This window comes from Triticum aestivum, chromosome 3A, assembly GCF_018294505.1.
Source record: "Triticum aestivum cultivar Chinese Spring chromosome 3A, IWGSC CS RefSeq v2.1, whole genome shotgun sequence".
Classification (NCBI taxonomy): domain Eukaryota; kingdom Viridiplantae; phylum Streptophyta; class Magnoliopsida; order Poales; family Poaceae; genus Triticum; species Triticum aestivum.
The window spans coordinates 540,745,190-540,817,278 of record NC_057800.1 but is presented as its reverse complement, the minus strand read 5'-3'; the positions used below and the strand labels follow the sequence as shown (position 1 = coordinate 540,817,278).

Here is a 72,089-nt window from a genome sequence, read left to right as displayed (position 1 = left end):
CTGGTTCTGAGTTAGGGTGGCTAGTCCTTGCTCAATCCGCAGGGTGGATGCAATCAAGTAACCAAGCTGCTCTTGTTTGGTTTTCAGGAAATATTCAGATGCCTCCTCTTGAGTAGGCATCTTGGCAGCTTTCTCCTTCCTCGCCTTCTCCTTCTTTGCTTGTGCTTGTGCAGATGATGGTTCATTCTCATTCATGACAACTTGATTATCTTCAAAATCTGGACGGATGGGCAGGTGTTCCTTGTCCAATAAGTATATGCATGTGCCCATCTTGGAGTTGATTAACTCCTGAATTTGTGGGGCATATCCATAGCTCCTCTTCTGATCAGCTGATGTCCTCTTAATGGTCTCTACCATGAGGCTCATCACTTTGAACTTATGTGGCACATCAAATATATGAAGCAAATTGATCGCATGGCCTCTGATCATCTTGTGATCACCTGACTTGGGCAACAAGGTGTGCCTAAGGATCCAGTTGATAGTTGGCAGCCCTGACAGAAGATAATGCACTGAGCCAAACTTGAAAGTATCAAGTGCTTCATTTGGAATTACCTTGTACATGTTGGACATAGAGTTGTGGTCCATCTTCTTCTTGGCATATACATCCAAGTCATCTTCCTGCTCTTCTGGGGCATTGATCAGCTAAGCCCATTCAGCAACTGTAGATTGGTACCTCGTACCTTCAGACATCCAAGTTATCCTACCATCTGGATAGAAGTGTGTCGTGGAGTAGAATTGCATAATAAGTTCCTCGTTCCACTTTGTGAGCTTCTGCCCAACAAAGTCTGCTACTCCACAAGCATTGAAGCTGTCTTGCACTCCAGGATAGTGCTCTTCATTGTCCTTGATGTACTCCCAATCAACCCATCTCATGTCACAAACTATGGGCTTCTTGTCCAACAAAATTGTCTCATAAAAGTCCTGCTGTTCCTTAGTGTGAAACCTGTAATCAACAGCAGTTCTTCTCCTTGAAGCATACGGATCTGCTTCTCTCCACTTCCTCAGCCCTGAGTCTCTTCTGAGCTTCATGTCCTCAGCCACAGGATGAGCATCATTGTGGTCTAGGATCTTGGGCTTGAGCTTTCTCAGAACATGCTCTTTATCATCTTCTTCAGCAACTTCAGGCACTGGGGCCTTGTTCTTTTCAGTTGCAGGTATGCTCCTCATATTTCTCTTTGGAGCTGTCTTGACCTTTGATGCAGCCTTGGGTGCTTCCTTGGGCTTAGATGCAGTAGCCCCTGATTTGATAGCATCACCCATTAGCTTGGGTGCCTTAGGTGCTGGTGCAGCAACCTCTTCTTCTTCCTCTTCTTTCATGATGGAAGCCTTTCCAAGCACTCTGGCTACGGTCTTCTTGACCCTTTCCTTCCTTTTCTTTCCTTCAGCAGCAACTGGCTCTATGGTTGCAGGCTTTTCAGGAATCTGAGTTGAGGCTCTGGCCTTTGGCATAGGCTGCCTACTTGCTGGCCTTTTGATTTTCAATCCTGGCTTTGTGCCTTGAGCTGAGCCATGTTCCTTCTCGAGCACTACTCTCTTTCAAGTTGCTTCCTCTTCTGCCACATAGTCCTCATCCTCTGATTCTGAGGTTCTCTTCTTCCTATGTCTTGTGGCAGCTTTTGGCAGATTGCTAGGGGTGCTCCTGCTGCCTTCATCTGAAGAACTTGAGGGACTAGTGCCCTCACTCATCTGCACTGGTTGTTCTGACATGTTCTGGCTATCACTTTGGTCTGACATGAATGACCAAGCCGGACTAGCTGACTGATCCGACTATTTCGGCGGAACTAAGGACTCCAAGTCTAATTCGGTGGCCAACGCGGGTTTGATGAATTTCCGTTGGCAAGCGACGGTTTCAAACCAGCGAGTGGAGGCGGCTAGAACAAGCACAGGTTGAGGAAGACTATCCGGGATGACGCAAAGTTGGCAGAGCACACGGCTATGAACGCGGCGGGCAGAAGGAAGGCGGCTGGCACGAGAATCGAGACCCTTGTCGGCGAAGGTTGAATTTTCCAAATTTGCCTGTGACTATATATAGCCCGACCCTGTCGGTGTGACCGAGTGGAACAACTCGGTGACCGAGATCATAACTGAATGCAGTTCAAACTCGGTTGCACCAGAGATCGGATAAACCTAGATCAACTTAATGATCTCGGGAGGGACCGAATAGTAGGGTAGTCGGTCAGACCGAGATCATAAAGAGGTTTTGGAGTTTAAGTCTATGACGAATCGGGGGACTGCCGAGCGCTCCGTCACCACAGAGGTGGTTCGAATCTGACTTGATCAAATTTTGGATGTAGCATGAATAGAGTTTGAGACGAGAAAAGCAAGATAGCTAGAGGAGGTTCTTAGGCATTCTTGTCCATCCACTTGGCAAAAGGAAATAAAACCAAACAATCAAAACAACAAGTGGATGTCCTCGAATTAGTAAAATATGCAACCAGCATGCTCACACAATAAGATGGCAAATGAAATATGTGACAAGGCATGCACAACCAATTCTAGCATCTATCAAGCAATTTGCGATGACAAGGTCATCTGTATATGAGTATATTGACTTAGGAGTCAAGTGAGAACACTTGATCATAGGTCATACTCATCGTTTAAGCTCAAGTGGGGTTACCACTTTTACATAAAGCATTGTTGTGTTCACATCTTTAGAGTTGCTTTAGCTCAAGTCTTAGAGTAAAGCTCCCCCTAGATGTGATATCCCCCCTTAGAGGGATGAACTAACCTCGGGTTTTGTCGATGATGACTTCATGTAGATGTTGAAGATGTGGATGCTCAATGTTGATGTAGATCACTTGGAGCTATCCATTTGAGTGAATTGCACTTTCAATACCTACATGGGTTAGTCCCACAAGGAACAAACAAGGATATCCATAGACATAGAGTGATGCACACACAAGATGATGTCCATGAAAACTTTTGGGTTACCTTGTCCCTTGTCTTACCAACAAGAGGGTTTGTGACTCCTTGAACTAGTGCAAGATGTGGAAGTTGATTGCACTTGTTCTTGCCAAAATGATAAGAGTGAAGTATGCTGGCGGAGTCACCCTCAAGAACTCTCTAGTTCTTCTTCTTTTGGATCCACACCATCTTGATGGGAATCCTTGGAGTTGTAGTCGTACTTGATGAAGTGGAACTTGAAGTAGTCTTGGGAATCCACTTGACTAAGGTCTTAGGAGCTTCTTCAAATGCATCAATTTCCTCTTGAAGCTTGTCCTTGCCTTTTTGCTTGTAGTCTTGTGGTGGAAGATCATCTTGAGCTTGTGTCCCCTTGAAAGAAGTATCATACTTCTCTTGTTGAGGAACAAACTTTGTCTTGGGGTATTGATCTTCTTCCCACTCAACTCCATTGGCATTGAACTTTCGTTCAAAACCAACACCTTGATTCTTCCGGTGCATTCCTTGCTTGCGCACAATTTCCTCGAATTGCTTACTCCCGGCAAGGCTTTTGTACACTCCTTTCTCTATAATTCCCTTCAATAAGCTATTTTCTTGCTCAAGTGTAACTTGGCTAAGAGAACCATTAGTGGAATTAAGAGAACTACTAGAAGCAACAATATTGGATTTAGCATGATCATTGTTACTGCTAGAGGAAGAATCTTTCTTGTTCTTGTTACTAGACTTGACTTGAGGCATGTAAGTGGATAAGAGTAAACGCTTGGCAATGTAAGAAGAACTTTTCTTGCGGAGATCATCATTGATTGCTTTTAAGAACTCATGCTCTTGCTCAAGATTGAGCTTTTCAAAGCGTAATTTCTCATGAGCTCTTAAAAGTTCTCGGTGATCTTCGAAGATAGTTTCATGAGCTAACTTAAGAGTGTTTAGTTCTTTAGTTAGAGCCTCAATCTTCTCCTTATCATTGTCATTCATTTTATCTTGATTAGCATGATTAATTGACGTTTCATCATAGTATTCATCACTAGAGTTGTCAACAAGCAAATCATCACCTAACAAGTCATCTTCATCACTATTGAAATCAACATACTCGGGGTGTGTTACCTTAGGACCTTTGGCCATGAAGCATCTTCCAATTCCTTCATTTGGTGAGTCAAATATGTCGTAGGAGTTGGTTGACACAAGTGCTAGACCGGCAACACCTTCATCTTGAGTATCTTCGGAGTCGGAGTGATAACTTCTCTCGGAGTGGCTGTCGGAGTCGGAGCCGGATACCCATTCACCAACATGAGCTTGATGTCTTCGTTTTGTGTAGCTCCTTGAAGATTTTTCCTTCCTTTCCGAATCCTTGCTTCTCCGTGAGTATCTTCGTTCATAACGATCATCTCTACTCCTTCTCTCTCTTGGTGGTGATTCTTTGCTTCTTCTTTTTGGAGAATCTTCTCTTCTCTTGTAGGGAGCCGTACACTCATTGGAATAGTGTCCGGGTCTTCCACAACTGTAGCAATTTTGCTCTCGACTAGAAGATCTTTTGTCATTGTAGGACCTTGACTTGAAGCTTCTATCTTTGCTTCTACTCTTGTAGAACTTGTTGAAGTTCTTCACCATTAAGCTCAATTCTTCATTGAAGTTTTGTTTCTCACTTGATGATGTAGGGGCTTCACATGAGGCTTTGTAGGCACCACTTGATTTGTTGTGAAGTTCCTCTTTATCCTTAAGTGACATCTCATGAGCAACAATTCTTCCAATCACCTCCGTTGGCTTGAGATCTTTGTAATTTGGCATCATTTGGATCAATGTGCACACGGTATCATATTTTCCATCCAAGGCTCTTAGAATCTTCTTGATGATGAATCTATCGGTCATCTCTTCACTTCCTAAGCCGGCAATCTCATTTGTGATGAGAGCAAGCCTAGAGTACATTTCAGCGACACCTTCACCATCCTTCATTTTGAACTTGTCAAGTTGACTTTGAAGCACAACCAACTTGGATTCCTTGACGGAGTCGGTACCTTCGTGCATATTAATCAAAGTGTCCCAAATTTCCTTTGCATTCTCAAGATGGCTGATTTTGTTGAATTCTTCATGGCACAATCCGTTGAAGAGAATATCACAAGCTTGAGCATTGTATTGCAACATCTTCAACTCATCTGCGGTAGCTTCACGGTTTGGTTCTTTCCCATCAAAGAAGTCACCTTGCAAACCAACACATACAATAGCCCAAACGGCGGGGTTATGTCCAAGAATATGCATTTTCATTTTATGCTTCCAACTAGCAAAATTAGTACCATCAAAGTAAGGACCTCTACGGTGATAATTTCCCTTGCTAGACGCCATACTCTCCTAGGTTGTGAAACCAAGGCTATGACCACCAAAAGCTATGGAGATCAAAGCAAATGGAAACCTGGCTCTGATACCACTTGTAGGATCGAAAGTATGTCTAGAGGGGGTTGATTAGACTACTTGACCAAATAAAAACTTAACCTTTTCCCAATTTTAGTTCTTGGCAGATTTTAGCTATTGTAGGACAAGTCAAGCAATCATCACACAATTCAAGCAAGCATGCAAAGAGTATATTGGCAGCGGAAAGTAAAGCATGCAACTTGCAAGAATGTAAAGGGAAGGGTTTGGAGAATTCAAACGCAATTGGAGACACGGATGTTTTTCCCGTGGTTCGGATAGGTGGTGCTATCCTACATCCACGTTGATGGAGACTTCAACCCACGAAGGGTAACGGTTGCGTGAGTACACGGAGGGCTCCACCCACAAAGGGTAATGGTTGCGCGAGTCCACGAAGGGCTCCACCCACGAAGGGTCCACGAAGAAGCAACCACCCACAAAGGGTCCATGAAGAAGCAACCTTGTCTATCCCACCATGGCCATTGCACACGAAGGACTTGCCTCACTAGCGGTAGATCTTCACGAAGTAGGCGATCTCCTTGCCCTTACAAACTCCTTGGTTCAACTCCACAACCTTGTTGGAGGCTCCCAAGTGACACCTAGCCAATCTAGGAGACACCACTCTCCAAGAAGTAACAAATGGTGTGTTGATGATGAACTCCTTGCTCTTGTGCTTCAAATGATAGTCTCCCCAACACTCAACTCTCTCTCATAGGATTTGGATTTTGTGGAAAGAAGATTTGAGTGGAAAGCAACTTGGGGAAGGCTAGAGATCAAGATTCATATGGTAGGAATGGAATATCTTGGTCTCAACACATGAGTAGGTGGTTCTCTCTCAGAACATATGAGTCGGAATTGTGTATGTGTTCTGATGGCTCTCTCCACGAATGAAGAGGAGGTGGAGGGGTATATATAGCCTCCACACAAAATCCAACCGTTACACACAGTTTTCCAATCTCGGTGGGACCGAATCAACAAACTCGGTCGGACCGAAAAGGTAAACCTAGTGACCGTTAGAGATTCTCGGTGGGACTGACATGCAACTCGTAGGACCGATATGGTTAGGGTTTGGGCATAACGTAATCTCGGTGAGACCGATTACACAAACTCGGTGAGACCGAGTTTGGTAATAAGCTAACCAGAGAGTTGGTCAGGCAAACTCGGTGGGACCAATTTGCTCTTTCGGTGAGACCGAAAAGTTACAAAAGGGAAACAAAGAGTTTACATTGCAATCTCGGTGGGACCGATTCGCTCTTTCGGTGAGACCGAAAAGTTACGAAAGGGAAACAGAGAGTTTGCAATCCCATCTCGGTGAGACCGAGATCCCTATCGGTAGAACCGAATTGCTAGGGTTTGGCAGTGTCTTATGACAAGTGAAACTCGGTGGCGCCGGATAGAAAGAATCGGTAGGACCGAGTTTGGCTTAGGCTTTAGGTCATATGTGGATATAGGAAAGTAGTTGAGGGTTTTGGAGCATATCACTAAGCACATGAAGCAAGAGGCTCATTAAGCAACACCTCATCCCTCCTTGATAGTATTGGCTTTTCCTAAAGACTCAATGTGATCTTGGATCACTAAAATATAAAATGAAGAGTCTTGAGCTTTTGAGCTTGAGCCAATCCTTTGTCCTTAGCATTTTGAGGGTTCCACTTTCACATCCATGCCATGCCAATCATTGAGCTTTCCTGAAATAGTCATCTTGGAATAGCATTAGCTCAATGAGCTATATGTTGTTATGAATTACCAAAACCACCTAGGGATAGTTGCACTTTCAAGCCTCCAAATCTGTCCCAAACAGCATACAGCCCAAAATTTCTAGCCAGATTCAAATTAATTTAAAAACAAAACATACCTTAATTTAAATCCAATGAAATTTTACCCGCACAAAAACAATGAAATTTAAAATATCAAAATCGAAAGAAAAAAGTATTTTGGAACTAATTGCTTGTTTGTTGTATTTTTCATTTTACATCCCATTTAATATTACTTATAGCCCATTTTTTATTACTTATAGCCCATTTTCTGGGCAAAATGCATCCCTCCTCGTCTTGAAAGATTTCTGGCCCAGCATGGCGTAGAAAAACATGTAAGCTACGTTGGTTATTCTGCAAAAAACAAAATAGCTGGGCTAGCCATTTTCAAAAAGGAAAAAACAAGCTAGGCTGGTCATGTGCTAGACGGGCCACAGCTCCCAAACAACCCAGTTGATACCCTTCTCCTTCCCCAAAAACAAAATTACTGTGTGCGCTGCTTGGGGGAGTACGCATTTCTCACCGACATTACATTCATGTTCACACACTCATGCCAGTTGTATCTACTTTTCCAAACACTTTTACCCTTGTTTTGAACTCTAACTTGCATGATTTGAATGGAACTAACCCGGACTGACGCTGTTTTCAGCAGAATTGCCATGGTGTTATTTTTGTGCAGAAATAAAAGTTCTTGGAATGACCTGAACATCCATGGAGAATATTTTTGGAATATATAAAAAATACTGGCAAAAGAATCAAGGCCAGGGGGGCCACACCCTGTCCACGAGGGTGGGGGTGCACCTACCCCTCTGGGCGCGCCCCCTACCTCGTGGGCCCCTTGACGCTCCACCGACCTCAACTCCAACTCCATATATTCACGTTCGAGGAGAAAAAAATCAGGGAAAAGGATTCATCGCGTTTCACGATACGGAGCCACCGCCAAGCCCTAATCTCTCTCGGGAGGGCTAATCTGGAGTTCGTTTGGGGCTCCGGAGAGGGGAATCCGTCGCCATCGTCATCATCAACCTTCCTCCATCACCAATTTCATGATGCTCACCGCCGTGCATGAGTAATTCCATCGTAGGCTTGCTGGACGGTGATGGGTTGGATGAGATTTTTCATGTAATTTAGTTTTGTTAGGGTTTGATCCCTAGTATCCACTATGTTCTGAGATTGATGTTGCTATGACTTTGCTATGCTTAATGCTTGTCACTAGGGCCCGAGTGCCATGATTTCAGATCTGAACCTATTATGTTTTCATGAATATATGTGAGTTCTTGATCCTATCTTGCAAGTCTATAGTCACCTATTATGTGTTATGATCCGTTAACCCCGAAGTGACAATAATCAGGATACTTACCGGTGATGACCGTAATTTGAGGAGTTCATGTATTCACTAAGTGTTAATGCTTTGGTCCGGTACTCTATTAAAAGGAGGCCTTAATATCCCTTAGTTTCCAATAGGACCCCGCTGCCATGGGAGGGTAGGTCAAAAGATGTCATGCAAGTTCTTTTCCATAAGCACGCATGACTATATTCAGAATACATGCCTACATTACATTGATGAACTGGAGCTAGTTCTGTGTCACCCTATGTTCTAACTATTGCATGAGGAATCGCATCCGACATAATTATCCATCACTGATCCATTACCTACAAGCTTTTCACATATTGTTGTTCGCTTATTTACTTTTCCATTGCTACTATTACAATCACTATAAAACCAAAACTATTACTTTTGCTACTGTTACCGCTACTATCATATTACTTTGCTACTAAATACCTTGTTGCATATATTAAATTTCCAGGTGTGGTTGAATTGACAACTCAGGTGCTAATACTTGAGAATATTGTTTGGCTCCCCTTGTGTCAAATCAATAAATTTGGGTTGAATACTCTACCCTCGAAAACTGTTGCGATCCCCTATACTTGTGGGTTATCAGGACTGTTTTCTGGCGGCGTTGTCGGGGAGCATAGCTCTATCCTTTGAGTCACTTGGGATTTATATCTGCTGATCATTATTAAGAACTTGAAAGATAAAAGAACCAAGATTTTTCCCTCAACTACGAGGGGAGGTAAGGAACTGCCATCTAGCTCTGCACTTGATTCACCTTCTGTTTTGAGTAAACTTGCGACGCCTACTCCTGCTATTCATTCTGATATGTCGCATGTTATTGATGATGCCACTTCTGCTTTGCGTGATACTTATGATGAAACTACTTCTATGCTTGATACTACTGTGCCATTTGGTGAATTTCTTAATGAACAACTTGCTAGGGTTAGAGAGAATGAAATTATTGAAACTGATAATATTGATGAAAGTGATGATGAAGATTCTCCCCCTAGATATGAATTGCCTGTTGTGCCTGAGGGTTATGTTATGGATGAAGAAACTGCTAGAGACTTCTTAGCTTGCAATGATAGATCTGATCTTAAGAAATTATTAGCTAAGCTTAAAGAAAAATACTTGAATGCTAGAATGAAATATGACCCTGCTTTTGCTACTTCACCTATCTTTATCACTGATAAGTATTATGATTTCTCTGTCGATCTTGAGTTAATTACTTTGGCTTAATCTGATCCTTTCTATGGTTATGAATCTGAAACTATTGTGGCACATCTTACTAAATTAAATGATATAGCCACCCTGTTCACTAATGATGAGAAAACTCGCTATTACTTTATCCTTAAGTTGTTTCCGTTCTCATTAAAGGGTGATGCTAAAACATGGTTTAATTCTCTTGATCCTGGTTGTGTGCGTAGTCCCCAGGATATGATTTATTACTTCTCTGCTAAATATTTCCCCGCTCATAAGAAACAAGCTGCCTTAAGGGAAATATATAATTTTGTGCAAATTGAAGAAGAGAGTCTCCCACAAGCTTGGGGGAGCCTTCTCCAATTACTTAATGCTTTGCCTGATCATCCTCTCAAGAAAAATGAAATAGTTGATATCTTTTATAATGGACTAACCGATGCTTCCAGAGACCACCTGGGTAGTTGTGTTGGTTGTGTTTTTAGGGAAAGAACTGTTGATCAAGCTGAATTGCTATTGAATAATATGTTGAGTAATGAAAATGATTGGACACTTCCTGAACCAACTCCTAAGCCAACTCCGAAGAAAAGGGGTATTCTATTTCTCAGTCTTGAAGATATGCAAGAGGCAAAGAAATCTATGAAAGAAAAAGGTATTAAAGCTGAAGATGTTAAGAATTTACCACCTATTGAAGAAATACATGGTCTTGATAACCCGACACAGGTAGTAAAGATAAATTCTCTCTATAGATTTGATGAAGGTGATATTCCTCATAATAAGTCTGCTAGCCAATGCTTGGATGAGTTTGATAATTTTATTGTTAAATAAGAAAACTTCAATGCTTATGTTGGTAGACAATTGAAACATAATGCTGATATGCTTGAACACTTGAGTGATTATATGTCTAGAGTTAAAGGTGAGCTTAAACTTATTGGTAAACATGCTTCTATGGTTACCACTCAAGTAGAACAAGTACTTAAAGCTCAGAATGATTTGCTCAATGAATTAAATGATAAGAAAAATGATAATGTTGTTAGAGTTATGACTAGAGGGGGTAAAATGACCCAGGAACCTTTGTATCCTGAGGGCCATCCTAAGAGAATTGAGCAAGATTCTCAGAGAACTAATATTGATGCTCCTAGTTCTTCTAAGAAGAAGAAAAAGAAAAATGATAGAACTTTGCATGCTTATAGTGAACCTGTTGTTGACATACCTGAGAATCCCAATGATATTTCTATTTCTGGTGCTAAAACACAATCTGGTAATGAACATGAACCTAGTGATAATGTTAATGATGATGTTCATGTTGATGCTCAACCTAGCAATGATAATGATGTAGAGATTGAACCTGCTGTTGATCTTGATAACCCACAATCAAAGAATCAATGTATGATAAGAGAGACTTCGTTGCTAGGAAGCACGATAAAGAAAGAGAACCATGGGTTCAGAAACCCATGCCTTTTCCTCCTAAACCATCCAAGAAAAAAGATGATGAAGATTTTGAGCGCTTTGCTGAAATGATTAGACCTATCTTTTTGCGTATGCGTTTGACTGATATGCTTAAAATGAACCCTTATGCTAAGTACATGAAAGATATTGTTACTAATAAAAGAAAGGTACCGGAAGCTGAAATTTCCACCATGCTTGCTAATTATACTTTTAAAGGTGGAATACCAAAGAAACTAGGAGATCCAGGAGTACCAACTATACCATGCTCCATTAAAAGAAACTATGTTAAAACTGCTTTATGTGATCTTGAAGCCGGTGTTAGTGTTATGCCTCTCTCTTTATATCGTAGACTTGATTTGAATGTTACACCTACTGAAATATCTTTGCAAATGACTGCTAAATCAACTGCTATACCTGTCGGTATTTGTGAGGATGTGCCTGTTGTGGTTGCAAATGTTACTATTTTAACGGACTTTGTTATTCTTGATATTCCCGAGGACGGTAGTATGTCGATTATCCTTGGAAGACCCTTCTTGAATACTGCAGGGGCTGTTATTGATTGAAACAAAGGCAATGTCACTTTTCATGTTAATGGTAATGAGCATATGGTACAATTTCCAAGGAAACAACCTCAAGTCCATAGTATCAACTCTATTGGAAAATTTTCAATGATTATTATTGGAGGTTTTGAATTTCCTCTTCCTACTGTCAAGAAGAAATATGATATTCTTATTGTTGGGGATGTGCATATCCCCATTGAGGTAACCTAGTGTTATTTGAAATTTATCCGGTTTCATGCCATTCGGAATGAGTTTGTTAACAAGACTTGATCAACTTTGTTAGTGGATTCCTTTTGATGAGCATGAGATGGATGAAGTTAGAAAGCACAACTCTCGGTACCTTCTTTTTACTTTCTGTTATTTATATTAAATAAAGTAAAAATAGTACTTTCTGTCTGTTTTTTGAATTATCCTTGCAATAAAAAATACCCCGAAAATAAAAGTTCTCCAAATGCCCTGAAAATGAAATATGATTTTTTTCCAGAATATTTAAGAATTATTGGCACTGAGAACACATCAGGGGGACCCACCGTTAGCCCATGAGGGTGGAGGGCGCGCCCCCTGCCTCGTGGACCCCACGTGGGTCCCCTCTGCTTATTCTTGCACCCACACACTTCGTCTTCCTTCAGAAAAAATCATCCACCAGCTCAAACCCGAGTTCTAGCTCATCTTGCTGCCATTTTCGATCTCCTTGCTCAAAGCTCCATTCACAAAACTGCTTTGGGGGATTGTTTTTGGTATGTGACTCCTCCAATTGTCCAATTAGTTTTTGTTCTAGTGCTTTATTTATTGCAAATTGTTGTTGCTTAGGTGACCCTGTTCTTGAGCTTGCATGTCAAATTTATGTGGTTAAAAGTAGTTTTAATGTATGATATAGCCTCTAGACACTTGTAGGAGTAGTTGCTATCAATTTTGTTAAGTTTGGTTCACTTTTATTTTAAGTTACTAAAAATTTCAGAAATTTTCAGAAAAAGATGAAGATATTCTTGAGGGGCTCATCGAGTCAAAGTTCGAAGGATAAGCAAAGTGAAGAAAATAAGAAGCCCAAGTATAATCTCCCTCGTACTGCGGAGGTTCGGCGGTGTGAATGGCCTTGTGATGAGTTCTTGAGAGAAGTCGGGATTTATGAAGATTTTTATTATTTGGCTGAGAATGCAGGCCTCACCGACTTCCTCCACGACCAACGTGAATAGTATCTCCTACTCACCAATATTTTTGTGCAAAATTTTCATTTCCATGCTAGGAGATCACCACCTTCGGTGGAATTTTATTTATATGATGAGCATAAGGAGATGTCACTTTATGATTTTTGTCGGGTTTGTAGGATACCCTTTGAGGGCAGCATAGAGGAACCACATTGTAGTGATGTGGAGGGATTTATTGGTATGATTGATGTAGGGGAAACGAGGAAAGTTTCCCATGCAAGAATCACTAGTATACATTTTCCTGCTCTATGTTACTTTGCAATATTTGCTAGTAGATGCTTAATTGGTTGCTGGAACTGTGGAAATCTTAGTGCCCCTGATATTGTTATTTTGCGCCATGATTTGTTTCGTGATACCACTTTCAGTTTAGGCGCTATTGTTGCTAAACGGTTAAATCTGAACCGTACAAAGGGTCTCGTCTTAGGAGGCATCTTCGCCTCGCGCCTTGCTGCACACTTTAACATACCTATTAGGCATTATGAGAAAGAGGAAAAGTTGTTGCCTCATATTTTTCTAGATTATAAGAGCATGGTAGCACATGATTTTTTTTGTTAAGAATAAGAAGAAGATGCTTAACTATTGACTGATGTTTGATAAGAATCACTTTGAGACTATTACCTTGCCTGCTCCCTCTTTGTTTAACATATTTTCAGGCACGTACCTTGTTTTGCCAGAGGTTGTTCAGGCATACCAGAGCCTGACATCAGCTCCAGAGCCGGAGCCACTATCTGATCCTCACCACCAGTATGTTTATCAGTGGGATCCGGAGGAGATCGCCAACCAGTGGCACCCCGAAGACCCTCCTCAGTACACCGGAGAGGGCAGTTTTGATCCGTGGCCATAGACCAACTTAGGCCAAAAGCCTAAGCTTGGGGGAGTACATATTTCTCACCGAGATTAGATTCATCTTCACACACTCATGCCAGTTGTATCTACTTTTCCAAACACTTTTGCCCTTGTTTTGGACTCTAACTTGCATGATTTGAATGGAACTAACCCGGACTGACGTTGTTTTCAGCAGAATTGCCATGGTGTTGTTTTTGTGCAGAAAAAAAAGTTCTTGGAATGACCTGAAAGTCAACGGAGAATATTTTTGGAATATATAAAAAATACTGGCGAAAGAATCAAGGCCAGGGGGCCCACACCCTGTCCACGAGGGTGGGGGCGCGCCTACCCCCCTGGGCGCGCCCCCTGCCTTGTGGGCCCCCTGATGCTCCACCAACCTCAACTCCAACTCCATATATTCACATTCGGGGAGAAAAAAATCGAGGAGAAGGATTCATCGCGTTTTACGATACGGAGCCGCCGCCAAGCCCTAATCTCTCTCGGGAGGGCTGATCTAGAGTCCGTCCAGGGCTCCGGAGAGGGGAATCCGTCGCCATCGTCATCATCACCCTTCCTCCATCACCAATTTCATGATGCTCACCACCGTGTGTGAGTAATTCCATCGTAGGCTTGCTGGACGGTGATGGGTTGGATGAGATTTTTCATGTAATTTAGTTTTGTTAGGGTTTGATCCCTAGTATCCACTATGTTCTGAGATTGATGTTGCTATGACTTTGCTATGCTTAATGCTTGTCACTAGGGTCCAAGTGCCATGATTTCAGATCTGAACCTATTACATTTTCATGAATATATGTGAGTTCTTGATCCTATCTTGCAAGTCTATAGTCACCTATTATGTGTTATGATTCGTTAACCCCGAAGTGACAATAATCGGGATACTTACCAGTGATGACCATAGTTCGAGGAGTTCATGTATTCATTAAGTGTTAATGCTTTGGTCTGGTACTCTATTAAAAGGAGGCCTTAATATCCCTTAGTTTCTAATAGGACCCTGCTGCCACAGGAGGGTAGGACAAAAGATGTCATGCAAGTTCTTTTCCATAAGCACGTATGACTATATTCGGAATACATGCCTATATTACATTGATGAACTGGAGCTAGTTCTGTGTCACCCTACGTTTTAACTATTGCATGAGGAATCACATCCAACATAATTATCCATCACTGATACATTGCCTACGAGCTTTTCACATATTGTTCTTCGCTTATTTACTTCTCCGTTGCTATTGTTACAATCACTATAAAACCAAAACCATTAATTTTGCTACTGTTACCGCTACTATCATATTACTTTGCTACTAAATACCTTGCTGCAGATATTAAGTTTCCAGGTGTGGTTGAATTGACAACTCAGCTGCTAATACCTGAGAATATTCTTTGGATCCCCTTGTGTCGAATCAATATATTTGGGTTGAATACTCTACCCTCTAAAACTGTTGCAATCCCCTATACTTGTGGGTTATCAGCTGACACCAAGTAGCATACTTTTTTATATATAGGAAGAAAAGAAAAACTGGGCTCGTTCACCTGATAACATTCTCGAAACTACAACCGTTCGATCTTGCGTTGCAACTAAACTGCGAGGAAAATGCGTTCGTCTGCCATCCTCCTCCCAGGGAACATTCGCCACATAAGTGACTAGCACCCTTGGTTTTCAACCGAGAGGTTTGGGTTCGAGTCCCAGGAAATCTCAATTTTGTCCTCCTTCCTTCCTTGCAAAAATAAATAAAGAAAATCAAAGACTTGAGAAGGCATACAGAACAAGCTAGTGTACCAGTAAAGAGACGTTGCTGAGTTTTAGAAAAAAGAGAGACGTGCTCCTGTAGCTGGTTCGAATCCAAACCTAGACTATGACTATATATGGTGTTATGCTACTCTGCAAGTAATGAAACTGACATATACAACGTTCGCTTCTCCTCTTCTCTACTTACTCTACCTAGCATTAGAAGCTCTGGCCGCAACAACCATGTCCGCTGGCTGCTCGTCCACCTGCTCTTCAGCAGGCAACAACCAAATATGCGCCAAGTCGCCACCCGTACCATCGCCTGTGGGTCTCATCACACCCTCGCCGGCACACGCACCACAGCCAATTGCTCATCACAACCCGCTACCGTTGGTGTGGTGCCACTGCTGCAAATCACGCAGAGTCATCCGTTGCTTCTCAACCACATTCCTCAACCCTGGCCGAGTCTTCTACAAATGCCCGAATCATGGGGTAATAATATGTTTAAGTGTTGTTCTACTGCTTTCAGTTGCTGGTATTTTTAATAGTTTGGTTGATGATCTTCCAATTTTATTCGTGTAGAAAAGGGAAGTTTCGTGTGATTTGTATTTCTGGGAAGTTGCTGATGTGGGGGAACGCAACTACGCTGATTATTTGGTTAGTCGAGGAATCCCAATACCAGCGGGTTGGGGTGTTGGACAAGTAACTGAAGGAACGGCATAAGAGGAAGATGCATAGCAGAAGGTTAAAGATGCAGTTCCTCTGATCATGGCCAAGCAACAGCTGCTGAACGGCCTTGATAGCAATGAGGAGATGAAAGAGCTTGTGAAGATAATGGGCAAAATTGATGTGCTCTGTAGGATGATTGTCTCTTTATTTGCAGTGTATGTAGCACTCATGATGTATTCAGTGGCTATGACATGAGCACTTTGCTGAAACTAGTAATGAATGAAACCTGTGTAGCAGGCTGGGCGTAGTGTTGTGAACATCTAATGATTTCTATTAACAGAAATCAGGGGGTATCCCCTTTTGCTCATAAATAAATAAATAGCATAGGCCATTTTGGTAATAAATAAATAAATTAGCAGAGGCCCTGTCGGGTCAGCTTTGTTCCCATTCGAAGACGTCGAGCAAATTGCAGTCCAATAGAAAACTATGTCATCAAATTCAAGTTTCACAGCCAAATATGAGTAAAACTAAACAACAATGTCATCATGTTTTAGTTGTCATACAATCACCAAACACAAATGAACATACATAACAAGTGATGTTCTCACAGCAAAATACTAAACAACATGTTCATCAAGTTTCAGTTGTCATAGCAAACACAATTTCACATAGTAGATAAAAACATCTTCTGACAGGCAAATACGACAAAAGCAATCTAATCATCATCCGCGGCACCAGCGTCAACATCTTCGCCATGTGTATCAGTCTGAGTCATAATTCCCCAGAGTGTCATCTTCTTCTTCATCCTCAATGTCCTCGAACGCTGGCTTCTTCTTGATCAACTCTTGTATGTCCACAGCACGACAGGCAATCTTTTCGCCAGCGTCATTGACGTGATGGTTCTCAAAGATATTAGGAACATCTGTGGAATCTTGTACATCAGGAGCGGTGTAAGCATCATCTTGTTGTGCAACTCTTTCATCCAGACTCCTTCATTTGCTGCTTCCGAAGCAGCTATGTATTCCGCTTCACACGCAGATCCTGCCACGACGCTCTGCTTAGAACTGCACCAACTGACAGCTCCACCATTCAATAAAAATACGTATCCAGTTTGTGACTTAGAGTCATCCGGATCAGTGTCAAAGCTTGCATCGATGTAACCGTTTATGACGAGCTCTTTGTCACCTCCATAAATGAGAAACATATCCTTAGTCCTTTTCAGGTATTTTAGGATGTTCTTGACCGTTGTCCAGTGATCCACTCCTGGATTACTTTGGTACCTCCCTGCTAAACTAATAGCAAGGCACACATCAGGTCTGGTACACAACATCGCATACATGATAGAACCTATGGCTGAAGCATAGGGAATGCCTTTCATTTTCTCTCTATCTTCTGCAGTGGTCGGGCATTGAGTCTGACTCAACTTCACACCTTGTAACACAGGCAAGAACCCTTTCTTTACTTGATCCATTTTGAACTTCTTCAAAACTTTATCAAGGTATGTGCTTTGTGAAAGTCCAATTAAGTGTCTTGATCTATCTCTATAGATCTTGATGCCTAATATATAAGTAGCTTCACCGAGGTCTTTCATTGAAAAATTCTTATTCAAGTATCCTTTTATGCTATTCAAAAATTCAGTATCATCTCCAATCAACAATATGTCATCCACATATAATATCAGTAATGCTACAGAGCTCCCACTCACTTTCTTGTAAACACAAACTTCTCCAAAAGTCTGTATAAAACCATATGCTTTCATCACACTATCAAAGCGTATATTCCAACTCTAAGAGCTTGCACCAGTCCATAAATGGATCGCATGAGCTTACACACTTTGTTAGCACCTTTTGGATCGACAAAACCTTCTGGTTGCATCATATACAACTCTTCTTTAAGATATCCATTAAGGAATGCAGTTTTGACATCCATTTGCCAAATTTCATAATCATAAAATGCGGCAATTGTTAACATGATTCAGACAGACTTAAGCATCACTACAGGTGAGAAGGTCTCATCGTAGTCAACTCCTTGAACTTGTCGAAAACCATTCGCGATAAGTCGCGCTTTGTAGACAGTAACATTACCATCAGCGTCAGTCTTCTTCTTGAAGATCTATTTATTCTTTATGGCTTGCCGATCATCGGGCAAGTCAACCAAAGTCCACACTTTGTTCTCATACATGGATCCCATCTCTGATTTCATGGCCTCAAGCCATTTTGCGGAATCTAGGCTCATCATCGCTTCCTCATAGTTTGTAGGTTCATTATGGTCAAGTAACATGACTTCCAAAACAGGATTACCGTACCACTCCGGTACGGATCTTACTCTGGTTGACCTACGAGGTTCGGTAGTAACTTGATCAGAAGTTTCATGATCATCATCATTAGCTTCCTCACTAATTGGTGTAGGAATCACTGGAACTACTTTCCAATAAGGGAGTAGGTACAGTTACCTCATCAAGTTCTACTTTCCTCCCACTTACTTCTTTCGAGAGAAACTACTTCTCTAGAAAGGATCCATTCTTAGCAACAAATATCTTGCCTTCGGATCTGTGATAGAAGGTGTACCCAACAGTCTCCTTTGGGTATCCCAGGAAGACACATTTCTCCGATTTGGGTTCGAGCTTATCAGGTTGATGCTTTTTCACATAAGCATCGCAACCCCAAACTTTAAGAAATGACAACTTGGGTTTCTTGCCAAACCACAGTTCATATGGTGTCGTCTCAACGGATTTCGATGGTGCCCTATTTAACGTGAATGCAGCCGTCTCTAAAGCATAACCCCAAAACGATAGCGGTAAATCAGTAAGAGACATCATAGATCACACCATATCTAATAAAGTGCGGTTACGACGTTCGAACACACCATTACGATGTGGTGTTCTAGGTGGCGTGAGTTGCGAAACTATTCCGCATTGTTTCAAATGAAGACCAAACTCATAACTCAAATATTCACCTCCACGATCAGATCATAGAAACTTAATTTTCTTGTTACGATGATTTTCCACTTCACTCTAAAAGTCTTTGAACTTTTCAAATGTTTCAGACTTATGTTTCATCAAGTAGACATACCCATATCTGCTCAAATCATCTATGAAGGTCAGAAAAATAATGATACCCGCCACGAGCATCAACACTCATCGGCCCGCATATATCAGTATGTATTATTTCCAATAAGTCTGTTGCTCGTTCCATTGTTCCAGAGAACGGAGTCTTGGTCATCTTGCCCATGAGGCATGGTTCACAAACATCATGTGATTCATAATCAAGTGATTCCAAAAGCCCATCAGCATGGAGTTTCTTCATGCGCTTTACACCAATATGACCTAAACGGCAGTGCCACAAATAAGTTGCACTATAATTATTAAACTTATATCTTTTGGCTTCAATACTATGAATATGTGTATCACTACTATCAAGATTTAGTACAAATAGACCACTCATCAAGTGTGCATGACCATAAAAGATATTACTCATATAAATAGAACAACCATTATTCTCTGATTTAAATGAATAACTGATACGTCTCCAACGTATCTATAATTTATGAAGTATTCATGCCATGTTTACAATAGTTTTATATGATTTTGGTATGATTTGATTAGAACTAACACGGACTGACGCCGTTTTCAACAGAACTACCGTGGTGTTGTTTTTGTGCAGAAATAAAAGTTCTCGGAATGCGATGAAAATCAACAGAGAATTTTTCTGGAAAATATAAAAAATACCGGAACAAAAATCTACCGGAGGGGAGTCCTGTGGGCCCCATGAGGGTGGGGCACGCCCACCCCCCTGGGCGCGCCCCTGTGCCTCATGGACTTCCCGTGGGGCCCCTTGACTTGTTCTCGACGCCAACCTCTCCTATAAATGCCCAAACCTCCAAAAAATAACCTAGATCAGAAGTTCTGCCACCGCAAGCCTCTGTAGCCATGAGAAATCAATCTAAGCCCTCTCTGGCACCCTGCCGGAGGGGGCCATCATCACCGGAGCACATGGAGGAGGATCCCGGAGGGGCCATCATCGTCATGAAGGCCAAGGACTAGAGGGAGAACCTTTCCTCATCCAGGGGGGACATGAAGGAGGAAGCAAAAGGGGGAGAACCTCTCCTCCTCTCTCTCGGTGGCGCCGGAGTGCCATCAGGAGGGGAATCATCGCCGTGGTGATCGTCTTCATCAACATCACCATCATCATCACCATCCTCATCTCTTTTACACGGTCCACTCTCCCGCACCCCGCTGTAATCCCTACTTGAACATGGTGCTTTATGCCACAGATTATGATCCAATGATGTGTTGCCATCCTATGATGTTTTGAGTAGGTATCCTTTGTCTTTGGGTTGATTGTTGATCTAGATTGGTATGAGTTGTATGTTTTATTTTGGTGTTGTCCTATTGTGCCCTCCGTGTCGCGCAAGTGTGAGGGATTCCCGCTGTAGGGTGTTGCAATACGTTCATGATTCGCTTATAGTGGGTTGCTTGAGTGACAGAAGCATAAACCTGAGTAAGGGGGTTGTTGCGTATGGGATAAAGGGGACTTGATGCTTTAATGCTATGGTTGGATTTTACCTTAATGATCTTTAGTAGTTGCGGATGCTTGCTAGAGTTCCAATCATAAGTGCATATGATCCAAGAAGAGAAAGTATGTTAACTTATGCCTCCCCCTCATATGAAATTGCAATGATGACTATCCGTGTTGTTAACAATTGTCTAGGACAATTCCGCACACCGATCCATCATTATTCCACACTCGCTATTTATAATATTTAGTAATATATTCTAACTTTATGATAACAACACCTACTTTCATATTTTAGCTCTCCGATATCATGCAAAGTTATCCTCTTCATACCCACAACGTAGTTTTATTTCTCGTTTCTAGTTGGAAGCAAACGTTCGGTGTACGTAGAGTCGTATCAATGGCAGATAGGGCTTGAGAGAATATTGATCTTACCTTTAGCTCCTTGTGGGTTTGACACTCCATACTTATCACTTCCACCATTGAGAATTGCTACGATGATTCCCTGCACTTGGGGATTATCAATAACCGTCTCGCATCAAACAAGATCCAGATATAATGTTCATGCTTAATGCTAGCACCAAATAACAATTATTCAGGTCTAAAACTAATCCCGAAGGTAGATGTAGAGGTAGCGTGCCGACGGCGATCACATCGACTTTGGAACCATTTCCCACGCGCATCGTCACCTTGTCCTTAGCCAATCTTCGCTTAATCCGTAGCCTCTATTTCAAGTTGCAAATATTAGCAACAGAACCAGTATCAAATACCCAGGCGCTACTGCGAGCATTAGTAAGGTACGCATCAATAACATGTATATCAAATATACCTTTCACTTTGTCATCCTTCTTATCCGCCAAATACCTGGGGCAGTTCCGCTTCTAGTGACCAGTCCCTTTGCAGTAGAAGCACTAAGTCTCAAGCTTAGGTCCATACTTGGGCTTCTTCACTTGAGCAACAACTTGCTTGGTGTTCTTTTTAAAGTTCCCCTTCTTTCCTTTGCCCTTCTTGAAACTAGTGGTCTTTTTGACCATCAACACTTGATGCTCCTTCTTGATTTCTACCTCCACAGCTTTTGGCATCGTGAAGAGCTCGAGAATTGTCTTATCCATCCCTTGCATATTATAGTTCATCATGAAGCTTTTGTAGCTTGGTGGCAGTGATTGAAGAACTCTGTCAATGACACTATCAACCGGAAGATTAACTCCCAGCCGAGTCAACTGATTGTGGTACCCAAACATTCGGAGTATGTGCTCACTGACAGAACTATTCTCCTCCATTTTACAGCTGTAGAACTTATTGGAGACTTCATATCTCTCAATTCGCGCAATTGCTTGAAATATTAACTTCAACTCCTGGAACATCTCATATGCTCCATGACATTCAAAACGTCGTTGAAGTCCCGGTTCTAAGCCTTAAAGCATGGCACACTGAACTATTGAGTAGTCATCAGATTTGCTCTGCCAGGTGTTCATAACATCTGGAGTTGCTCTTGCAGCGGGTTTGGCACCTAGCGGTGCTTCCAGGACGCAATTCTTCTTTGCAGCAATGAGGATAATCCTCAAGTTATGGACCCATTCCGTGTAGTTGCTACCATCATCTTTCAACTTAGATTTCTCTAGGAATGCATTAAAATTCAATGGAACAACAGCACGGGCCATTTATCTACAATAACATAGACATGAAAAATATTATCAGTTACTAAGTGCATGATAAATTAAAGTTCAATTCATCATATTACTTAAGAACTTCCACTTAGATAGACATCCCTCTAATCATCTAAGTGATCACGTGATCCATATCAACTAAACCATGTCCGATCATCACGTGAGATGGAGTAGCTTTCAATGATGAACATCACTATGTTGATCATATCTACTATATGATTCACACTCGACCTTTCGATATCGGTGTTCCGAGGCCATATCTGCATATGCTAGGCTCGTCAAGTTTAACCCGAGTATTCTGCATGTGCAAAACTGGCTTGCACCCGTTGTATGTGAACGTAGAGCTTATCACACCCGATCATCACGTGGTGTCTCAGCCGACAAACTGTAGCAATGGTGCATACTCAGGGAGAACACTTGTACCTTGAAATTTAGTGAGAGATCATCTTATAATGCTACCGCCGAACTAAGCAAAATAAGATGCATAAAGGATAAACATCACATGCAATCAAATAAGTGATATGATATGGCCACCATCATTTTATGCCTTTGATCTCCATCTCCAAAGCACTATCATGATCACCATCCTCACCGGCTTGACACCTTGATCTCCATCGAAGCATCGTTGTTGTCTCGTCAGCTATTGCTTCTATGACTATCGATACCGCTTAGTCATAAAGTAAAGCAATTACATGGCGATTGCATTTCATACAATAAAGCGATAACCATATGGCTCCTGCCAGTTGCCGATAACTGTTAGAAAACATGACCATCTCATACAACAATTTATATAATCACGTCTTGGCCATATCACATCACAACATGGCCTGCAAAAACAAGTTAGACGTCCTCTACTTTGTTGTTGCAACTTTTACGTGGCTGCTACAGGCTTAGCAAGAACCGTTCTTACCTACGACATAAAAACCACAACGTGGTATAGTGATTGATTTTTTATCTTCAGAAAGAACCTTGTTCATTGAATCCGATCCAACTAAAGTTGGAGAAACAGACACCCGCCAGCCACCTGTGTGCAAAGCATGTCGATAGAACCAGTCTCATGAACGCGGTCATGTAATGTCGGACTGGGCCGCTTCATCCAACAATACCGTTGAATCAAGAAATAACTAGTGACGGCAAGCAATATGTATATACCCATGCCCACAACTCCTTTGTGTTCTACTCATGCATATAACATCTACGCATAGACCTGGCTCGGATGCCACTGTTGGGAACGCAGTATTTCAAAAAAATTCCTACAATCACGCAAGATCTGTCTAGGAGATGCATAACAACGAGAGGGGAGAGTGTGTCTACGTACCCTCGTAGACCAAAAGCAGAAGCTTTGAGTAACTCAGTTGATGTAGCCGAACGTCTTCACGATCCAACCGATCAAGTACCGAATGCACGGCACCTCCGCGATCTGCACACATTCAGCTCGGTGACGTCCCTCGAACTCTAGATCCAGCTAAGGCCGAGGGAGAGTTTCGTCAGCATGATGGCGTGTTGATGGTGATGATGAAGTTATCGACACAGGGCTTTGCCTAAGCACTACGACAATATGACCGAGGTGGAAATATGTGGAGGGGGCACCGCACACGGCTAAGAGATCAACTTGTGTGTCTATGGGGTGCCCCCTCCCCGTATATAAATGAGTGGAGGAGGGTGCTACGTCTTGAGCTTACGTTGGTTTTCCTCGAAGAGGAAGGGATGATGCAGCAGAGTAGCGTAAGTATTCCCCTCAGTTTTTGAGAACCAAGGTATCAATCCAGTAGGAGGCCACGCTCAAGTCCCTCGTACCTGCATAAAGCGATAGCTACTCGCAACCAACGCAATTAGGGGTTGTCAATCCCTTCACGGTCACTTACGAGAGTGAGATCTGATAGATATAATATTTTTGGTATTTTTGGTATAAAGATGCAAAGTAAAAAGTAAAGGAAAAGTAAAAAAGCAAAGCAAGATTAAAGTGATGGAGATTGATATGATGAGAATAGACCCGGGGGCCATAGGTTTCACTAGTGGCTTCTCTCAAGAGCATAAGTATTCTACGGTGGGTGAACAAATTACTATTGAGCAATTGACAGAACTGAGCATAGTTATGAGAATATCTAGGCATGATCATGTATATAGGCATCACGTCCGTGACAAGTAGATCGAAACGATTCTGCATCTACTACTATTACTCCACTCATCGATCGCTATCTAGCATGCATCTAGAGTATTAAGTTTAAAACAGAGTAACGCCTTAAGCAAGATGACATGATGTAGAGAGAAAATTCATGCAATATGAAATAAACCCCATCTTGTTATCCTCGATGGCAACAATGCAATACGTGCCTTGCTGCCCCTTCTGTCACTGGGAAAGGACACCACAAGATCAAACCCAAAGCTAAGCACTTCTCCCATGGCAAGAACTACCAATCTAGTTGGCCAAACCAAACGGATAATTCGAAGAGACTTGCAAAGATAACCAATAATACATAAAAGAATTCAGAGAAGATTCAAATATTATTCATAGATAGACTTGATCATAAACCCAGAATTCATCGGTCTCAACAAACACACCGTAAAAAGAAGATTACATCGAATAGATCTCCACAAGAGAGGGGGAGAACTTTGTATTGAGATCCAAAAAGAGAGAAGAAGCCATCTAGCTACTAACTATGGACCCGAAGGTCTGAGGTAAACTACTCACACTTCATCGGAGAGGCTATGATGATGTAGAAGCCCTCCATGATGACGACCCTCTTCTGGCGGAGCTCCGGAACAGGCCCCAAGATGGGATCTCGTGGATACAGAAAGTTGCGGCGGTGGAATTAGGTTTTTGGCTCCTGTTCTGATCGTTTGGGGGTACGTAGGTATATATAGGAGGAAGGAGTACGTCGGAGGAGCACCAAGGGGCCCACGAGGCAGGGGGCGCGCCCTAGGGGGGGAGGGGCGCCCCCCACCCTCATGACCGCCTCTTTGACTCCTTGGAGTAGGGTCCAAGTCTCCTGGATCACGTTTGGTGAGAAAATCACGTTCCCGAAGATTTTATTCCATTTGTACTCCGTTTGATATTCTGTTTCTCCGAAACACTGAAATAGGAAAAAAAACAATTCTGGGTTGGGCCTTCGGTTAATAGGTTAGTCCCAAAAATAATATAGAAGTGGAAAATAAAGCCCAATATAGTCCAAAATAGTAGGTAATATAGCATGGAGCAATCAAAAAATATAGATACGTTGGAGACGTATCAGAGGGGGCCGGCCGGCCTCATAGGGCGTGCCCCAAGAGGGGAATCCTACTCCTACTAGGAGTAGGTTCCCCCTTTCCTAGTCCAACTAGGAGGGGAAGGAAAGGAAAGAGGGGAAGAAGGAAAGGGGGGTCGGCCCCCCTCCCCAATTCGGATTGGGCTTGGGAGGTGTGCCCCTCCTCTTGGCTGCCTTCTCCTCTCTTCCACTAAAGCCCATGAAGGCCCATTAACCCCCCGGGGGGGTCCGGTAACCCCCCAGTACTCCGGAAAATGCCCGAACCTATTTGAAACCTTTCCGGTGTCCAAACATAACCTTCCAATATATCAATCTTCATGTCTCGACCATTTCGAGACTCCTCGTCATGTCCGTGATCACATTCGGGACTCCGAACAACCTTCGGTACATCAAATCACATAACTCACAATACATATCGTCATCGAACGTTAAGCGTGCGGACCCTATGGGTTCGAGAACTATGTAGACATGACCGAGACTCATCTCCGGTCAATAACCAATAGCGGAACCTGGATGCTCATATTGGTTCCTACATATTCTACGAAGATCTTTATCAGTCAAACCGCATAACAACACACGTTGTTCCCTTTGTCATCGGTATGTTACTTGCCCAAGATTCGATCGTCGGTATCATCCTACCTAGTTCAATCTCGTTACCGGCAAGTCTCTTTACTCATTCCATAATGCATCATCCCGCAACTAACTCATTAGTCACATTGCTTGCAAGGCTTATAGTGATGTGCATTACCGAGAGGGCCCAGAGATACCTCTCCGACAATCGGAGTGACAAATCCTAATCTCGATCTATGCCAACTCAACAAACACCATCGGAGACACCTGTAGAACATCTTTATAATCACCCAGTTACATTGTGACATTTGATAGCACACTAAGTGTTCCTCCGGTATTTGGGAGTTGCATAATCTCATAGTCATAGGAACATGTATAAGTCATGGAGAAAGCAATAGCAATAAACTAAACGATCATAGTGCTGAGCTAACGGATGGGTCTACTCCATCACATCATTCTCTAATGATGTGATCCCGTTCATCAAATGACAACACATGTCCATGGCTCGGAAACTTAACCATCTTTGACTAACGAGCTAGTCAAGTAGAGGCATACTAGGGACACTCTGTTTGTCTATGCATTCACACATGTACTAAGTTTCTAGTTAATAAAATTCTAGCATGAATAATAAACATTTATCATGATATAAGGAAATATAAATAACAACTTTATTATTGCCTCTAGGGCATATTTCCTTCAGGCGGGGGGAGTAGAAATGTCGAAAAAGCTCCATCGATGGCCGCACTTCGACGAAGCCCTCATAGAGATGGGCGAAGATGGCCAAGGCCAACACCACATCTGGGTGGAGGTGCAACATATGGAGTACATAATGCTCCAGCACCGCCAAGAAGAATTCAGAGAAAGTGGACACCAGACCGGCGACAAGGAAATTGATGAAGATGGGGACCATGTCCGCATCTACTCCTTAATTGGCTACCTGCTGGCAACATTTGCGAGCACCCCCACTGATGCCTAAGGCCACCAACCAAGAAGCATAGTCCCTTGCTGTCGGCATCCGCGTAAACCGACTCGTGCAAGGCCAGCTCCAGCGGCTGCGGCATCGCCGCCTCCTTGCTTTTCTTACCCTTATCCGCAACGGGCTTGGAACTACAAGACGCCATGGAAAGGAGATCTCGAATGGGGGTAGAAGCGGGGAAAAGAAGAAGGAATTGTGGCAACGATAGAGGATGGTTGGGTGGCAAGGACGACGGAACAAGCTAATGGTGTTCTGGCCCCTCACATCAGACGGAAGAGAAACCGCCCGCCTCTCGGTGATAATTGCCCATGTTCTCTACTTCCCCAGAATGTGCCGCAAGCGTGGTTGGGAATCGAGGTGCTCCCGTGGTCTGACAAAACCACCGACCAAGCCATCCTTCAATGCAACATAGAAAAGTCTCCAACGCCCGGTCCCATCATGAGTGGCTGGTCGCCATATGTTAAGGCTCTGGAGCGGCAGGGCCCCGTCCCTCGTCTCGAGCCCTGTAGCTGGTCGCCACGTATTACTAACTCGGTAAAGAGGAGCTTTGACGACAAAGGCAAACACATTTCTCCACCTAGGGGAATACCTTTTGGAGACCCTGATGTGCCCGCTGGACTATGGCCTGGGTTGTCAGGATATAGTTCAAGAGATGAGAGCAGACCATCTTCGGGAAGTCCTTCGCGGGGCCTCCCCAAGAAGACGCGTTGACACACCACCTACCCATTCGGGAGGAATGGGTCTTGACTCTAGAGGTCGTGTGATGGCCCGTACGAAGGAACACTACAACCTGCTTTAGGAAATTAAGGGACGAAGGGTGAATGGGTAGCCCTTGCGCATGGGCTCCAGAAGAACCCGTGCGGACCAAGTCATCTACAACGACTACAATAAGATTCGCCTACCAATTACACTTCTACACTGGCGATACTTCGCTACCATCCGACGTATACTGAAGGAGGTAGATAAGTATCTGGGGGGTAACACACTGCCCCGAGAGGATGTCATCATCACTCGTACAAGCGTGACATGGGCAACCATGCCACCATGGTACAGGCTATACCAGCCTACTCCAATGTATATTCAACGAACAAGAACCTCCGACAGGTCCTTCCCCGACTCTATAAATAGGGGAGACCAAAGCCTCATGAGGGTCGATCTTTTCATCTTGTAACAGACACATTGTAGCTCTCTACCATTGTAATACATAGTAAGGCAGGAGTAGGGTATTACACCAAGAAGGTGGCAAAAACCTGGGTAGTTCTTTGTGTTCATCTGTAGTTCACCCACCACATTTCATCCGTGACTTAGGATTGCTAGACGTGTTCAGTCCCTGGCCGAACTCTAAAAGGGTTGTTGCTCACAAGTCATATGTAGGTTCTTAAACCGACACTAGGTGAGTCCCAATATTTTCCAAGACCTTCCTCGAGGCCCAAGGATCCTCTTGGAACAAACAGAGACAAAATTGGTAAAGAATCATGAAAGTTACAACAATTCTCATTGTCATAATCACTTCCTACAAGCACATGTATGAGTGTGGATGCTCGTACTAGAACCTGCGCATGGTGTTTCATATTTTGATCACCATTTACTCAAACGAACTTCGAGGGTGTTTTTGGGCTCACTGGATTCGTATGAATGAGCCTGATAACCTTATGGTATTGGATATCCCCACTGGGCTTTTTGTGGAATCTCCTTTCCTCAAAATCCATGAAAGGCCTTGATCTAGTGCTTGTAATTCCTCCGTATTCATTCCTACTTGGGTCCATGTGAGTTTCAAATCACCTACACATACAACAAAGCAAAGAAAAAGGTAATACAAGTAAAGATTATTTAATGCTCACATTAAAATGAGTGTAAATAAGAATCATGCATAATGAACATGAAAGTGGATCCATGGGACATGATATATGGAGTTTTATGCAACAAGCGACCTCTAAAATGTGACATAAAATGGAGCCATGAATCTACATCTCCAAACTAAAACAAATAGAAGAAGCTTGGTTAGAAGGAACTAGGGGCTCTTCTGAATAAAGGAAAGAGGATAAATTCCGGAGTTGGATTTTGCGTGTTCATGTACCGTCAAAGATAAAGGTTTTTGTATGGAGATTAGCAAAAGATTCTCTCCATACACAATTGACATTTCGCAACATGGTATATCGCGGAAGAGAACAAATGTGCCACATGTGGAATGGCAGATATCTTGAAGACATTCGTTAATTGAATGCGCAATGTCAAAATGTGTCTAGGCATTGGCAGCAGAAGAAGTTGTAGAGCAAGTATATATATATATATATATATATATATATATATATATATATATATGAAAAATTAGGTAAAATCAAAAGACTGGAACTTGGAACTTATAGAGAAGATGCTGCCACATGAAATGACATAATTTTAGTCATTCTTTGGGCGATCTGACATGATAGAAAAAAGGCTATTCATGGAAATCTTTTCCAACGCCAGCTATCTACTCATAGCTTTAGAGGAAATTATTTAGCGGGAGCTTACTATGCTACATAAGGTTACGAAAGCGTCAGTTCGACAAGGCTTAATGTGCTAGCATGGATCCCTACCTCCCTGGCTCAGCGAAGTTTAATGTCGACGCCACACTAGGGAAACCTGATGATAAAGGAGCTGCGGTGGTGGTGGTCAAAAGCAACTTAGGTTAATTTCTCGGAGCATCGAGTATAGTTTTTGATGGAGTCACCATAAATGAAACATTGGAAGCACTAGCGGGAAGGGAAGTCCTCTCCTTGGCCGTCCAGGCGATTTAAAGTGTCAAGTGATTGTTTGAGTGTAACCAAAACCTTTCATGACAAGTGCAGATCTACATACGCTCATATCATCAATGTATCATCGATAAATTCGAGCTCACTCACATGCTTTTGATGTTGTGTCTTTCAGCCATGAAGGAAGATTATCAAATAAAGAAGAAAATAGGTTAGCGAGGTTCTTGCTAAGCTTGGATATTGGCAGATACGTCTGGTTGTTTTTCGCGCCGGATGGTGTTTGTATACCAAACTCAATTAACATTAATTTGAATAAGGCGGGGTGCCATTCTAAGAAAAACTCCGGGTTTGCGTCGATTACGGAAAGAGGCGACTCCAGTGTGGCCGGACGTTGTCATTCCACCTGCACCGAAAAGCGAAATAAGCAGCATAACTTTTATTGTGAAAAGGCTAAAGGCCAAACCCTTACAAAACGCCTTTAAAGAAATTACAAAATGCATCCAAGTTCTTGGGGTGCCGAAGTCTTCTTCTTCTTGCATCCACCATCGGCTCGCCGTAAGAAAGCTCGTTGCCATCTCTGGGCCTCCGTCTTAGTGGAGCAAACTTGCTTAAATCTAGGAGCTTATAGAAGTAACGACCAAGAAGATCGATGTAGATTAGAAGATGCCGGTGGCTACAATATGCGTTGGAAATCGCCCTCCCGGAGAACAAAACAACGGAAAGGGCCTCTAGAACTCCCCAGTTCCGGCCAGACGGAGACGAGGAACAAAACCTCACACACTCTTCAACGAGGCGGAGACTGATCACATTCATTGTCGGTCAAAACTGGAGGTAGAGGACCAAGAGGTACAACCATGTTGTCCGCTCTACAGGAGAGCGTGACCAAGAAAATTTTGTAGAAAAATACGCCAGACCTGAAGAACTAGATATGAGGACGGACTATCGTCCACACATCTCTTGCGATACGAGCAAGCATCACCTAAACGAGGGAGCAACATAACTTGCCAGGACTTCCGTTAAGCGCACGGTTAAGGATGGCAACGGGTCGGGTTTGGATTGGGTTGAACAATATCAAATCCATATCCATATCCATGAAGACAGTCTTTGCCCGCCCATGAAAAAATCCATGGATGAAAAATTGTGTCCATGTCCAAATCCGATGGATATCCATATCCACTGGATATCCATTGGGTCCTCTCAAGACATGTAAATAAAACTTAACACAATATTAACATAAACTCTTCTATTCTTCACCTCGTGGCAGGCTAGGCTTCACTTATGGTAAATCAACATCCAGTAACAACCTAAAATCATTTAGTATTTTTCTAACAGATAAGAATGACGAGTCATTTAAGAAGGAGATAAAAATAAGGAAAGGGGTGTTGGAGTATGTTACAGAGGGGATTGACTGTCAACTTATAAAAGTTATGATGGAGATTGTGTGATTTCTTATGCATGGTTTAGATAAAAAAAGTGTAAAATTGTCGTGGGACATGTGAATGTGGGGCAGGGATGAAAGATTTTTCCCATTAAGTCATACTATCGGGTCGGGTTTGGGTATATCCATGGGTACAAGATTATATCCATGCCCTATCCACGAATAATTGGGTCGGGTTTGGGCACCACCCATGGACACAAAAGCATATCCAAACCCTATCCATTCGGGTCGGATATCCATGGATATCCATGTCCATGAATAAAATTGCCATCCTTACGCACGGTAGTGCAGTGGCGGTGCTACATGTTGTTTATGACGTCAACCGACATCACAAAATTCGGGTTAGCTTCACTAATACACCAGTGTCTTATAACTATATAAGTATTATCTACATATATGCATTTACATATATAGCTTTAACATCTCTCCTAGTACCGCCGCTGCGGTAGTGGCGAGGTTATAATCATGTCAATGCCTTATGTTGGCCTACAGGTTCGCGTAGGTACTCTTATGCCATGCCTCTAAGGCTGATCATGAATGGTAAGTTGTGGTACACGAACTGAGGGCAATGCATACGTCAACGGCGAACTAAAACAACATATTACAGCACTGTGTATGTGCGGCTGTATATACTACTCCCTCCGTTTCTAAATATTTATCTTTCTAGACATTTCAAATAACTACTACATATAGATGTATGTAGACATATTTTAGAGTGTAGATTCACTCATTTTGCTCCGTATGTAGTTACTTATTGAAATGACTAGAAAGACAAGTATTTAGAAACGGAGGGAGTAGTGAATAGTGATGAATGCACGGGCCGGAACTCGTCATTTCTTGCTGGAACGAATTGACATTGGCATCTTTTGCGCACATGCTCGGATGATTCCCTTTCGTGCAAATAACAAGGTTACCTCCCATCTGCAACGATAGACAATACCAGCGCTATACAACCAAAACGATGGATAGAATATTCTCGTTAGCGTACACAAGAAGAACGAACCCAACCCCTGGGCGGGCCGGTTCCCTCCCATGGGCCCGAATCGGCAAGCTGCCTCTCGATGCACTTGGGTCTTCGAATTCCTTCCACCCATTTTTATTCCATGCCCGATCTCTTTCTTTCTTTTTTGCATAAAGGCGGCAATGCAAACCGAGCAACTGGAAGGAATCCCCGCACCGCGATAATCACGAAGCGCGACGCAAGCGCCACAACTCAACTCCCCCACTGACTGCCTCTGTCTCCTCCCCAAACCCCGCGCCGCCCAAGCGCCTCCTCGCCGCCGCCGCCGCCGCCGCCGCCGCCGGACCCAGCTAGGGTTCCGGCGAGCTCGCGGCCTCGCCGCCCGCCGCCCCTCCTCCCTCGAGGGCTCCGCTCTCCGGTGAGGGCGCCCGCCCCTGCGCCCCCTTGCTGGGTGCGTGTGATCTACGCTCTCCCGTGTTTCAGTTTACGGCTGGTCTGTTTGGGTATTGGTTCCGTCTGTGCGGGGGGGATTCCTTCGCTTTGCGCGTGATTCGGGGTCGCGATTTTGTGCTGCTACGAGCTTATTAGTGCTGGTCTGGGATTTTATTTTTATTTTATTCGGGCGAATACCGAATATGTGCTGTCTTGCTTTTTAGCTGGCCGGACCAGGGAATGCTGCTTTGCACATATTCTTCGCTCCAGGGAGGCTCGCATTGTTTAAATTGAGACGATTTCCCGATGGCTTGTAGTTGTGGACGAGCGGTTGCGAGCGGCACTCAATAATCGTGAGAGCGATGTGTTTGTTTATTGGGTGGACCTTGAATGGTTAGCCTTGTTGATGTGGGGAAACACTAGGCGCTTGCCGTGACACGACACAGCAAGGAGCGTTGGATTGTTGGCTGGTGGTCCTGCACCCAGTTTCCACTCTGGCCACATATGCTGCTTATCTTGGTTAGCTGTTGTGCCAGTGGGCGGCTTATTGTCTGAGTTGAGTTTCATACTCTGCTCTCCGACTAGCGCACAATCTGTTCGTCGAATCATATATGAAGCAGTAACTGAGTCAACGTGCCACTTAGTGACAGTGTGTCCTCTCTCCTCTGTGTTTTACTGCTTGCTATTGTCTACGATTTGCTATTGTTATTGAATCCGGTCTAACCGGCTATTATCTCTTTTATAGATTTGATAGCAGCTATGCAAAAGGATACAGGCTCTGGTGATGTTTCTCCTTCTCATGCAGGACGTGTGAGACATCGGAGGCGCCCTAATGAGGTTAGCTGTGTCCTCGTGATATTTTTCTTTTCGAATTTTGTTCCATGCGTGTCTGGCTTATTTCATGTTTTACCAGTTTGGAAAGCTCTTTATTTCAAAGTATGCTGTTGCATTCACACTATGTGTAGGCCTGTTTTTCAGCAAAGTTGTTAATTTTTTCTTGCAAATTTTTGTTTACTAATGTGATGGCTATGCTACAAACATCTTAGAGCTACACTGAAAGGAAAACACCACCTCAACTTCCTTAAAAGGTGCCTGTACTGTGCATAAAATGTGATGGCTATGCTACAAACATCTTAGAGCTACACTGAAAGGAAAACACCACCTCAACTTCCTTAAAAGGTGCCTGTACTGTGCATAAAATGTGATGGCTATGCTACAAACATCTTAGAGCTACACTGAAAGGAAAACACCACCTCAACTTCCTTAAAAGGTGCCTGTACTGTGCATAAAAGAAAACCTTGTGCCGCTATTGCTCAGTTGCTTTGTTTTACCAGTCATTCATTTATTTCGTTGATAATGGAGTATCTTTTTTTGGAGCTAATCTTATATTTTTCTTCAGACTGCCACCGATGGGAATAGAGCCAATGGGACGGTTTTGCTTGTGAGCGACCAGAACAAGTACAAGTCAATGCTTATCCGTACATATTCAACTTTGTGGATGATTGGAGGCTTTGTGTTCGTAGTTTATATGGGTCATCTTTATATCTGGGCCATGGTGGTTGTGATTCAAATATTTATGGCAACAGAGCTTTTTAACCTACTCAGAAGATCCAGCGAAGAGAAACAACTGCCAGGGTTCAGGCTCCTGAATTGGTATACTATTATTTTGAACCAGAAAATTGCTAATGACTTACCTGCCACCAATTTAATACATTTCGAAAGTACATATATTTTTGTGTGAACAAGTCCTATCACTTGTTGGCAGGCACTTCTTCTTCACCGCAATGTTGTTTACTTATGGGCGTTTTCTTAGCCGGGAGCTTGTTAACACAGTAACTTCAGATCACTTGCTGTATAAGCTCGTCAGCGGCCTAATAAAGTATCAGATGTTTATTTGCTATTTTCTTTATATTGCAGGTAAGGCTCAATACATTTTGCAATATGCAAATGATTTCCATTGATGACGATTTGTTTAAAAACTTCCATGTCATTTTAAGAATATTTTTGGCTTATAACATTATTCTAACATACTAAGGGCATCTCCAACGCTGTTGCTCAAAACACCCGCATACGTTAGGACCGAGCTGTCCGGACATAGTTTGCCATCCAAAGCAGACCGGTATTTGTCCGCGGATGCGTCCTTGTCCGAATTCCCGCAAACCGGAAGCGAACCTGGGGAAGGTTTGCGGGAGTCCGGACATCCGCCTGGCCAATCAAAAGCCACCATGTACCCCTCTCTCCTCTCTGTCCGCGCAGGATGGCGGAAGGCCGCTGCTATTTGACTGAAGGAGAACAACGTAAAGCATGTTTGGTGGAAGCTGCTACTTGTATGAACAACGCGATTAGTGTTAGCTGCTTTGGCTAGCTAGGCTATTGGCCAGAAGCTGCTTTGGCTAGCTAGGCTATTTGGCGGAAGCTGCTAGTGAGCAACGTGATTAATTAGTGTTTGGCTGTTTGGCGGAAGTTGCTTTGGCTAGCATGTTTTGCCAGAAGCTGCTAGCTACGTGACTACTTGTATGCATCGGAATGCTAAGATATTTGGCAGAAAGCTGTTGCCCGCTGCCGCTGCTATCTTTTTTAAGTTAATAGAGGCGGACATTTGAGGTATAGGGTTGGATGGCTGACTTCCGTATTCACTCTGCGGACGCATCCGGAAGCGCCCGCGGATGTTTGCAGTGTCTGTTTTGAGGGATTGCGTTGGAGATGCTCTAATATGTGTAAAGAGCTTATCGAAAACAGAGTAATAGACTGTCCTACCCATGACATTTATAGCCTGCTTGGTACTGAATATTGGAGGAATGGAAGTTCTACATTATTTTACCTATTTTGGATGGTTATTAGGGGTTTGCAAAGGTCAATAACTAAAGTTCTGTGTAAAACACAATTTTCTGGAAAAGCTGGTTTCTTTTAATTTTGTAATTTGCTTGGTTGCATGAGTTTCTCTTAGATATTCTTTTCTTGGAACCTGCTTGTCATATCTTGTTAATTTCTAGTTTATATCTGGCATGAAACTAATATATAACTCCCATGATCCAGGCTTTGTATGGTTTATTTTGACTCTGAAGAAGAAGACATACAATTATCAGTTCAAACAGTATGCCTGGACGCACATGATCCTTTTAACGGTTTTTGCCCAATCTTCTTTCACCGTGGCAAATATATTTGAAGGGATGTTCTGGTAAGCCATATATTTACCTTGTTAGCGTACTATTGTCTACAATTTTGACTTTCTGATTTCACTGAAATGTCTGGTTATTTCTACCTAGTTCTGACATTTAACATGTATTTATTTAGTCTAGTTCAAACATTGAAGCTTCCTCGCCTAAAAAGCACCCGAAGTTGTTAAAGTAACTTCAAGAGGCCTGATTTCCTGTACAGCTGTAAAAACTATTTTGCCATGAAATCCTGAACCTCTTTAAGGGCCTGTTCGGGTCAAAGGAAAGAAAAGCATAGGATTGGAGGGAATCGCTGGAAATGGAGAGGAATGCAGTTGCAAAACATAGGATAGAAAACTGCAGCACCTGCATGCACAGTTGGCGTCCGGGAGAGAGGAAAAGTGACCATAGGAAATCTGCCCATGTGGGTCCCGGCCAGTTTATTTTAAACGTTGAAAAGGATAGGCACTACCTTCAATTCCTGTGCGTGCAGGACCAAATCGTACATGGATCAACCCATGGTGTGGGCCCAGTTGCATGGTTTGCGGCAGCTTTTCTCTTCCATCCCTCGGGCCTACGAGAAAACAAGCGCTCTGGGCAGATTTTTCTTTTCCCGTGAAAACGCAGGTGTGTGAGACTTTCCATCGGATTGGAAAGGACGCGTTCCTTCGTATCAAACGGTGTTTCCTGCAGCAATTCCATAGGAACGAGTTTCCAGTGCTTTTCCTTCGGTTTTCCAACGTACCGAACAGGGCCTAACTTTATAGGAATTTCCCATACACTGGGTTGGCCATATTGACCTATTTGAGATTTTGTTCTGGTAGAAGTAGTGTTTGTATCTCTCAACCTACCACTTTAAGAACATTCAGGTCCCAACCAGAAAGAAAATAAAATAAAAAAGGGAAAGAACTTAGGAGTGCTGGCGCAACAGGCAACAGCTATGATCATACGTGTACCATGTTGCTGTTTAATTTCTGTGCGTTGCTATTTCCATTTTGTACTATATCTATTATGGAGGGTAGATTTTTATTTTTCATGTTTAAGTTAAGCTACTTTATATAGCACACGCTGTTGAATAAGTCGTCCAATTTGGTTCTATGCATGCTAATTAAGCGAGTTACTTTGATATTTTAGCCTGTACATTTCACAGAGTCCAAACATCTTCAATTCTATGCTTGCACAGGTTTCTTCTCCCTGCTTCGCTCATTGTGATCAATGACATTGCTGCGTATTTATTTGGGTTTTTTCTCGGGAGAACACCATTGATCAAGTTATCACCAAAGAAAACATGGGAAGGTTTTATTGGTGCATCGGTGACAACCATCATCTCTGCTTTTCTGGTGAGACGAAAGCCTTGAATTATATACAAGATTACTCTTCCCATTCTTACCTTTCCCTTTTTTGGCAGTTGGCAAACGTAATGGGTCATTTTCAGTGGTTAACCTGCCCAAGAAAGGTAAGATGATTTTTCTTAAGAATGTGATTGTTGTGATAAATAGTTAGGCTGCTGAATTTGTTCTTAAATTTATCATGAAAATATTTTTCAGGACCTGTCGACAGGATGGCTTACCTGTGATCCCGGTTCTATGTTTAAGCCAGAGCATTACTTTTTGGGGGATTGGGTGCCACAATGGGTAAGAACATCCTTTCAATTTGTTAAGTTTGACACTGTCTTATTCTACTACAAGCTTATGTGCTTCCCGAGTCAGTTTACTCTGCTTTCATCCTACATGGCCATGATATGGGGTTGACATGCAAGTGGTTTTGGATGACATATCAACCAATCAGGAACTAACCAAAAAAACATGGTGGGTCTGCATGCTATCTTGAAATTTCCTTCCATTTCTCCATCCCTTCCTCCCTGCTGCCCTCCCTCACTACCCCACCTTGATCTGCTGCTCCCAAACACCGCCCGGATTGTCCCCATTGTGGCGGAATCTGACCTCGGCACTGCTCTCCTGGTCGCCTTCTCACTCACATGAACAGTAGGAAGGGCATGTTTGCTCTCAATGTGTGCTTTCTTGATGCATGGAATCAGCAATGACAGGTACTTGTGTGAGCCTTGATTTGCATGGCTTATGCAGACATGATTTTTCCTTGTAACCGAGTGAACTTTCCAGCTTTTCTCTTTTTGAAAAAAGGCGGGCTATACAAAAGTCCAAATTGGCCGTGAGCAAGTTTAGCGAGTTGTCAAGAAGAGTCATCTCTGGCAGCCCACAAACGAATGGCACTGGCTTATACTCAGACTTCTGTAGATATAGAGAGAGGGGTAACACTGTGTTTGACAAGAAAAAAATGTCTACCTCCCACTTCTAGTACCCTAATATCCTTCAAGCCATGCTGTCTGTCCACCTCTGCACAGCAAGTCGTGACTTGTTGTGGATGCTGATGTATCTCGCAAGTGGCATCCACGGAGTTTGACATATGTGCGCCATGTATGCTAAAACCATGGGGATTTGGGTAAGGTTAGACCTGGTACTTGAATGTCCAGAGTTTATCCCCTTTCTGATCCTTCAAACCTTGAAAGGTCAAACAACCATAATCACGTCATGCGCGTGTGATCAAATTCTTGATTGAATGAACAAACTATTTTCTTCTTCCATATCCATCAAATTCCCCTGCTTGGTGTATTAATGCAACTTGATCATAATAACTGATGTATTTATTTTAGTCTACTGTTTTGTCATTGGGTTTGTATCATGTTTCCAGAGTTTCTGAATTTAACACTTTTCTCCTGGCAGTTTCCATGGAAAGAAGTTTTCCTTTTACCCGTGCAGTGGCATGCTTTAGCCCTTGGTTTGTTTGCATCGATAATAGCACCATTTGGAGGATTTTTCGCAAGTGGCTTCAAGAGGGCTTTTAAAATAAAGGTGCGTACTGCCTCGTTATTTTTCTCTCTTTAGGAATACTGAAGTATGGAGATTATACACTGTTTCACTATGATTTATCTGCAAATTTTGTAGGATTTTGGCGACAGTATACCTGGACATGGTGGAATTACTGACCGAATGGATTGTCAAGTAAGTTGAAGGAATTTCGTTACGATTCAATATCTAGCCTGTGCAGTTTAGCTGAACAAATGTTGATTTTTCATGCATTTCGCAGATGGTCATGGCAGTCTTTGCATACATATATCACCAATCCTTTATCTCGCCCCACAATTTCTCTGTTGACACAATCTTGGATCAGGTCAGTATTGTATCTTGTTTTCATACCATGATCTTGTTATCCTGGGTGATTCTTATGCATTGCCGACTTTTCTCCATCCAGATTGTAAGAAACCTAACCTATGAGGAGCAGAAATCCTTATACCAGCAACTAGGAGAGATCTTCCGTGAAAGGCAGTTTATGCAAAGCTGAAGATTTATTTGCGCGTGAACCACACAACCACACAAGACAGCTGCGTATGGTTCATTATGTAGTTAGATCTATGTACAGCATCATAGCTCCTCTGTACCGTGATAGACTGATGTCCTTATCCAAACCATTGTACAGAACGGAGTGTGGATAGGGTTTAGGTTCTTGATCCGCTCTCCACTTATGTTGCTTCTTTTAATCATCTGCGCTAATTCTCTCCTTGTTCGTTATCATCCGTGTTCTTGTAAAAACAGAGCTGGAAAAGCTTATTCGTGTATATCACTTTTTTCGGTCTTGGCATCAAATATTTTGTAAGGTTTGCCAGTGGCCTTTTTTTTTGAGGAACCATGTCTTGTTCGTTAAACAGTCACAGACTCGAATTGAATGGCAAACGTTTCTTGTCACGTAATTTCTGCTCCTTGCGCAACTTTTTTTTGGAAAGCTTGTGCGGTTGTGCCAAGCATCTGTTGGTCTCGGATAATTCCTGCTCGCGCAGCATGATAGAGATTTTAGTGAGTACTCCTCCAAATGGACGGTGCGCTTTGACTTTTGTGGTCTTCATTGCACAACTTTGATTATGATTTTCACTTGTTGTATGTCCACTAAATTAGTATAAATATACATGAAATAACACTGTTTTGCAAGACAAGTAGTATGACATTACCAGTTATACATATTCAATGCATGCATTTTTATGTACTATCATTGTTCAGAAAACTGTGCAAAGTCAACCATGCCTTAAATTTTGGGATAGTCTTCAATAACATGTCTTTTGTTCACTGGACACGCTTCAAATGCTTCTCTTATATATGTGTAAATTAACATGAAATGTTGTTCTGTGATACTCCTTCCGTTTTATTTACTTCACATATTAGCTTTGGTCAAAGTCAAGCTTTTTAAACTTTGACAAAGTTTATAGACAAAAATATTAACATGTACAATAACAAATCAATACTAGATTCACTATTAGATGTACTTTCGCATCATATAGATTTGTTATGCTAAATATTTATATTCTTTTTATAAGCTTGGTCAAACTTTACGAAGTTTGACTTCAGTCAACTCTAATATGCGGAGTAAATAAAAACAAAGGGAGAACATGCTTTCAATGAACGAGGTGTTCACTTCTTAATTACCCAACTATAATGTGCAAATTTAATTATGTTGAACCGATATGAATATCATGTGTACAAAAAAAAGTCTAACCCGGACAACAAAATAGTAAACCTACATAAATACATCCATATAAGCATATTATTGAACTTAAAATTGCAGCACAACTTTGCTAAGAATGCATCAGTTTTAAGCTTAATATTGTGCAGGTTTAATCGACTATAAAGTGCAAACAGTTTGCATTACTGTTTCTAATAAAGGAGGGGATATGCACAAGAAATAAGTGCTTGATTGCCAATTAGATATTGTACACTTCACTGTTGAAAGGTAAGGTATTAGGCCGTCATCAAATATGACGGAGCAAGGATGTCCATTTGTTCTTTCCTCCTCCCCACGAAAAGGCCCGGGTGATTAGGTTTTCTCATCCTCCCGTCGGCGGTGTCACCAGTCCATCCCGCCTCAGATGGTCTTTGGGCTGTGGAGGTGTGGGGGACCTCGCCCCCTCCCCCGCCCCTGCCGGTGGGAGGGACCCCACTCTCGTTCTTGTTAGGTTCGACGCTTGGTAGAGGTTGTGTGACGGTAGCGATGCCCCTTAGTAGGAATAATGTCTTCCACGTTTGATCCCCGTCCAGATGATGCATCTAGCGTCAATTAAGGGCGCGTGGAGGTGTATCTTCCTCTGATCGCAGGATTCGGTTGGTTTGGTCTTCGAAGGATCTGTTTAGACATGTTTGATCCTTCTGTTTTATGACTCTCCTCATCAGCAATGGTTGCTACTCTGGTGCGATGGTCCTATGGGGCCTTAATTAGCACGGCGACATTCCGACTATCTACTATAACAAGATTTTCCCGGTTTCAGTGAAGGAGAGGTGATGATGGCGGCGTGCATTCCGCTCGCTCTAGTGCTTGCAGTCGTCGCTAGTTGCCCCACGAACCTTCTCTGTACTATCATGATTGATTATGAATATATTGGAAGTTTTCTTCCATAAAAAACCATATATTAGGCAATGTCGGGTTGAATTTTAGTATATTAAAACTCATAAACCTCCATGTCTCTTAAGCTGTGTTTATGCCAAGAGCCAGTAGCACGGAAGAAAACAACAATTACATATATAAATGTATGAACATATGCTTCATGGTTTAGTAGTGGATCTAGAATTTTTCTGATGGGCAAGGCAACTTGGCATCATTCAATGTTCCTATTACAACATTATTAAATCTTTTCTTGAATGACATTGACGAGTTCATGAAGTTTGAAAAAACTACCACACATGCACACATTCAAAAAATACCGGATGGGGCTCGCCCGATCTAAACCACCACCGGCTCCGCCGCCACTACTAGAGCTTCGTCTCTTAATAGACTCCATCTCTTTATGTCCTGCACATCAGCAATATATAATCATATGCACGATAAATGAAAAGAAAATATTTATATAAAGAGCTAGTCAACACATTGATGATTTACACAGCCAAATTATTAGAAAAATGAAAAGGAAAGGGGAAATAGTGATGCATGACAAGAAATTACACTGACCAGTCCTTGAGAACACATGGCACGCATGATAGGTTCTCTGAAATCAATGACTCCACGAAAGGGAACGACACACAAGGTAGGGCATATCATGGGATTTCGAGGCTGTTTGGATTGCAGCCTCGGTTTGCCCTGCCAAATATTTGGCGTTGACCACAACGTGGGCGTGTGTTTGGTTGGCTTTCGATTATTTGGCTCACCCTTTGCCCTGTAGCTCCTCCTGTTCAATACGTAGCCAATTTTTTGGCAAACTGTTGGCGGCGGAATCCTGTGCCAAATTATTGGCGTGCCATCGTTGGCAGGGCAACCATGGGCATGATCCAAACAGGCCCTTTATCTTGAAGATTGGATCCGAGCAAACTTCAATCAACGTGTTCAACAAGGAAGGAGCGTGAAAATACTGACAACAATTAACACCAGACCTAGGGATTTTTACCCTATAGCTTGAGCTCGGGTAGTCCAGAAAGCACCACCAAACACAAAGTCACATATGTTGTCGCCACCACTTGTTGACCTAACGGATACGATGATGATGGACATGATCCTAACATGGGCATTGCAACGTGATTGATAACCATGCCCACAAGAAGCAATCAACCCGGGTAAGACAAGAGCCAATAGCGGAGCCACAAAACACTCAACGTCGCACACGTGATGCCAAAGTCCCACAATGGATGTGATACGACAACCCTACACATTGGTCACAAGTGATAAGTAGTGGTAGATATAGATATGGCTCCCGGATCCTAGACAAATCCTCAACGTGTCGCTGCTTGCACCACATGACCACAACAACCCCTCACACCAACACGTGATGGTTGACTCGAGCCACCAGTAGCTGAGGGGTTCTGGGCATGAGGTCAGCTGAGACCCGCCATGTCGTCGGTTGTTGTCACCGAGCAACTGTCGTGCACCATCTTTGTCACACCACACCGACCGCCATTGACCTCCACTATCCGTTGTGACTAGACACCACGTTGCAACCCCGTCCCACGCCCCTGCCGAAACTCCTGCAGGTGACCACTCCTCCACTCCTAGGAGTCCCGCCGCTCCCTTCATCGGCAGCTACGACGCTTCACATGACATCAACTCTCTAGGGGCTGCCAGGGAAGGGACGTGATGACGGTGGGGTGTGTGTGTGTGTGGGGGGGGGGGGGGGGGGGGATTTCGCCCCTCGGAGTGGCATGACAAATGTGCTAGATGCATGCCCTAGTTTGTGGTACTTGCATTGTATATATTGCAAATTCATATCCCTCTCCTTCTCTCAACCCTAGATGCAAATATTTTCGGAAAAGTTTCCTCTTTCTAGAGGATAATAAACATGCGGTACCTGGCTGGTTAGTGCAGTAGCAAATGGTAATGGGTTAGTATTACATAGATTATTATTTCTTGCGGGGAACATAGATTAATTTATTGCACGCTATAGCTCCTCTTTTGAGTTGTGATTCGGAATATATGGATTATTCTCGCATTATCCCCTCTTGTGTATATTTGGCGGCAGGAAATTAAGCGGACACTCAAAGCAACTGGTATCTTGTCCAGTGAGCCGAACTCCTTGTGTCCGAGCCTGCCATACCCATCCATCCATCCAGTATAAAAATAAATGAAAGGCCACCGTAATCATTTTTACAGGCCTCCCCTGCGGCCGCCACCTTCTCCAATCCAAACCGAATTAAGAACCTTCCGGAATTCACACCCTCATTAATCTCCCACGCTTTGCACTCTAACCAAGTGGCTAACTTCCACGCAAAAAAGGGCAAAAAAAAGCGAGCAGCTTTCAGGTATTGGCGTGCGTCCGTATCGCGCCCGGCCAAGAGGCAGGAGGGGTCGTGGCGTGACACCTCGGAGGGAGGCAGAAGCGGACGAGCTGGCCGGGCTGGAGGCCTCTCCGTCCGAGTCTATCAACTCTAGCCAGTCTGCACAAGCGGCCTACTATAAATAGCCACCCGCACACACGAGACACTGCCTCGCCTCAAGAACCACCTTCTCATCAAGAATTAAGCAGCGTTTTGCGTCAGGTTGATCAGAAAAAGGTAGTACACGGGAGGCGGCTTTCCTCTTCCCCCTCTCCGTTCCGGCGATGCGGCCGGGGTTCCGCCCCGATTTCGCCTAGGAATCTGTGGCCGGCTGTTGGATTGTGCGGCCAATCTCGTTTATTTTTCTTGGGGTTCGATGATCGGAACTTGGTTCGGGTGGTATTTGGGGGGAAAAGGCCCGTCCTTTCTTGAAATCGGCCGGAGTGGCTAGGGCGGGGTGGCGGCGTCAGGATTTACTCATCGTCTTTGCGCCGCGATTGAGGGCGAGATTTGATCGCCCGCCTGCTGATGGTTTCTGGGGTTTGTTCGAATCTGTGGCTGCTGTTGCAGGGGCTGACGGCGACAAAGGGGGGAAGAGGGTTTTCCCGTCGGGGGAAATGGCGCGCAATGCGGCGGACAAGGCGACCTCCATCGACGCGCAGCTGCGGATGCTGGCGCCCAAGAAGCTCTCGGACGACGACAAGCTGGTGGAGTACGACGCGCTCCTCATCGAGCGCTTCCTCTGCATCCTCCAGGGCCTCCAGGGGGACAAGATCAGGAAGACGGTAGTGCCCCCTCCCTCGATCCATCCATGTTATCCTGCACTTTCTTCTCAGTTACCTGTTGATTGATTTAGGTGGTGATTTTGATACCATGTCCTGTTTTCATTTGTGCTGCATTGCGCGATTAATCTAGCTAGATAGACATGTTATTTTTGCCAGTGTGGGATTCACTGTTCCTGTTCTTCAAGGTTTGTGCCCTAAAGGTGGCAATGTTGCACTTGATTTTTAATGCCATGACCTGTTTTCATTTGTGCTGCATTGTACAGTTTGCGCGATTAATCTAGCTAGATAGACATGTTATTTTTGCCGGTGTGGGATTCACTGTTCCTGTTCTTCAAGGTTTGTGCTCTAAAGGTGGCAATGTTGCACTTGATTTTTAATGCCATGACCTGTTTTCATTTGTGCTGCATTGTACAGTTTGCGCGATTAATCTAGCTAGATAGACATGTTATTTTTGCTAGTGTGGGATTCACTGTTCCTGTTCTTCAAGGTTTGTGCTCTAAAGGTGGCAATGTTGCACTTGATAAAACATAATACTAGTAATTAAGTCCTTTGACAGTAGGTATGATCCTGAGGTTCTACCATTTAGTTATTCCTGGACAGTAGATATTCCTGGACTACTATTCTCTTTATTCAGTTATATGGTAGCCGTTGTTTGAGCGCGTAAACATGATATTCAAATATTTAAAAATAGTAGGTATGCCGCGACGTGTGGCTCATGCCGTAACATACTGTACAAGCATGCCCCTTTTGTTTTGAACATCACCTTTTTAGATGTCGTTTTCGAACACGGCAAGTCAACCTTTTAAATCTTTGACCGCTAATGTACAGAAAATTATTTGGATCTGTCGTGTGCCTATACTTCTCATTATGTTTTAGTGACATGTAACTAAAAAACATAACGCTCAAAGGCACCACACGACAATATTGGAGACTATGTCCATCTCCAAAACGACACCTGAAAGAGCACGGAGGCAGTACCGCTCTTTGTCGATATGTGTTAACTTATGGATATGATGTGTTGCGTTCTTCTAAAAATGGACAGTATTCAAAGTTCTGCTTGCAGTATTTTAATATATGTTGTTCTACATTATTGTGCCAACAGGGACCACTGTCCTGTTTATTCAGTGCTATAAGCCTGTAAACTTCACTGCACTATTTTGATTTTATCGTCGAGTATTTTGGACATTTCTTACCTATGTGATATCATGCTAAAAGCTTGATGCATAACTAAATTTTTGTCGATCATTTGTTGTGAATGGCTTGATTCTATTGATCGTTTTATTGCTGTATCAGCAGGAGATAGGTCATTGGCCACTTTACCAGCTGGTTTTATTTTCTTACTGTTGTTTTACCTAATTTATGATTCTCACTGTTTGTTCTTCAACTTAGTATATGAAGTTTCTTTCGCTCACCAAAACATCTAAACTGAGTTTGCACTTATATTGGTATATGTAGGTCCAGGAATGCTATGAGTTAGCTGCTGAGTATGAACGCACACTTGACCCTAAACAGCTGGATGAGATTGGGAATCTGTTAGCCCGGTTGGATCCTGAAGACTCCATCGTGACAACCAAGTCATTATCGCACATGCTTATCCTGGCAAACTTGGCTGAGGAGGTCCAGATTGCGTACCGAAGGAGACAGAAACTGAAAAGCGGTGATTTTGCTGATGAAAATTCTGCAACAACTGAATCAGACATAGAGGAGACCCTAAAAAGGCTCGTTTGTCAGCTCAACAAGTCGCCGCTGGAAGTATTTGATGCCCTCAAGAATCAAACGGTCGACCTGGTATTGACTGCACATCCAACTCAGTCGGTCAGGAGGTCATTGCTCCAAAAACATGGCAGGTCAGCTTTCGAATTTTCACAATTCCTATAGATAATAAGATGGGATTTGTGAAATAAAACTTTGAAGTGTTGCTTGTGGATTCACTGCAACCTTCCACCACGTTCAATATTATATTGTGCACAGTGCCAGAGAAACATATGTTACTGATATGCATGTATTTATGGCCGTGTATGATTTTGTTTACTTTCTATTTGTAGGATAAGGAGTTGCTTAACACAACTTTATGCAAAAGACATAACTCCAGATGAGAAGCAGGAACTTGATGAGGCGCTTCAGAGAGAGGTAATTTTGTCTTTCTAGGAACTGGGGTAGGCACGTTGCTACTCTATTCACTGATCAGTTAGACTCTCATCTTCATTAAAGATTATATAAGAACGTGGTTCTGATTTTATATATAAATTCTTATCTGCAGATTCAAGCTGCCTTCAGAACTGATGAAATCCGACGGACACCTCCTACTCCACAGGATGAAATGCGTGCTGGAATGAGTTACTTTCATGAGACAATATGGAAGGGTGTACCCAAGTTCTTACGGAGGGTAGATACTGCTCTTAAGAACATTGGCATAAAAGAGAGAGTGCCTTACAATGCCCCTCTCATTCAGTTCTCTTCTTGGATGGGTGGTGATCGTGATGGTATACAACACATCTCTCACATCTTGTTTGCAAGATTTTTTTTTAAATATCATTCTAATATGATGTCGATGGCAGGGAATCCAAGAGTTACACCAGAGGTCACCAGGGATGTATGTTTGTTAGCAAGAATGATGGCTGCTAACTTGTACTATGCACAGATAGAGGATCTGATGTTTGAGGTAAAATTTAAAATCTACTATTCAAACGAGTGCTGTAATGGTGTATTGAAGTCTGAAGATTCTTTTTATTATCTGCAGTTATCTATGTGGCGCTGCAGTGACGAACTACGCGTAAAAGCTGATCAATTACACCGTGCGTCAAAGAAAGACACAACAAAACACTACATAGGTACGTGTACCATGATGATAAAAACATACATGCGCTCCTTGCCTGTTATTATATTATACTGTATTATATAAGCAGTGTTGAATGTCATGCATTGCCAAAATGTTTGATCAAATTATTTATTAGCCTGTGCATGACAAATTTTAACACATTTATATGTATGCTAGTGTTAGTTATCAATGCGAGTTGACTCGATCAGACTTGCCGCCGCATCTTCTGAATTCTCAGATAATTAGGACCTTTTGCACCTTTTGTATCAGTACCTGGATAGGAAGAGAAAACCACAGAAATGTGAACTACACTCGATTAAAATGAGAGTTCTTTTTTCATTATTTTCTTTACGTGGTAATCTTTTATCTTTCTCCTTCATTGGTTACAGTGGAACTTATTTTCGGGCCCACTACATGAATATTGGTCCCAACCATTTCTGTATCAGTCCTGTTGTGTTGTTTACTTGTTTTCCTTGCCTTTTCTACGACTTCGATGAATTAGGTAGCGTCAAGTGCATGCTAACATGTTGTCCTGAATGCAGAGTTCTGGAAGCAAGTTCCTCCAAGTGAACCCTATCGTGTAATACTGAGCGATGTCAGAGATAAACTGTACAATACGCGTGAGCGATCACGCCATTTATTAGCCAGTGGGTTTTCTGAAATTCCCGATGACGCAATCTTCACTGATGTTGAGCAGGTATCTACAAGTGAATTGTAGAGTGATTTTACTTTTTGTCAGGCTAAAATTTATACATTTCTTACTCGCTTGTACGTTCAACACTGTAAGATATGATATTATTTGTAAATCTATTGGAGGTCAAACTTCTCCAAGATATGCATTACCATAGCCGTTTCATGTATCATATATCTCACCTTTATTTCTTCTTCTGCAGTTCTTGGAGCCTCTTGAACTCTGTTACAGGTCCCTCTGTGCCTGTGGTGATCACACTATTGCAGATGGCAATCTTCTCGACTTTTTGCGGCAAGTGTCAACATTTGGACTATCCCTTGTTAGACTAGATATCAGGCAAGAATCTGAAAGACACACTGATGTTATGGATGTCATAACTAAATACCTTGGGGTAGGATCATACCGTGAATGGTCAGAGGAGAAACGCCAAGAATGGCTACTGTTTGAGCTCAATGGAAAGAGGCCGCTATTTGGTCCTGATCTTCCCAAGACAAACGAAGTTGCTGAGGTTTTAGATACATTCCATGTGTTAGCTGAACTTCCCTCTGATAGCTTTGGTGCGTACGTGATATCCATGGCAACAGCTCCTTCGGATGTTCTAGCAGTTGAGCTTCTGCAGCGCGAATGCCATGTGAAGAAGCCACTGAGAGTTGTGCCGTTGTTTGAAAAACTAGCAGATTTAGAAGCTGCACCAGCAGCTCTGGCACGACTCTTCTCCGTTGAGTGGTACAGAAACAGAATCAATGGAAAACAAGAAGTAATGATTGGTTATTCAGATTCTGGGAAGGATGCTGGCCGTTTCTCTGCTGGTTGGCAACTGTACAAAGCTCAAGAGGAGCTTATTAAGGTTGCTAAGGCTTTTGGGATTAAGTTGACTATGTTTCATGGAAGAGGAGGGACTGTTGGAAGAGGTGGGGGTCCTACCCATCTTGCTATACTGTCACAACCTCCAGAGACAATCCATGGATCACTTCGGGTAACCGTCCAAGGTGAAGTCATTGAGCAGTCCTTTGGGGAGGAGCATTTATGCTTTAGAACGCTTCAACGTTTTACAGCTGCTACTCTTGAACATGGTATGCATCCACCAATCGCACCAAAACCAGAGTGGCGTGCTTTGATGGATGAAATGGCCGTTGTTGCCACAGAAGAATACCGATCCATTGTCTTCCAGGAGCCACGATTTGTTGAATATTTCCGCCTTGTAAGTCTGCATTCTAATTCGCGTTTCTTTTCATCAGTTTACCTTTTTTTGGCTAAATAGTGTTCTACTCCCTCCGTCCGAAAAAGATTGTCCCTCAAATGGATGTATCTAGCACCAAGTTAGTGCTAGATACATCCATTTGGGAGACAAGCTTGGGGCAAGCTTTTTCGGACGGAGGGAATACAATATATCTTTTTAGATAAGGTAATATATATTACATTTAGCACACAAAGTTTCAATTGTAGCTTCTCTTTAGCGCACGCAGTTTCACTAGTGTTATGTCAAAGTGGGAACTCGGCAAGCTACATAAGGAAGTTACACCATACAACTATTTCAATGAACTTATTTCTACTGCTTAGTATTGTCTTCATTCGCTACAAAAACAAGGAAACTGGTGTGATAGTCCTTCACAGTTCTTATGCTAATTATTGTTCTAGTGGTATGCACAAGTGATCCTGATTTTGCAATTTCTCTGGCAAATAGGCAACACCAGAGCTGGAATATGGCAGGATGAACATTGGAAGTAGGCCATCAAAACGGAAGCCAAGTGGAGGCATCGAATCACTGCGTGCGATTCCTTGGATATTTGCTTGGACGCAAACCAGATTCCACTTGCCAGTGTGGCTTGGTTTCGGCGCAGCATTCAAACATGTCCTGCAGAAGGACATACGTAATCTTCAAGCCCTTAAGGAGATGTACAACGAGTGGCCATTTTTCAGGGTTACAATAGACTTGGTTGAGATGGTGTTTGCTAAAGGTGACCCTGGTATAGCTGCTCTGTATGACAAGCTGCTGGTTTCTGATGATTTATGGCCGTTTGGGGAGCGTCTTCGAGCAAACTATGAAGAAACAAAGCAACTTCTTCTACAGGTGATTCGCTAACACCTCTACGCATTCATTGCCATACCATTTGGATTTTAATATGCCTATAACCATGGGCATCTACCAAATTTGCAAACCATACAATTTTTAATATCTGATGGCAATTTAGCAACTGACATCCAAAAAAATTGATGCATAAACTGGAATGGTGTCACCAAAAATTTCACTGTTATCTTGTCCCTCACTGCCATGTAACTCTGAAAATGTTCAGGTAGCTGGGCACAAGGACCTCCTGGAGGGCGATCCTTACCTGAGACAGAGCCTGCGGCTCCGTGATTCTTACATCACAACGCTGAATGTCTGCCAAGCCTACACACTGAAGCGTATCCGGGACCCTAGCTTCCATTCACAGCCGGGGCCTCATCTGTCCAAGGAGATCATGGAGTCTGGGAAGTTGGCCGCCGAGCTCTTGAAGCTCAACCCGACGAGCGAGTACGCCCCGGGGCTCGAGGACACCCTCATCCTGACCATGAAGGGCATCGCCGCCGGTATGCAGAACACCGGCTGAAGTGCAAACCTGAAACTGTTATGTTGTGTGAGATGGTGTGGTGCAGTAGACGCTTTTGGTGCATCGTTGTCTTTTATGTATGGTCTGGACCAGTTGAGCCAAACTGTGACATTTGCCTGCTTGGCGCGTTATGTTAATTAGTTTCTCTAATATTATATGTCGAACTCGTCTTTGTTCATACAACCATGCTTTCCCTTTGTGATCAACAACAGTTTGAGGATTTCTCTTTACCTCCAGCGACTGCGGTGGTTAGGACATTCATCCCCTCCAAGCTCCGTCGGCAAATCTGTGGACCCACCTGCTCTCTGCCTGCTGCAGGAGCAGCCGGTGATGGGGATGGGGATCCTGATGCTTCAGCTTTGACTGGTAGTTTAGATTGGGTGGTCTTTCGGTTTTTGATCCTCTTTAAATTTGTCCATCGGATGGTAGACATCAGAGCTCTAGTGTAGATTTCTGTCATCTCTTTTAGGCGACTTTTTTGCCATGTGTGCATGACACTGGGATTTGGTGTTAGGCGCTTCAGATTGATTCAATCAATGATGATGACTGTGGCTCAGGGGCGCTTGCGGCATGTGCGCACCAGGCAAAGTACTCTAAAAATACGGTCGAAGTCCAGCTTTGGAGTACTCTTAACTTACTTGAGCAGTTGTATCTCTGGGCTGAGATGGCGGTCTTATTTCCTGGTGTCTCCGCGAATTATTCATCCTGTGCCCCCAAAGTCTCGTCGGGCCACATCACTTTGGGGTCCCGAAACCCCGTACTACTTGCCATCATAATACCCATGTTCCCCATGTCCTTTTCGGAGTAATAGTTAGATAGATCTTTTTGGGATCACAAGTGGAAGTAGGGGGCGGAGAGCATGCATAATCGGGTGCTAGCCTGACAGCATAATCGGGTGCTAGCCTGACAACGGAGCCGCATCGAAGTAGAAGCGTTCAACGGACGAGGAACAAACAACTCTGGTCACGCATCCTTCTCATTCTCGTTCACGACGTGCTGCGACTGAGCTAATTATAGTGGTTGCCGTTGGATTTTTGAGTCGGGCAGCAAGGATGCCGTCCTTGAGTTTTCTGCTTCGGAGCGGAACGGACGGCTTCTACTGATTGATCTACAAAAGGCACCCTTGCCGGCACCTAAATAATGGTGGCATGCTGTACGGAGCGTAGTGATCCGGTGCGCGTCCTTTGCAGTTCACACGCATGCATTACTCATAATGCTACTGGAGGCCGTGGCGGAGCTTGAAAGAAAAAGCTGGGCGGGCTAGACTAAACAAGAGCATAATTTTTTTTTGAAATTCTAAATCATAAGCATCAGTATGATTACCGGATGGAGCAAGCAGTATGTATATATACAGCAAAATACATTTCGACCATGAACCACTATTAAGTTAGCTAATACAAAAGCTTTGAGACATTAGACATGGACTTACATACTACAAATCAACTCTCCGGTCACCCTTGCTTCTAAAATCTGCAACGACATCTTCGTGGCTGTAGTTCTCTAGAATTCCACCCTCTATGTGAACTAATAGATTATTGGCAAGATTCTCATCTTCCATCTTATTGCGCAATCTTGTCTTAATGATCTTCATACTAGAAAAGGCACGTTCGGCACTTGCTGCAGAAACTGGAAGAGTAATGAGCAAACAAAGTAATCTATCAATCAAGTTGTAGATGTTATGTCTTCCTGTCTCCACAAGTTGTAGATATATTTTTCAAATCATCATCCTTGGAAGCATCCGAAACAAAATGCTTGAGCTGCTGTTGTAATCCATAAACATCTTGGTGAAAATCTAAAATGCTTGAGCTGCTGTTGTAATCCTATTCACTTTCTTATCAAATGGACACAACTATTTCTTATCAACACTTGACACTCAAAACAGATGAATAGTTGGCGCTGATGGTTAAAAATTCCACTAGACACTCAATAGGATTCTGTACAGGTGAAATTCCATATGCATAAAATATGTTTCTTATAAACACTGGACACTGAAAACAGATGAGTTCATGACTCATGAGTAGATGTAAAGAACTGAACAAAAATGATAAAATGCGAGGAGGGTAGGAGAGTTCATCCACTAATCTGCCCATGCGCCAGCCGCCAGGAGTGGTCCGGCAGGCCGCAGGCCGGCAGCACGACGGCGTGGCCGAGCCCGAGCAGATGTCGTCTGCGAGCAGGTGCAGAGAGTCGGAGGAAGGGAGGAAGGCAAGGGGCTGGACCGTGGTTGTGAGATACGTGGGATTCCGGCGAGAGAGATAGACGCCGTCGGTTGGCTGGAAGCGGCGGCTTGCTCCGGTGCTCCTTGCTCGACTGCTGGACAGTTTGGGAATTGGGGATTCCCAGCGGTGCCTGCCTCTCTACGGCTGTTCTGTGCGTGAGTCTCTGAGAGAAAGCGATAGGATGCACGTGGGCTGGGCCAGTGGGCTTGGAAGATGCCTATATAATTTTTTTGGGTCAAAATCCTGGGCGGGCCATGTGTTGGGGAACGTAGTAATTTCAAAATTTTCCTACGCACACGCAAGATCATGGTGATGCATAGCAACGAGAGGGGAGAGTGTGATCTACGTACCCTTGTAGACCGACAGCGAAAGCGTTAGCACAACGCGGTTGATGTAGTCGTACGTCTTCACGGCCCGACCAATCAAGCACCGAAACTACGGCACCTCTGAGTTTTAGCACACGTTCAGCTCGATGACGATCCCCGGACTCCGATCCAGCAAAGTGTCAGGATAGAGTTCCGTCAGCACGACGGCGTGGTGACGATCTTGATGTACTACCGTCGCAGGGCTTCGCCTAAGCACCGCTACAATATTATCGAGGATTATAGTGGAAGGGGGCACCGCACACGGCTAAGAATATGATCACGTGGATCAACTTGTGTGTCTAGGGGTGCCCCCTGCCCCCGTATATAAAGGAGCAAGGGGAGGAGGCCGGCCGGCCCCTACTGGCGCGCCAGGAGGAGTCCTCCTCCTAGTAGGAGTAGGACTCCTACTAGGAGGGGGAACGAAGTGGGGAGGGAGAAGGAAAAGGGGGGCGCCGCCCCCCTCTCCTAGTCCAATTCGGACCAGTGGGGAGGAGGCGCGCGGCCCACCCTGGCAGCCCCTCTCTCTCTCCACTAAGGCCCATATGGCCCATTACTTCTCCCGGTAGGGTTCCGGTAACCCTCCGGCTCTCCGGTTTTCTCCGAAATCACCCGGAACACTTCCGGTGTCCGAATATAGCCGTCTAATATATCAATCTTTATGTCTCGACCATTTCGAGACTCCTCGTTATGTCCGTGATCACATCCGGGACTCCGAACTAACTTCGGTACATCAAAACTCATAAACTCATAATATAACTGTCATCGAAACCTTAAGCGTGCGGACCCTATGGGTTCGAGAACAATGTAGACATGACCGAGACACGTCTATGGTCAATAACCAATAGCGGAACCTGGATGCTCATATTGGCTCCTACATATTCTACGAAGATCTTTATCGGTCAGACCGCATAACAACATACGTTGTTCCCTTTGTCATCGGTATTTTACTTGCCCGAGATTCGATCGTCGGTATCTCAATACCTAGTTCAATCTCGTTACCGGCAAGTCTCTTTACTCGTTTCGTAATACATCATCTCGCAACTAACTCATTAGTTGAAATGCTTGCAAGGCTTATGTGATGTGCATTACCGAGAGGGCCCAGAGATACCTCTCCGACAATCGGAGTGACAAATCCTAATCTCGAAATATGCCAACCCAACATGTACCTTTGGAGACACCTGTAGAGCTCCTTTATAATCACCCAGTTACGTTGTGACGTTTGGTAGCACACAAAGTGTTCCTCCGACAAAGAGGAGTTGCATAATCTCATAGTCATAGGAACATGTATAAGTCATGAAGAAAGCAATAGCAACATACTAAACGATCGGGTGCTAAGCTAATGGAATGGGTCATGTCAATCACATCATTCTCCTAATAATGTGATCCCGTTAATCAAATGACAACACATGTCTATGGTTAGGAAACATAACCATCTTTGATTAATGAGCTAGTCAAGTAGAGGCATACTAGTGACGTTTGGTTTGTCTATGTATTCACACAAGTATTATGTTTCCGGATAATACAATTCTAGCATGAATAATAAACATTTATCATGTTATAAGGAAATAAAATAATAACATTATTATTGCCTCTAGGGCATATTTCCTTCAGTCTTCCACTTGCACTAGAGTCAATAATCTAGATTACACAGTAATGATTCTAACACCCATGGAGCTTTGGTGCTGATCATGTTTTGCTCGTGGAAGAGGCTTAGTCAACGGGTCTGCTACATTCAGATCCGTATGTATCTTGCAAATCTCTATGTCTCCCACCTGGACTAGATCCCGGATGGAATTGAAGCGTCTCTTGATGTGCTTGGTTCTCTTGTGAAATCTGGATTCCTTTGCCAAGGCAATTACACCAGTATTGTCACAAAAGATTTTCATTGGACCCGATGCATTAGGTATGACCCCTAGATCGGATATGAACTGCTTCATCCAGACTCCTTCGTTTGCTACTTCCGAAGCAGCTATGTACTCCGCTTCACATGTAGATCCCGCCACAACGCTTTGTTTAGAACTACACCAACTGACAGCTCCACCGTTTAATGTAAACACGTATCCGGTTTGCGATTTAGAATCGTCCGAATCAGTGTCAAAGCTTGCATCAATGTAACCATTTACAATGAGCTCTTTGTCACCTCCATATATGAGAAACATATCCTTAGTCCTTTTCAGGTATTTCAGGATGTTCTTAACCGCTGCCCAATGATCCACTCCTGGATTACTTTGGCACCTGCCTGCTAGACTTATAGCAAGACACACATCAGGTCTGGTACACAACATTGCATACATGATAGAGCCTATGGCTGAAGCATAGGGAACATCTTTCATTTTCTCTCTATCTTCTGCATTGGTCGGGCATTGAGTCTTACTCAATTTTACACCTTGTAACACAGGCAAGAATCCTTTCTTTGCTTGATCCATTTTGAACTTTTTCAAAACTTTGTCAAGGTATGTGCTTTGTGAAAGTCCAATTAAGTGTCTTGATCTGTCTCTATAGAACTTAATGCCCAATATGTAAGCAGCTTCACCGAGGTCTTTCATTGAAAAACTCTTATTCAAGTATCCCTTTATGCTATCCAGAAATTCTATATCATTTCCGATTAATAATATGTCATCTACATATAATATCAGAAATGCTACAGAGCTCCCACTCACTTTCTTGTAAATACAGGCTTCTCCAAAAGTCTGTACAAAACCAAATGCTTTGATCACACTATCAAAGCGTTTATTCCAACTCCGAGAGGCTTGCATCAGTCCATAAATGGATCGCTGGAGCTTGCACACTTTGTTAGCTCCCTTTGGATCGACAAAACCTTCTGGTTGCATCATATACAACTCTTCTTGCAAAAATCCATTCAGGAATGCAATTTTGACATCCATCTGCCAAATTTCATAATCATAAAATGCGGCAATTGCTAACATGATTCGGACAGACTTAAGCATCGCTACGGGTGAGAAGGTCTCATCGTAGTCAATCCCTTGAACTTGTCGAAAACCTTTTGCGACAAGTCGAGCTTTGTAGACAGTAACATTACCGTCAGCGTCAGTCTTCTTCTTAAAGATCCATTTATTCTCAATTGCTTGCCGATCATTGGGCAAGTCAACCAAAGTACATACTTTGTTCTCATACATGGATCCCATCTCAGATTTCATGGCTTCAAGCCATTTTGCGGAATCTGGGCTCACCATCGCTTCTCCATAGTTCGTAGGTTCATCATGATCTAGTAGCATGACTTCCAGAACAGGATTACCGTACCACTCTGGTGCGGATCTTACTCTGGTTGATCTACGAGGTTCAGTAGTATCTTGTTCTGAAGCTTCATGATCATCATCATTAGCTTCCTCACTAATTGGTGTAGGTGTCACAGAAACTGGTTTCCGTGATGTACTACTTTCCAATAATGGAGCAGGTACAGTTACCTCATCAAGTTCTACTTTCCTCCCACTCACTTCTTTCGAGAGAAACTCCTTCTCTAGAAAGTTTCCGAATTTAGCAACAAAAGTTTTGCCTTCGGATCTGTGATAGAAGGTGTATCCAATAGTTTCCTTTGGATATCCTATGAAGACACATTTCTCCGATTTGGGTTCGAGCTTATCAGGTTGAAGCTTTTTCACATAAGCATCGCAACCCCAAACTTTCAGAAACGACAACTTTGGTTTCTTGCCAAACCATAGTTCATAAGGCGTCATCTCAACGGATTTTGATGGTGCCCTATTTAACGTGAATGCGGCCGTCTCTAGAGCATAACCCCAAAACGATAGTTGCAAATCTGTAAGAGACATCATACATCGCACCATATCTAGTAAAGTACGATTACGCCGTTCGGACACACCATTACGCTGTGGTGTTCCGGGTGGCGTGAGTTGCGAAACTATTCCGGATTGTTTGAAATGTACACCAAACTCGTAACTCAAATATTCTCCTCCACGATCAGATCGCAGGAATTTTATTTTCTTGTTACGATGATTTTCAACTTCACTCTGAAATTCTTTGAACTTTTCAAATGTTTCAGACTTATGTTTCATTAAGTAGATATACCCATATCTGCTTAAGTCATCTATGAAGGTGAGAAAATAACGATATCCGCCACGAGCCTCAACATTCATTAGACCACATACATCTGTATTTATGATTTCCAACAAATCTGTTGCTCTCTCCATAGTACCGGAGAACAGTGTTTTTGTCATCTTAACCATAAGGCACGGTTCGCAAGTACCAAGTGATTCATAATCAAGTGGTTCCAAAAGCCCATCAGTATGGAGTTTCTTCATGCGCTTTACACCGATATGACCCAAACGGCAGTCCACAAATAAGTTGCACTATCATTATCAACTCTGCATCTTTTGGTTTCAACATTATGAATATGTGTGTCACTACTATCGAGATTTAATAAGAATAGACCACTCTTTAAGGGTGCATGACCATAAAAGATATTACTCATATAAATAGAACAACCATTATTCTCTGATTTAAAAGAATAACCGTCTCGCATCAAACAAGATCCAGATATAATGTTCATGCTTAATGCTGGCACCAAATAACAATTATTTAGGTCTAATACTAATCCCGAAGGTAGATGTAGAGGTAGCATGCCGACCGCGATCACATCGACTTTGGAACCATTTCCCACGCGCATCGTCACCTCGTCCTTAGCCAATCTTCGCTTAATCTGTAGTCCCTGTTTCGAGTTGCAAATGTTAGCAACAGAACCAGTATCAAATACCCAGGTGCTACTGCGAGCATTAGTAAGGTACACATCAATAACATGTATATCACATATACCTTTGTTCACCTTGCCATCCTTCTTATCCGCCAAATACTTGGGGCAGTTCCGCTTCTAGTGACCAGTCTGCTTGCAGTAGAAGCACTCAGTTTCAGGCTTAGGTCCAGGTTTGGGTTTCTTCTTTTGAGTAGCAACTTGCTTGCTGTTCTTTTTGAAGTTCCCCTTCTTCTTCCCTTTGCCCTTTTTCTTGAAACTAGTGGTCTTATTGACCATCAACACTTGATGCTCCTTCTTGATTTATACCTCCGCAGTTTTCAGCATTGCGAAGAGCTCGGGAATAGTCTTATTCATCCCTTGCATATTATAGTTCATCACAACGCTCTTGTAGTGTAACACCCCGGATGTAACTTTCCCAATTTATACTCTAACTCTTGCCGTTTCCGGCGTTAAGCTATATTTATTTTCTCGGGTTTGGGTTTTGTCTCCGTGTGTTGTTGTCGTTGTCATGCATCTCATATCTTGTCATCATGTGCATTGCATCTGCATACGTGTTCGTCTCTTGCATTTGAGCTTTTTTCCAGTTGTCTGTTTTGCATTCCGGCGCTTCGTTCTCCTCCGGTGGTCATTTCTAGCTTTATTTCATGTGTGGGGATTAAACATTTCCGAATTGGACCGAGACTTGCCAAGCGGCCTTGGTTTACTACCGGCAGACCGCCTGTCAAGTTTTGTACCATTTGAACTTCGTTTGATACTCCAACGGTTAACCGAGAGACCGAAAAGGCCTCGTGTGTGTTGCAGCCCAACACCCCTCCAATTTGGCCCAAAAACCCACCTAACTCTGCTCCATGTTCTAGAGCGTTCGATCACGATCGCGTGGCCGAAAACTGCACCTCATTTGGACTCTCCTAGCTCCCTCTATGCCTATTTAAACACCCCATTCCAAATCCCGGGTCTCCCCTCGTCCCTAACCCTAAATTCCAGATCCGCCGCCGCCGGACACTTTCGCCACCGACAGACACGTCCGGTCCGCCCCGCAGCTGCCACGTGGCACGCCACCATTGGCCCCGCCTCCGCCGCTGTTCCACCCCGCCGCCAGGCCCGGGAGGCCCGTGGCCGGCCCCCGAGGCCCAACTCGCCTCGCCCCGCCGCCCGGTGAAGCCGCCGCCCGCGCCTCCTTCTTCCTCGGCCGCGGCAGCCCGGCCCCGCCTCGCCTCCTCCTTCGGTCGCAGCCGCCCGGCCGCGCGCCCAGCCGCCCGGCGAGCTCGCCGTCCCGAGCCGCCGCCGGAGCGCGCCGGCATCGCCCCCAAGCGCCGGCCCGTCCTCTCCCTTGTCGTCCGGCAAGAGCTCTGGTGGGATCCCGACGAACCTCGGGCCGCGTGTCCCCGAAACCCTAGATCCAGATTCGGAGGTTGAATTTTTCCAAAGTCCTCAGAATTTTTAGTTGATATGCCCATGTTCGCGGCTCCGTAACTTTGCATCCGTAGCTCCGATTCATGCATATAGCATATCAAAATGTTCATCTCAGAGAGTACATCATTTCATTCCATTGCATCATTTTTATTTGAGTTCATCTTGATGCCCGAAATGCTATTAGAAGAGGGCTACTTGAGTTAATTGTCAGATCCGCTACTCCTTTTAGCACTTTTGTCATTTTTGCCATGATTATTGTGTGCATGATATGCCCATGAGTTCTACATGTGTTTTGTTAAGGGTTTTGTCATCTTTCCAGAGGTGTAACTCATGTATTTTTAGGATGTGTGTGATGTCTTGTGCAAGCTTGCAAAGTGGTGCACTTGCTAATTCTGTTTTCAGGGACTTAGTGATTTCAGTAAGTCCTGGAGCTGTTTATCTCATGATGTCATATGTTCATGTTGTTACCTAGTGATCCGTGCCTCTTTTGAGGATGATCAGTAAGGGAGTTTTGTTAATATTGTAGTGTTCTATCCATCCATGTCTTTGTTTGCAATTATGGAGCAACCTAGCTGGAGTGAATCGAGCTCTACTTTTGTTACTTTGTGAATCTGGGCAGATTGTCAACTTGTTTGCAATTTTGCTGGTGATGTTGTAGTTGACCCATGCATGCTATGCTATTGTTCTTGCCATTTATAGCTTGCATTTTGTGCCTTCTTGATGGATGCATGCTTGTCTTGCCATGACTTGCTCTGTAGTGAGTGCATCGAGCTTGTAAACATGCCTACTTGAGTTATATTTCAGCATGTGTCAGTTTTTCACTAAGTTTGAAACTGATTATGTTTTTGCTATGTTCACATGCTTGCAATTGTATTTTCTGATCCGTTTTGGCTCAAGGTCACTAAGGGACTTTTGTTAAGCTCTTTGAGTAGCTCCATGCCATGCTTTACTTTGTCATGATCAGGTCCTGTAGCATGTAGTTTTGTTGCTTCGAAGATGGCTACCTGATCTGAAATTCCAGACAAGTGTTGATTTCACTAAGTCTGAGATCTGTTTGCCATTTGCATTTTTGCCATGCTTGTTTGAACCTGTTAATGGATGATTTGGCCGTAGCTCAGTGCTAGACTTTTGTTAAGAATCTTGTGTGCATTCCTGCCATGTATTTTGTTGTCATGTTTGGGTGCTGTAGCATGTTCATTTCATTGCATTTAGATGCCTACTTGCTGTAAATCGCAGACCGATGTCATATTTGAATCGCTTGCCATTTCCAAACCGTAACTCCGATTCCGGCGTTCTTTATATCGTTTTCAAGCGATTTCATCTCATATTTTCAGTGGCACACTTGATTTTCCAAGTTGAGGCCAGGTTCATGCATTTCTTGTCATATCTTGCATTTTGCATCCCGCATCGCATCCCGCATAGCATATCATCATGTCATCATATTGCTTGTTCTTGCACGTGGTTGATTGTATCCTTGTTGCTTGTTTGTCTTGTTTGGGTAGAGCCGGGAGACGAGTTCGCTAACGAGGAGCCCGTTGAGTTTGCTTTCGAGGATCCAGTCAACTCTGACAGCTGTGCAGGCAAGATGATCATACCCTCGAAATCACTACTATCTTTGCTATGCTAGTTTTGCTCGATCCTTTGCTATGCCAATGCTACGATGCCTACCACTTGCTTGCAAGCCTCCCAAATTGCCATGTCAAACCTCTAACCCACCTTGTCCGAGCAAACCGTTGATTGGCTATGTTACCGCTTCGCTCAGCCCCTCTTATAGCGTTGCTAGTTGCAGGTGAAGATTGGAGCCCGTTCCTTGTTGGAACATCTTTTTTTTACTTGTTGGGATATCATTATATTACCATGTTATCTTAAATGCACCTATATACTTGGTAAAGGGTGGAAGGCTCGGCCTCTCGCCTAGTGTTTTGTTCCACTCTTGCCGCCCTAGTTTCCGTCATATCGGTGTTATGTTCCCGGATTTTGCGTTCCTTACGCGGTTGGGTTATAATGGGAACCCCTTGATATTTCGCCTTGACTAAAGCTTTTCCAGCAATGCCCAATATTGGTTTTACCATTCGCCACCTAGCCCTTTTCTTTCCCTTGGGTTCTGCAGACTCAAGGGTCATCTTATTTTACCCCCTCGGGCCAGTGCTCCTCTGAGTGTTGGTCCAACCGAGCGATGTCCGGGGCTACCAGGGGCAACTCTGGGCTGGCCTACCCGACGTCTGGCTCATCTGAGTGTGCCCTGAGAACGAGATATGTGCAGCTCCTATCGGGATTTGTCGGCACATTCGGGCGGTGTTGCTGGTCTTGTTTTAGCCTGTCGAAGTGTCTTGAATTACCAAGATACCGAGTTTGATCGAAACTTCTTGGGAGGAGGTCTATTCCTTCGTTGACCGTGAGAGCTTGTCATGGGCTAAGTTGGGACTCCCCTGCAGGGATTTGAACTTTCGAAAGCCGTGCCCACGGTTATGGGAAGATGGGAATTTGTTAATGTCCGGTTGTAGATAACTTGAACCTTAACTTAATTAAAATGAATCAACTGAGTGAGTTACCGTGATGGCCTCTTCTCGGCGGAGTCCGGAAAGTGGACACGGTGTTGGAGTAATGTTTGTGCAGGTTGCTCTCTAGTTTCTCGCTCGTGCTTTGCCTCCTCTTCTCGCTCTCCGTTGCGAATAAGTTAGCCACCATACTTGCTAGTCGCTTGCTGCAGCTCCACTCATATTTACCTTGCCTTACCTATAAGCTTAAATAGTCTTGATCACGAGGGTGCGAGATTGCTGAGTCCCTATGGCTCATAGATTACTATTACACCAGATGCAGGGCCTGATGATTCCGCTCCAGGTGACGCGTATGAGCTCAAGTGGGAGTTCGATGAAGACTCTCAACGTTACTATGTTTCCTTTCCCGATGATCAGTAGTGGTGCCCTGTTGGGGGTGATTGGGACCGTGTCGCATGTTGGGTTCTCTTTTATTTTGGCGCCGTAGTCGGGCCATGAGTGTTTGGATGATGTAATGTTATTTATGTACTTGGTTGACATGGCGAGTGTAAGCCAACTATGTTATCTCCCCTTTATTATTATATTACATGGGATGTTGTGAAGATTGCCTAACTTGCGACATATGCCTTCAATGCGATTATGTCTCTAAGTCTTGCCTCGACACGTGGGAGCTATAGTCGCATCGAGGGTGTTACAAGTTGGTAATCAGAGCCTTCCCCGACCTTAGGAGCCCCATTGCTTGATCGTTTTTAGCGGCCGAGTTGTGTCTAGAAAAATGTTTTGAGTCTTTTAGGAATTATATATCGGAGAGTTTAGGAATTCTTTTTACTTCCCAGTCTCCTCATCGCTCTGGTAAGGCATCCTGACGTAGAGTTTTGACTCTTCTCTTCTCAAATTTCACTAAATTTTTTTAGGATCACGCGGGTATCTTGGAATCGTTCCGATGGTTTTATGATGAGAACATTGACTTGGTGCCTCCTGTCAGGGGTTTAGTGGAAGTGTCCCGGGGAGTTGAGCTCTGAGGTGTTGTCATCATAATTTTATCGTTGCAGTTCTGGAATACCTGAGTTTAGTACGCCGACATCGAAAATCTCTTTTATGCAGTTCGTTGGTGAGATAACCTCGACGCCACCCAGTACTGGGGCGGGAGTTCGGGAGTATCGCCATAACTTGTATAACGGATGCTTTTCGAAGGTTGAGGTAGATGGTTTCCGAAGGTTTCTTGGTTATGTGTTGAAGGATGGATACAGCTGGATGTAGGAATTGCTAGTTTGGGTGAGATATTATGCTTCCCCTGTATCCCCAACACCTGATTGCATAACCGGAAAGGTTCGGGAGTTTCATAGGTGGGAATTCTAGTAGCTCTAGTTCTTCTTCCACGGATATTGGTTTGAGATTGGGATTTCTTACCGATTATTCGTTCTTGATCCGTACCTTGTTGATTTATTTCTCTACCTTAATTCTACGTGGCTTCTCAATTTATGGATATGTGACCATTTCAAGAGGAATGCATTCGTTCATTTTGTTCGGATGTGAAGACTATATGTTGCAATTTTCATTCCGTTGGATTCAGCTTCAATACTTATCTGTCAATGTGCTAATGGTGGTCAACCTCTTCAGGATGGCTCCTCCAATGCGCACGACTCCGAATCCTGATCCGCCACCACCTCCACCTCCTCCAGAGGCATGGCAAGCTGTGATGGCCGCAACCAATGCAAACACACAGTTGATCATGCAAATTCTTCAAGAGCGCAACCAAGGGAATCAAGGCAGCAATCAGAATCACTTTGCTACACTCAACCAGTTCCTTGCTAACGGGCCAAAGACTTTCAGCAATTGTGTTGAGGCAACCGATGCTGATGATTGGCTTGTGGATCTGTGCAAGCATTTCGAGTGCAGTAACGTCAGGCCTGAGGACTTTGTCAAGTTCGCTTCCTTCCAACTCAAAGATCAAGCTGCAGAATGGTTCCAGCAGTACAAGGACTCCAGAGGTGGACGTGTTATCACTTGGGATGATTTCCGTCGAGATTTCCGAGCTCATCATATTCCCCAGAGCGTGGTTGAAAGCAAGCGTGAGGAATTCCGCAATCTGAAGCAAGGCTCTTTGTCTGTCTATGACTACAACAAGTTGTTTCAGAAGCTCGCCCGCTTTGCCAAGCAGGACGTCCCTGATGAGAAGAGCATGATATACCAGTTCAGGGGTGGTCTCAGAGAAGATATCAGCTAGCTCTTGTTCTCTTTGAGCCCTTGAGGTACGATGAGTTCTACAACATGGCACTGAAGCAAGAGGCTGCTCAGTTGAGGTGCGATGCTTCCAAGAAGCGAGTCAGAGATATTACTCCTTCTTCCTCTACTCAAGTGGCCAAGCAGCAGAAGTATTGGCTTCCTTCTCCTCCGTTCTGTCAGCCGTATCAGCAGAAGAGCAAAGGTGGCAGTGGTTCTTCCCACCCACCCAACCCTGGCTTTCAGAACAAGACTTCGTCTCAAGCTCCAAGATCGAGTGCTCCGTACCACCGTCCGCTTTCAGAGGTCACGTGCAACAAGTGCCAACAGAAGGGTCACTATGCCAACAAGTGTTTCAACCAGAGGCGTCTTCCTCCTCCTCCTCCGGTCAGATCGGCAAGTACAGCCGTGGTCAAGCATAACCCCAAGTCCGCCAAGGTCAACTTGATGAATGCAGCTCAGGCAGAGGACTCGTCAGATGTGATCATGGGTAACCTTCCTGTTAATGATATTCCAGCTAAAGTTCTTTTTGACACGGGTGCATCACATTGTTTCATCTTGAGGCCATTTGTTTCTAAGCATGAGTTTCCTTTGCAAGATTTACCTAGACAGTTATCTGTTGTTTCTCCAGGTAAATTCATGAATGCAAGCGCTATTGCCCCAGATGTCTCTATCACGTTGGGCAATTACAAGTTTCTCTCTTCTCCGGTGGTTCTTGGCAACTCGGATATTGATCTTATTCTTGGAATGGATTGGCTTTCTAAGCACAAGGCACATCTTGATTGTGCAGCCAGGCAGATTCAATTGACTCATTTGTCTGAGGATGTAATTGTCTTTGCCGCTCGTGATGATACAATCCATCTGTTTTCTCTCAATGAGAAGGGTGAATTGGATGCCATCTCTCAAATTCCAGTCGTTTGCGAATACCAAGACGTCTTTCCAGAAGAGCTTCCAGGAATGCCTCCGCACCGTCCAGTTGAATTCATTATTGATCTTGAGCCTGGCACGGAACCTGTGTGCAAACGTCCTTACAAGCTCGGACCTGAAGAGTTGAAGGAGCTGAAGAAGCAACTCGATATTCAAGAGAAAATGGGTCTTATCCGGCCTAGTTCTTCTCCGTGGGGTTGTGGTGTTCTTTTTGTGAAGAAGAAGGATGGAACGGACCGACTTTGTGTTGATTACCGTCCAGTGAACAAGAAGACCATCAAGAACAAATACCCACTTCCCAACATCAATGAGCTGTTCGAACAACTCAAAGGTGCCCAAGTATTCTCCAAGCTTGATCTCCGTATGGTCTATCATCAGATTCGAATCCGTGAGCAAGATATTCCCAAGACAGCATTCAGAACAAGCTTTGGTTCATATGAATACACTGTCATGTCTTTTGGCCTCGCCAACGCTCCTCCGACATTCTCTCGAATGATGAACTTCATCTTGAACGCCTACACCAATGACTTTGTTTTGGTCTATCTCGACGACATTCTGGTTTTCTCCAAGAATAAGGAAGATCATGCCAAGCACTTGCGTTTGGTTCTTGATAAGCTCAGAGAACATCAGTTCTACACCAAGTTCTCCAAGTGTGAATTTTGGCTCGATGAGGTTCTTTATCTTGGTCATATCATCTCTGCCAAGGGCATTGCCGTGAATCCTGAGAAGGTGTCTGCAATTGTGAATTGGGAACCTCCTCAGAACGTGAAGCAACTCTGTAGCTTCCTCGGTCTCGCAAGCTATTGCCGAAGATTCGTTGAAAACTTTTCTAAGATCACGAAGCCTCTCTCAAGTCTTCTTCAGAAGCACGTCAAGTACGTTTGGTCTCCGGAGTGTGATATTGCTTTCAACACTTTGAAAGAGAAATTGATCACTGCTCCAGTTCTGACTCCGCCTGATGAATCCAAGCCGTACGAGGTCTTTTGTGATGCCTCTCTCCAAGGTCTTGGCGCAGTATTGATGCAAGAGAAGAAAGTTGTTGCTTATACTTCTCGCCAGTTGAAGCCTAATGAGAAGAACTACCCCACTCATGATCTCGAGTTGGCGGCAGTTGTGCATGCTCTTTTGACTTGGAGACATCTTCTATTGGGAAGAAAAGTGGACATTTTCACTGATCACAAGAGTCTCAAGTACATCTTCACTCAGCCTAATCTCAACCTCAGGCAAACTCGATGGGTCGAAATGATTCAAGAGTATAATCCGAGTATTGAGTATACTCCAGGCAAGGCCAATGTGATTGCTAACGCTTTGAGCAGGAAAGCTTACTGCAACAGTCTGATTCTTAAGCCTTATCAACCCGAGCTTTGTGAAGCTTTCCGCAAACTTAATCTGCAAGTTGTTCCTCAAGGTTTCCTCGCCAACCTTCAAGTCTCTCCTACCTTAGAAGACCAGATTCGCCAAGCCCAGCTACTTGATGCTATGGTGAAAAAGGTGAAGATTGGGATTGCCAAGAGTCAACCCAAGTACAAGTGCTACCGCCTTGATGAGAAGGACACTCTTTTCTTCGAGGATCGTATTGTGGTACCCAAAGGTGACCTCCGTGAAGTGATCATGAACGAGGCTCACAATTCTCTCCTCTCCATCCACCCTGGGAGCACGAAGATGTATCAGGACCTTAAGCAAGCTTATTGGTGGACTTGAATGAAGCGCGAGATCGCTCAATTCGTGAATGAATGTGATGTCTGCAGAAGAGTGAAGGCAGAACACCAAAGGCCAGCAGGTCTCCTCCAACCACTTGCCATTCCAGAATGGAAGTTTGACCACATTGAAATGGACTTCGTGACTGGGTTTCCAAAGTCCAAGCGTGGCAATGAGGCTATATTCGTTGTCATCGACAAACTCACCAAAGTGGCTCATTTTCTGCCTATCAAAGAGTCGATCACTGCAGCTCAATTGGCGGAACTCTATACCTCTCGTATTGTCTCTCTGCACGGTATTCCTCAAGTGATCTCTTCAGACCGTGGCAGCATCTTTACCTCGAAGTTTTGGGATTCTTTTCAGAAGGCCATGGGCACCAACATCCGCTTCAGCACAGCTTTCCATCCTCAAACTAGCGGTCAAGTCGAGCGTGTCAACCAGATTCTTGAAGATATGCTCAGGGCTTGTGTGATCTCCTTCGGCATGAAGTGGGAGGATTGTCTTCCTTATGCTGAATTCTCCTACAACAACAGTTTTCAAGCAAGTTCGGGCAAGGCCCCATTTGAAATTCTGTATGGCAGGAAGTGCCGTACCCCTCTCAACTGGTCTGAAACCGGTGAACGTCAGCTTTTGGGTAATGACTTAATCACAGAGGCAGAAGAAATGTGCAAAGTCATTCGTGATAACCTCAAAGCAGCCCAATCCCGCCAGAAGAGCTACTATGATAGTAAGCACCGTGATTTGGCTTTCGAGATCGGAGATCATGTTTACCTCCGCGTCTCTCCTATGAAAGGTACTCGTCGCTTCGGTATCAAAGGGAAGCTTGCCCCTAGATACGTGGGACCTTTCAAGATTGTCAGCAAGAGAGGCGACCTCGCCTATCAACTCGAGCTTCCTTCAAACTTTGCAAATGTTCATGACGTGTTCCATGTCTCTCAGCTTCGAAAGTGCTTCAAGACTCCTGACCGCACCGTCAACTTCGAGGACATTGAGCTCCAAGAAGATCTCTCTTATCGTGAGCACCCAGTTGCTATTCTTGAAGAGACTGAACGCAAGACTCGCAACAAGTCAATCAAATTTCTCAAAGTCAAGTGGTCACACCATTCCGACCGTGAAGCTACCTGGGAACGCGAGGATCACCTCCGTTCTGAGTACCCGGCGTTCTTTCAGTCCTAGATCTCGGGACGAGATCCTTTCGTAGTGGTGGAGTGTTGTAACACCCCGGATGTAACTTTCCCAATTTGTACTCCAACTCTTGCCGTTTCCGGCGTTAAGTTATATTTATTTCCTCGGGTTCGGGTTTTGTCTCCGTGTGTTGTTGTCGTTGTCATGCATCTCATATCATGTCATCATGTGCATTGCATTTGCATACGTGTTCGTCTCATGCATTCGAGCATTTTCCCCGTTGTCCGTTTTGCATTCCGGCGCTTCGTTCTCCTCCGGTGGTCATTTCTAGCTTTCTTTCGTGTGTGGGGATTAAACATTTCCGGATTGGACCGAGACTTGCCAAGCGGCCTTGGTTTACTACCGGTAGACCGCCTGTCAAGTTTCGTACATTTGGACTTCGTTTGATACTCCAACGGTTAACCGAGGGACCGAAAAGGCCTCGTGTGTGTTGCAGCCCAACACCCCTCCAATTTGGCCCAAAACCCACCTAACTCTGCTCCATGTTAGAGCGTTCGATCACGATCGCGTGGCCGAAAACCGCACCTCATTTGGACTCTCCTAGCTCCCTCTATGCCTATTTAAACACCCCCATTCCAAATCCCGGTCTCCCTCGTCCCTAAACCCTAAATCCAGATCCGCCGCCGCCGGACACTTGCCACGCGGACACGTCCGGTCCGCCCGCCGCCGCCACGTGGCACGCACCATTGGCCCCGCCGCCGCCTCCAGCCCGCCGCGCCAGGCCCGGGAGGCCCGTGGCCGGCCCCGGCCCATCTCGCCGCCCCTCGCCGCCCGTGAGCCGCCGCCCGTGCCTCCTCTTCCTCAGCCGCGGCAGCCCGGCCCCGCCGCCTCCTCCTCCGGTCGCCGCCGCCGGACCGCGCCGCCCCGCGCCACCGCGCCGCAGCCGCCGCCTCGCGCCCACCGCGCGGAGCGCGCCGGCGTCGCCCCCAAGCGCCGGCCCGTCCTCTCCTCGTCGTCCAGAGAGCTCCGGTGGATCCCGGCGAACCTCGGGCCGCGTGTCCCGAAACCCTAGATCCAGATCCAGAGGTTGAATTTTTCCTAAGTCCTCAGAATTTTTAGTTGATATGCCCATGTTCGCGGCTCCGTAACTTTGCATCCGTAGCTCCGATTCATGCATATAGCATATCAAAATGTTCATCTCAGAGAGTACATCATTTCATTCCATTGCATCATTTTTATTTGAGTTCATCTTGATGCCCGAAATGTTGTTAGAAGAGGGCTACTTGAGTTAATTGTCAGATCCGCTACTCCGTTTAGCACTTTTGTCATTTTGCCATGATGATTGTGTGCATGATATGCCCGTGAGTTCTACATGTGTTTTGTTAAGGGTTTTGTCATCTTTCCAGAGGTGCAACCCATGTATTTTTAATATGTGTGTGATATCTTGTGCAAGCTTGCAAAGTGGTGCACTTGCTAATTCTGTTTTCAGGGACTTAGTAATTTCACTAAGTCCTGGAGCTGTTTATCTCATGATGCCATATGTTCATGTTGTTTCCTAGTGATCCATGCCTCTTTTGAGGATGATCAGTAAGGGAGTTTTGTTAATATTGTAGTGCTCTATCCATCCATGTCTTTGTTTGCAATTATGGAGCACCCTAGCTGGAGCCAATCGAGCTCTACTTTTGCTACTTTGTGAATCTGGGCAGATTGTCAACTTGTTTGCAATTTTGCCGGTGATGTTGTAGTTGATCCGTGCATGCTATGCTATTGTTCTTGCCATGTCTAGTTTGCATTTTGTGCCTTCTTGATGGATGTATGCTTGTCTTGCCATGACTTGCTCTTTAGTGAGTGCATCGAGCTCATAAACATGCCTACTTGAGTTATATTTCAGCATGTGTCAGTTTTTCACTAAGTCTGAAACTGATTATGTTTTTGCTATGTTCACATGCTTGCAATTGTATTTTCTGATCCCTTTTGGCTCAAGGTCACTAAGGGACTTTTGTTAAGCTCTTTGAGTAGCTCCATGCCATGCTTTACTTTGCCATGTTCAGGTCCTGTAGCATGTAGTTTTGTTGCTCCGAAGAGGGCTACCTGATCTGAAATTCCAGACAAGTGTTGATTTCACTAAGTCTGAGATCTGTTTGCCATTTGCATTTTTGCCATGCTTGTTTGAACCTGTTAATGGATGATTTGGCCGTAGCTCAGTGCTAGACTTTTGTTAAGAATCTTGTGTGCATCCCTGCCATGTATTTTGTTGTCATGTTTGGGTGCTGTAGCATGTTCATTTTATTGCATTTAGATGCCTACTTGCTGTAAATCGCAGACCGGTGTCATATTTGAATCGCTTGCCATTTCCAAACCGTAACTCCGATTCCGGCGTTCTTTATATCGTTTTCAAGCGATTTCATCTCATCTTTCCAGTGGCACACTTGGTTTTCCAAGTTGAGGCCAGGTTCATGCATTTCCTGTCATATCTTGCATTTTGCATCCCGCATCGCATCCCGCATAGCATATCATCATTTCATCATATTGCTTGTTCTTGCACGTGGTTGATTGTATCCTTGTTGCTTGTTTGTCTTGTTTGGGTAGAGCCGGGAGGCGAGTTCGCTAATGAGGAGCCCGTTGAGTTTGCTTTCGAGGATCCAGTCAACTCTGACAACTGTGCAGACAAGATGATCATACCCTCGAAATCACTACTATCTTTGCTATGCTAGTTTTGCTCGCTCCTTTTCTATGCCAATGCTACGATGCCTACCACTTGCTTGCAAGCCTCCCAAATTGCCATGTCAAACCTCTAACCCACCTTGTCCTAGCAAACCGTTGATTGGCTATGTTACCGCTTCGCTCAGCCCCTCTTATAGCGTTGCTAGTTGCAGGTGAAGATTGGAGCCCGTTCCTTGTTGGAACATTTTATTTACTTGTTGGGATATCATTATATTGCATGTTATCTTAATGCATCTATATACTTGGTAAAGGGTGGAAGGCTCGGCCTCTCGCCTAGTGTTTTGTTCCACTCTTGTCGTCCTAGTTTCCGTCATAACGGTGTTATGTTCCCGGATTTTGCGTTCCTTACGCGGTTGGGTTATAATGGGAACCCCTTGATATTTCGCCTTGACTAAAGCTTTTCCAGCAATGCCCAACATTGGTTTTACCATTCGCCACCTAGCCTTTTCTTTCCCTTGGGTTCTGCAGACTCAAGGGTCATCTTATTTTACCCCCCCCCGGGCCAGTGCTCCTCTGAGTGTTGGTCCAACCGAGCGATGTCCAGGGCTACCAGGGGCAACTCTGGGCTGGCCTACCCGATGTCTGGCTCATCTGAGTGTGCCCTGAGAACGAGATATGTGCAGCTCCTATCGGGATTTGTCGGCACATTCGGGCGGTGTTGCTGGTCTTGTTTTAACCTGTCGAAGTGTCTTGAATTACCAAGATACCGAGTCTGATCGGAACGTCTTGGGAGGAGGTCTATTCCTTCGTTGACCGTGAGAGCTTGTCATGGGCTAAGTTGGGACTTCCCTACAGGGATTTGAACTTTCGAAAGCCGTGCCCGCGGTTATGGGCAGATGGGAATTTGTTAATGTCTGGTTGTAGATAACTTGAACCTTAACTTAATTAAAATGAATCAACTGAGTGAGTTACCGTGATGGCCTCTTCTCGGCGGAGTCCGGGAAGTGGACACGGTGTTGGAGTAATGTTTGCGCAGGTTGCTCTCTAGTTTCTCGCTCGTGCTTTGCCTCCTCTTCTCTCTCTCCTTTGCGAATAAGTTAGCCACCATATATGCTAGTCGCTTGCTGCAGCTCCACTCATATTTACCTTGCCTTACCTATAAGCTTAAATAGTCTTGATCGCGAGGGTGCGAGACTGTTGAGTCCCTGTGGCTCACAGTTTACTATTACACCAGATGCAGGGCCTGATGATTCCGCTCTAGGTGACGCGTATGAGCTCAAGTGGGAGTTCGATGAAGACTCTCAACGTTACTATGTTTCCTTTCCCGATGATCAGTAGTGGTGCCCAGTTGGGGGTGATTGGGACCATGTCGCATGTTGGGTTCTCTTTTATTTTGGCGCCGTAGTCGGGCCATGAGTGTTTGGATGATGTAATGTTATTTATGTACTTGGTTGACGTGGCGAGTGTAAGCCAACTATTGTCTTCTCCCCTTTATTATTTATATTACATGGGATGTTGTGAAGATTGCCTAACTTGCGACATATGCCTTCAATGCGATTATGTCTCTAAGTCGTGCCTCAACACGTGGGAGCTATAGTCACATCGAGGGTGTTACATGTAGCTTGGCGGCAGTGATTAGAGAATTCTGTCAATGACGCAATCATCTGGAAGATTAACTCCCAATTGAATCAAGTGATTATTATACCCGGACATTTTGAGTATATGCTCATTGACAGAACTGTTCTCCTCCATCTTGCAGCTATAGAACTTATTGGAGACTTCATATCTCTCAATCCGGGCATTTGCTTGAAATATTAACTTCA

The 72,089-nt window shown here is 44.0% G+C and overlaps 2 protein-coding genes across 3 annotated transcripts; both read left to right on the top strand.

The window, feature by feature from the left end:
• Positions 1 to 32,883: 32,883 nt before the first annotated feature.
• On the top strand, positions 32,884 to 39,422 carry LOC123062104 (phosphatidate cytidylyltransferase 1). The gene is made up of 12 exons (XM_044485448.1): positions 32,884 to 33,218; positions 33,315 to 33,406; positions 33,969 to 34,222; positions 34,335 to 34,486; positions 35,606 to 35,747; positions 36,908 to 37,064; positions 37,133 to 37,180; positions 37,272 to 37,358; positions 38,466 to 38,594; positions 38,688 to 38,744; positions 38,830 to 38,913; positions 38,995 to 39,422. The coding sequence occupies exons 2-12, from the start codon at positions 33,329 to 33,331 to the stop codon at positions 39,082 to 39,084; spliced, it is 1,278 nt and encodes a 425-aa protein (XP_044341383.1). The 5' UTR covers positions 32,884 to 33,218; positions 33,315 to 33,328; the 3' UTR covers positions 39,085 to 39,422.
• A 4,145-nt stretch (positions 39,423 to 43,567) lies between these two features.
• LOC123062103 (phosphoenolpyruvate carboxylase, housekeeping isozyme) lies at positions 43,568 to 50,588 on the top strand. 2 transcript variants are annotated; one of them, XM_044485445.1, is made up of 11 exons: positions 43,568 to 43,760; positions 44,094 to 44,308; positions 45,764 to 46,155; positions 46,354 to 46,438; positions 46,569 to 46,791; positions 46,867 to 46,970; positions 47,049 to 47,139; positions 47,669 to 47,823; positions 48,020 to 49,018; positions 49,502 to 49,888; positions 50,112 to 50,588. In XM_044485445.1, exons 2-11 carry the CDS (start codon positions 44,141 to 44,143, stop codon positions 50,406 to 50,408), a joined length of 2,901 nt encoding a protein of 966 aa, XP_044341380.1. In that variant the 5' UTR covers positions 43,568 to 43,760; positions 44,094 to 44,140; the 3' UTR covers positions 50,409 to 50,588. The 2 variants fall into 2 exon arrangements, with proteins under 2 accessions (XP_044341380.1, XP_044341382.1); XM_044485447.1 differs by having other exon boundaries at positions 43,589 to 44,308.
• Positions 50,589 to 72,089: the final 21,501 nt, after the last annotated feature.

Bases quoted from the DNA above. Each gene is read 5' to 3' on its own strand.
- LOC123062104 (XM_044485448.1), top strand. From the start codon at position 33,329: ATGCAAAAGGATACAGGCTCTGGTGATGTTTCTCCTTCTCATGCAGGA. The intron at 33,407-33,968 runs GTTAGCTGTGTC...ATTTTTCTTCAG, and splicing joins ATCGGAGGCGCCCTAATGAG to ACTGCCACCGATGGGAATAG. The intron at 37,181-37,271 runs GTAAGATGATTT...AATATTTTTCAG, and splicing joins GGTTAACCTGCCCAAGAAAG to GACCTGTCGACAGGATGGCT.
- LOC123062103 (XM_044485445.1), top strand. From the start codon at position 44,141: ATGGCGCGCAATGCGGCGGACAAGGCGACCTCCATCGACGCGCAGCTG. The intron at 46,156-46,353 runs GTCAGCTTTCGA...TTCTATTTGTAG, and splicing joins TTGCTCCAAAAACATGGCAG to GATAAGGAGTTGCTTAACAC. The intron at 49,019-49,501 runs GTAAGTCTGCAT...TCTGGCAAATAG, and splicing joins TTGTTGAATATTTCCGCCTT to GCAACACCAGAGCTGGAATA.